Consider the following 72,089-nt stretch of genomic DNA (forward strand, 5'->3'; position numbering starts at 1 on the left):
TGGCTAGACTTATTCCTTTGATGTCAGCAATGGTCCACCCCAAAGCGGTTTTATGTTCTCTAAGAACTCTCAACAGCTTTTTTTCTTCCCCACAACTCAGATTTGCAGCAATTATGACAAGTAATGTCTTGTTCTCTCCTAAGTATGCATATGTTAGGTGTTCTGGCAATTGCTTCAATTCCAACTTGGGTGCCTGCACAATAGAAGGAACAAGAGAGGTATTAGTAGGCTCAAGAATCTCAAAGGGAGGAGTATACTTACTTGAGTATTTTGGAGTGGCCTCAAGGTGGTGCACTGTTTCAAGGATGTCATCAGTAACTTCTTCAGGTTCTAGCTCAATGTCCTTTCTTGTAAGACTATGGGTGAGGGTGGCCTCCAATGGATCTTTCTGTGGGTCTTGCAAAACTGGCTCACTAAAACCTTGGATCATACAAGCATCAAACATTCTAAATCATCATGAGGTAACTTCATTGCATCAAATATTTTAAATTCTATTGTCTCACCATTCACCTTCATACTTATTGTACCCTTCTTCACACCTATTGTAGTATCAGCAGTTCTCATACAGGGTCTTCCTAAGATGATAGGCATGGGTGATGGCACAGGAGATTCTTCCACATCTAGCACAATGAAGTCAGTAGGTAAAATGAATGTACCTACCTTTACCAACACATCCTCAAGTATACCTCTTGGTCTTTTGATGTTTCTGTCTGCCAATTGCAAGGTAACAGAGGTTGGTTGAAGCTCTCCCAAACCTAGCCTTTCATATACCATGTAAGGCAGCAAATTGACCCCTGCTCCCTGATCTAGCAATGCATGCTCAAAAAGGTGGTCTCCTATCCTACAAGGAATGGTAAAACTATCCAGATCTGTTAGCTTGGGTGGTAATTTTCTCAACAAAACTGCACTTACCTTTTTTGTTAGGGCCACAGTCTCATGCTCCTGAAATCTCCTTTTGTTAGTGCAACAATCCATTAAAAATTTGGCATAAGAAGGAATCTGTTTAATTGCATCTAACAAGGGAATATTGATTTCTACTTTCCTCAAAGTCTCAAAGATATCCATGAATTGCTTTTCTTTCTTTGGTTTGACTAACCTTTGAGGAAAGGGGGGTGCATTTACCTTCTCCATTTTGTTTACCTTAGAGGTTGATGGTTCATCTAGAGTTGCTTGAGATGGCTTTTCAGTTCCAATGACTTTGCCATTCCTGAGAACTGTGACTGCTTTGAGTTGTTGGTGACTCCTTGGGTTAGGTATTGTTTGGGCTGGAAATTCTCCCTGGTTCCTCTCACTCAGCTCCTTTGCCATCTACCCCATTTGTATTTCCAGTCTTTGAATGGCTTGATCAGTCTTTGTATTGAACTGTTTTTGATCAGCCGTGAATTGCTGTTGTGAGGTCACCAGGTTGTGTATCATATTCTCCAGTTGGTTCAACTTTGACTCTTGAGTTGGTTGGCTTCCTTGTTGGGGCCCCTTCTGCTGTCCTTGATTGTTACTCCAAGAGAAATTAGGATGGTTGCGCCATCCTGGATTATAAGTGTTGGAGTACGGATTGTTCTTGTGGGGGTAATTGTTTTGTCCCACATAATTCACTTCCTCTTGCTCTATAAATGGAGATAAAGGACACGTCTCAGTGGTGTGATCTAAATGGGAACAAATAGCACATACCTGGATTGGTGTGTCCTGTTGCAGAGGTGAGATTTTCTGAGTAGTCATGGCCTTGACAATCATGTCCAACTTCTTTTCCACAGCAGCCATCTGATTGGGCGATCCCCCATTGAAATTTACTTCGTACATGCCCTTGCACTTGACTCCTCACCTTCCTCTAAAGCAGAATTGCTGAGAATGCTCACTTAATGTTTCAAACAGCTCCATTGCTTCCTCACTACTCTTCTCCATAAGTGCTTCTCCACAAGCTGAATCAACCATCCCTTTGTTAGTATCATCTAAACCTTCATAGAAAATTTGTACCTGGTCATCTTGAGAGATGTTTTGATGTGGGCACTTTAGAAGCAATGAATTGAAGTGATCCCATGCCTCAAAGAATAGCTTTGTTGGAACATTTGAAGTTTCCTTTTAAGTTGTCTTGTCTTTTGAGCTGGGAAAAACTTCTTCAGAAACTTGTGGCTAATTCTTCCTAAGTATGGATACAATCTGTAGGCGAAGAATTATACCACAATTTAGCATTATCTTTCAAAGAGAAAGGAAAGAGAACTAACCTGAGTCTCTCTGGAGTTAGGCCTTGGACATGCTGCAGCTTGCATAAATCAAAGAATTCTTTAAGATGCAAGTTGGGATCCTCAGTAGCTGTGCCCCTGAAGTGAGTCAATGCATTGTGGAATTGAGAAGAAATATAATAACTGCCTTCCACCTCGGGTTGATATGCTATGCATAAGGGTTGATGGAGGTTTGCTGGAACAAATGCCTGCTTCATCGGTCTCCGCACCGGTGGTGGATTTACCTCTAGTGGTCTTGGTCCAATTGGATTCTCTTGCAAATATTTTATCTCAATTTCTTCTTCTTCTTCTTTGTCTCTAGGTCATTGTCGAATTGTTCGCTCAATTTCAAGATCGAGTGGAATAATGGTTGAGTCTTGAGATCGACGATCTTGCATCAATTGAATTGCAGCTTCAGTCAAAACAGCTTCAGTGCTGTTGGTCCGGATACTCCCTGGAACTGCGCTTGATCGCAGGTTTGTGTGCTCGATCGCAATGTGCTCAATTGCACGCGGCTAACGTTTGATCGCAATCACAGAATGCTAGTCCGCAACCTGAAATAGAAAACAGAAAAAATTAAGAATCAACAAAAAATATTTTTGATAAAAACAAAATTGAAAATTAAAACTTAAAATAACACAACTAAAGGAAATCATTGTAAACAAAATTCACCGCAATCCTCGGCAACAGCGCCAAAAACTTGTTGTTCACAATTACCTATCTAAATTAATAGACAAATAATTGGATGTTTTAACCGCAAGTGCACGAGGTTGACATAGTAGTATAATGTGCAAATACGGGGTCATTCCCACGAGGATTGCTGAATCTTGTCTAAAATCAATTCCCAAAGTAAAATAGAACAGTAGATTGGATTTAAGTTGATAATGATAAAAAGGTAGGGCTTTGATATCTACCATTAATTATATTTAGCTAATATATCAATATGCCAATGCTTTGATCATGTTATGTCTATCTAATGTTTGTCAACCTAAGGGCATGGGTGTATACTCCTTAAGCTATAGATTTCCCAAAGTAACGAGTTAGGCATGGGTGTATACTCTAACTCTTTTCTTTCTTAAAGGATTTAGCATGGTGTATACTAAGTTGTTCTCTAGGAAAGCATATATTCTGTGAAAATTGACAAACACATGAGGCGTTGGGCATGGGTGTATACTCCCAGTTCCCCATGTTGATTAACCCAAGAACCCGGTGTGGATTACTTTTGTTACTTATGTTAAACCCAGGACTCGGTCATCCAAATTAATTTAACTAACTAGTCCATACCACATGCACATGTTGATCAGGCACACACATATGAGGAATTCATGAAACTAGGTATTAATCAAGTTAGATATCACAACAAGATCATCACAAAGGCGCCAATATTGAATATCAACTAAACATAACTAGGGCTTCAATCTAGCCCTACTAATTAAATTAGTTACACATAGAGTTGATGTTAAACATCTTCATAAAATAAAAGAAAAGAAAGGAAAAGAATAATCCCAAAACTTGAACTTGAAGAGCTCCAATTCTTCTCCTTCAAAAGTATATCTATTCTAAAGGCTTAAGGATATAGGCTTTAGAAGTCCTTGACAAACTAGTAAACCTAGTAATTTTCATAGGGTTTTAAACCTATTACAATTGGGAGTTGGAAAACACTAATATGGAAATACTAGCATTCTGGCCGCAACTTTGATGTGTCTCTTGCGCACGGGTGCGATCGATCGCAACCTGTGTGCGCTCGATCACATGTCTGAGATCGAGCCTCTTCTGAGATCACATGTCGTGGCCGCTTCATGCTTTGTCTTCTCTGGTACTACTCTCGATCGTAGGGAACCTGCAATCGATCGTAGTGTCAGGGGCTCCAACTTTTCCCATTTTCTCTCTTTGAGCCCAAATCTTCCAGTTTTACTTCATTTTCTTCCGAAAGCCTACAAAAGTATGGAAAACACAAAAAGGAATTAAAATAGCCTAATTAACTAAAACTAAAGGATTAAAACATGTAAGTTAAGGGCTAAAAATATGAATATTTTAGCACTTAACACGTTGCTGGCCTTTCATGGGCGTGAGTGCGCACGATCGCATGGCTAGTGTGCTCGAGCATACTCACGCATGCGTTCTTCCTCTCTGTGGCACAGTTGCGCTCGTGCGATGTTGTGCCTATGCTTGAGTGCAGGTGCACTCAAGCGAAGATGAGCTCGAGCACCAAACTTGTGCGCTCTATCCCTCTCCTTGGTGCCTTTCTTAGCAACCTCAAAACACTAAAATAACACAACTAACAAAAAAGATTAGATTATAATATAGCTAAAGAATTAACAAATACAAATTAAGGGGCTCAAATATGCAATGTTTGACACTCATCAAATACCCCCAAACCAACATATTGCTAGTCCCTTAGCAATACATGAAATTAGCATACAATCATGATGTTTCAATTTAATCTCACGATAAATGGTTCAATACCTCAAAATTCGTAAGAATCCCTATCAGATGAACAACCAAGGCAAGATAAGCATTTTTTTTCTTCTTTCTCTCTCTCTCTCTCTTTTTTTTTTTTTTTTTTTTTTTTTTTTTTCTTTGTGTAGGTTGTACAATGCTTAGCTTCCTTAAACTTTCTAATTAACCCTTGTAACGAGTGTTAGGCCAGTGACTCCCAAACCAGATGGCTTTAAAACACTAGATGTCGACATCCTTAATGGCTTATTAACTCAAGTCAAAAAGTCTACGAAGCCAAGCTAACCATACCATTAATCAACCTGAACTTCACACCTTATTACGCGAACACTCAATGCTTAATGACGCAAGAGGTCTGGTTACTCAATGAAAAACTCAAAATGATTCTTCTTGCATGCCAAGGTTATTCATCAATAGGTCATCCAACAAATCTCAAAATGAACATGATTAAGCTCAAATATCATACCTCACAGAATATATGCTAATGTGCTCATGATAACTCAACTCAAAATAGGCGAAGTCTCTTTTGTCCAAAAATAAGTCAAAGAACTCAGATTCCTAATGACATGATGATGAGTTCAACACTTTAAGCAAACCACAGTTACAACTCAACTCATACTTAACAACAACATAACACAATTTTTTTGTTTTTTTAGAACAAACAAGCAAATAAATTAAAACAAACAAACAAACAGTGTCTTTCCATACCCCTAAACTTGAATTATACATTGTCCTCAATGTGTAGTATAAAAATACATTACCAAAAGGAAGGAAACATCTGAGTGTGAAAAGGGTTAGGGTGTCCCCCAAACTTAAACACCAAAACACCGGTCAAAAACTTACAGCAATATTTTCTCACAGAAACAAGCATCAAAAGATTAATTGCTGTTAGAAATGCAAAATAAAATGAATAAATAAAATGAAAAAGGAAAAAGAAATCATGACTAGAGGTGTGGAAAATAAAATGGAAAATGAAACTTACAGTGTTTTCCCCGATCATTCAGATGTCCAACCAATCCCTTCCACCCTTTCTTCTTCAAAACTTCATAGCATTCTGGAAGAGTGTTTTGCCATCTCAGGTAACCAACTTGCTTGCTTACATAGATTTTCTTAGGAAGACGATTCCTAGATTTGCGCACTTGTGTGCATAAGTCCTTGAGGATTATGGCATAAGATGGCTCTTTGAGACATTTAGGAGATGAAGCTTTGGGTTCATGATCTGTCTCAAGAGGGAAAGTGATGCAGGCAGGAGCTTCAGTACTCACTTCCTTGTCACTGGACAGATTAGGATCTACTGGGGGCTCAATTTGCTCATCTTTTTCTTCATCCTCATTGTTATCAACAATTTTCTCACTCCCAAGTGTGGTGGTGGCTTGAACATGCTCATGATAAGAATTTATAGAATCATCCTCATCAATCATGTATTGTCCTTCATCCATTAGCTGACCTTGGAGCTCTTCTTCCTCATCGCTATCCTCTATGCTTGCATCGTGTGTGATGCATCTGATTATGCTATGGGTGCGGTCTTGGGACAGCGTGAAGGCAAGCTTTCTCACATCATCTACTATGCTAGCAAGACTCTGATGGATGCTCAAGTCAATTACACAACAACAGAAAAAGAGCTGCTAGCCATTGTCTGTGCCTTGGACAAATTCCGCTCATATCTTCTGGGATCCAAGGTAATCATTTACTCTTATCATTCTGCTTTACAACATTTGTTGGCCAAAAAAAAAAAATAAGCCCTAGTTGATCCGGTGGATACCTCTTCTGCAAGAGTTCGACATCGAAATACAAGACAAGAAGGGAACTGAGAATGTTGTCACCGACCACCTGTCACAGATTCTATTTGAGACACCTCAGCCTATTCTAGTTCATGATTCCTTCCCGGATGAGCAACTGTTTAAGATTACTCCAAAGGAGTTGCCTTGGTATGCTAATATTGTCAACTATTTAGCAACAAGTTGGATCCCTTCTCACTGATCTAAACAAGACAAGGACCGCTTCTTCAAGCAAGTCTGATCCTATTTTTGGAAAGATATGGAGTTATTCAAGTATTGTGCTAATTAGATAATCTGACGCTGTGTCCCTGAGAGTGAATTTCGCAATATTCTCACATTCTGCCATTCACTAGCTTGTGGAGGACACTTTAGTGCCAAGAAGACTACAACAAAGGTTCTAAAGAGTGGATTCACATGGCCTACTTTGTTCAAAGACGCCTATGAGTTTTGTCGGGCTTGTGAGAGGTGCCAACGCCTTGGAGCTATGTCTCGAAGGGACATGATGCCACTAAACCCCATCCTAATTGTTGAAATTTTTGATGTCTAGGGTATCAACTTTATGGGACCATTTCCACCATCTTCTAGGTATGAGTATATTTTGGTAGGGGTGGATTATGTCTCCAGGTGGGTAGAAGCTGTGGCCACCAAGACCAATGATCCCAAGGTTGTGGTCAAATTCATCCAAGCAAATATTTTCAGCAGATTCGGTACTCTCCGAGCCATCATCAGTGACAAACGTAAGAACTTTTGCAACCGGTTTCTCAAAACCCTGCTCCTTATGTACTCCGTCACACACAAAGTAGCCACTCCCTACCATCCTAAGACAAGTGGCCCAGTGGAAGTTTCCAACAGGGAGATCAAGCACATTATGGAGAAGACGATTAGGCCATACTGCAAGGATTGGTCCTTGCGCCTCAATGATGCATTATGGTCCTACCGCACAGCTTACATGACACCAATTGGCATGTCTCTGATGTGTGCCAAATATTGCACATTTGGACCTCTTAATTTACATTAGTTAATCATTTAGCGGTGTCGTAATCTAATGCTTTGTGTTAGTTTTATGTTTTTAGTTTTTTTAGGTTGTTGAGGGAAAATTGCGCATTTAAAGTGAAAAATACGGAGTTTCGAAAAAAGCTGGAAAAAGTGTCATGAAAGTAGGATCGAGCGCACCATTTCGCGCTCGATCCCAGATGGGTTGCGCTCGAGTGCACCCACGCCACCAGCAAGCCGCAAGCGCCCAAGTACTGCGCCACAAGAGAAGATGCTTCATGCCCGAGTACGATCGAGTGCACTGGCCATGCGCTCGAGTGCACTCGTCTGCCACATAAGCCCTAGCACCGATTTTAGGATTTTAAACCCTAGAAACCCCTATAAAAAGACGGAGAAACCTCAAGAAAATGGGGGCTGGTGACAAAGTCTAATTTTCTACAGTTTTTCTCTCTTTAATTTAGTTTTCCTTAGGTTTAGATTTATTTTTCAATAATCATGTATAGCTAAATTCTCAACTAAGGTTGAGGATAAAGCCCCACCAATTAAGAACGACAACACTTTTGTAAGTCAATATTATTCTTATTTTATGGGTTTTTAAAGTTTCAATTGTTTTGCTTTAATTCAATTATTGAAATTACTTTTGGATATCTATTGTGATTCATGGATACATGTGATGTTTTAGGAGAATTTCATGTGATTGTTTGCTTGGATCTTGATTGAAATAAAATTGGATATCTATTTGTTTTTTGTCCGAGGGATACAATTGATGATTTGGTTAAATCCGGATATCTTTTGTGATTTTGTACAATGGATGGATACATTAGATCTTTTGATTGATTTGTGAAGTATAGCAAGACATACATAGGTTTGTATTTGTGAGAACTTAAGATTTTATTGATGAACATGAATGTGTTGTTCCGACTTGGTGGGTGTGGATTTCACAACTTTAGTATTTTTATTTTGTTTAGTTTATGTTTGTTTATTTTAAAAATAAAAAATCTCTTGGAACTAGGTTAGGATTTAATTAGTTTAGATTAAAATTGTTTTCAAAAACACAATTCTCTGCAAGATCGACCTTGCACTTGCACACACTATATTGCAAACGACTTGTGCGCTCACTAGTACTTTTAAAACTCACAACGGTCTCCATACCGGTTGATTTATGGCAAAGCGTGTCACCTTAGCGTGGAACTAGAGCACAAGGCCCTGTGGGCGATCAAGCAATTCAACTTCGACATGCAAGAGGCCGGCTCCCACTAGAAACTTCAGTTGACAGAATTGGAGGAACTGTGCAATGATGCATACAACAGTGCCCGCATTTACAAGGAAAAGACAAAGACATTTCATGACTGACATATTCTGCCCTTGTCCTTGTGCCGGAAGAAAAGGTATGGCTTTTCAATTCCAAACTTCGACTTTCTCTTGGCAAGCTCTGCTCAAGATGGGATGGCCCTTTCATAGTCACATCACTGTTGTTGTGAGTTTTAATATACTCGCAAGTGCACGAGTCATTTGCAATATAGTGTGTGCAAGTGCGAGGTCGAATCCACAGGGAATTGCGTCGTGAAAATCAATTTCTATCTAAACCAATCATATTTTAACCTAGTTCCGAATTTTGTGTAACTTCGTCATGCAAAAAGATAAATTAAATAAAATTGATTAAAAACAAATGATAAAAAGCACTAAGGTTTCATAATTTACCTTATCAAATTAAAGCATACGTTCTAATATTTTTGTTCATACATCCGACAAGCAATTAATCCATTGTTTTTATAATATTAATCTATTGAAACATTCAATGAATCCATCCTAATTACAAATCACAATGAATATCCAATTGAGACCAAAACATCCAATATATATTCATTTGAATTACAAAAAACAATGGATATCCAATTTCAATCAAAAGATTCAATGTATTCGTTGGATGAAACACAACGAATATCCAACATTTAATCAAACAAATAATCACACAATCAATTAAAAGAGTTTAATCTAATAACTGAATTGCAATATATAAATGTCGGAATTGTATGAACATACATGAGAAATATAAAACTAATCAATAGTGAGGCTTCATCTTCAACCTTAGTTGAAGGTTTTAGCCTCTCATGAATACAAAAATGATCATAAAATGAATTGAATTCATAAAAACTATTAGCCTTACAAAGAGAATCGAGTTCAGAGCTCCAAAATGACAAAAACTTGAAGTTCTAGACTGAACGGCGCCCCCTTGATGCGTTTACAATAAAAAGAATGATATTTATAATGTTAATTAGAGTTTCAGCGTAGGCGATCTTCCACAAATCGGTAGATCTGTGCCTTGCAAGCTTGATTCTAGGATTACTTTTCCAGATGAGGTTGAGGTGAAGGCGTGGAAGAGATTTACAGCGGCTTTAGAGGCTTGGTGGCGCGTGGACGGCCGGAATAGAGGACATCGGACGGAGCGCTCGGAAACGTCAATGACATTTTTGGAGGCCACAAGAAAGTGACTTTGATACCATGTTAAATATATTGTTAAGTATATTGGAGAGCGGAAGAAAGAGAGAGAGAAGAGAGAGAACAGAAGGATATAATGGACTACATTAATGTATATTCTCTTCAATATTATGATATGTTTACATTCTCTATTTATAACGAGATAATAAGTAGTAGGCAAAAAACCCTAGACTAAATCCTAGAATATATAAGGAAGCATAATAAAATAGAATAATATCAAATACTCTAACAGTAAAAATATAGAGAGGGGTTAGAATATGTGAGATTTGATCTATGAGAGCTACCGAGAGTATCTAATCCAAAATGGTCCTGTGAAATTTTGTTTTATTTTTTGTTCTCTGTTTTTATAGCCCTTTACACGCTTCTGCCTCCTTTGTTTTCTTCGTCAGTCTTTTCTCTATTTTTCTTTGCTTCCCTTTTTTTAATTGTCCAAACATATGGTCTCACATCAACTCTCGAGATCATGAGGTGGTTGATGTGCGTGAAAAAAAAATTGCATTTTCTCTTCCTTCATCAGAGAATTCTTTTGGTTTTGCTTTCAAGACAGATCCATACTTCTTGAGTTCTCTCTATCTGATTAAAAAAAAAAATGGTGCTGAATGCCAGTGGCAACTAGACGCTTATAATGTTGAGTTCTTTGTTTGCTATCCTTCCTCCGGTTCTGCGACTAAGCATCCATGGTGTTCTTGACCCAGGACCATTTTGCAACAAAGAAGTTGGTCCTCTCGGAGCCAAAAGTCAAGTTCTGCTGCCCCTTCGACACCATCTTAGACGATGACTTCTCCGCCGGCGTCATCTCCTCAGCCTTTGGCTTCAAATGTCGTATTCCCCGGCAGCAAACCACTGATCCGCACCCTAAGGCTCTACCCGCTCCGATCCGCACCTCCTATCTCAGCCCTGCAGCCCATCATTCAGTCAAGCCAGATTCTCACCAGCAATTTCCAATCGTTGGGTCACTGTAGAGAATTTTTCACTTTCTTTTATGGAATATGTATGGCACACAACTAAAAAAAGAAAAAGAAAAAAAAAAAAAAATTGGTTTGTGTGGGTAGGCTTTGTTTGGTAAATCATTTTCCTTAGACTGTAAATGATGTAGATTGATGTGAAAAAAAAAAAAAAAAAAAAAAAAAGAATGTTTGGTATAAAAAAGTGAAAAAATGGTATGAAAAAGTGAAAAAAAAAAAAAAAAACTTTTGTTTTGTAGTCATTTTTATTTTATTTTAATAGTAGTAAAAAGTAAATAATGTAATATAAAAAGTGAAAAAGTTGGAATATTTTGATATTGATTTTTTTTGAAAAATTGTGATGAAGATTAACAAAGGAAAAAGAAAGGCTTTGCCAAACAAAGCGGTAATCTCTCGTGAAGATGCAAGGGAAAACGAAATTAGTGAAAGAAAAAAATATGGAGGAAATTGAAAAAAAAAAAAAAATCAAAAGAGGCTAAGTTGACCATTTGTGTTTTTTTACCCTTTATTGGCCTAATCATTATTGGTCTATTATTGGTCATTTGTTGACTTAAACCGATTTTTGACCCTTGGCCTAATATCTTCGGCATTTGTGATATTGTTTAAAACCTAAGCCATTTTTCAGCTCATAATTGGCTCTCATATCTAGCTTATAGTTGACCCATTTTTGTACGGCCTTGGTGGTATTGTTTAAAACCTAGGCCCATTTTAGCTCATAATTGGCTTTCATTTTGGCCCATAGTTGACCTTATTATTATTATTATTTATGGCGCATTTCTGGACACCGTCGAATATATTATGTGAGATTTGATATGATCAAAATATATTAGCATTGATTATAATTGATAAAATCAAATCATAATTGAATATATCTGATTTGATTTTATTAATTATACCATTTTGTATTCTCTCAACGTCCCTATAAATATGGATCATTTGTATTGTAAAATTATTAAGTGAATCAAATATAATGTAGTCTTAGGACTTTATTATGTGAATGTAGATCATAGACCGAACCACGTAAAATATCTTATGTTGTTTATTTTATTATTTCCGCATTTGATTTTGATAGCATTATGAATTTCTTCATGGATAACATAATCGAGAATAACTTATATAGTGAAATTGCACAAAAGTCACCTTTTGTGCCACCAATAAGAAGCTGACACATTAGTCAATTTCATTAGACTTATACTTAAAACAAAAACTCAACCATACTAGATTACACTTTAATAAAATAAAAAATTAATTTTTTTATTTAAAAAAAAAAAAAAAAAAAAGAATTGAAGTGGCCACCCCTCCCCCACTTTGGGTGGCCGCGCGGCCACTCCCATGGCGTGGGGTGGCTCGCCGACCAGCCACCCCAGATCCGGATTTGGGGTGGTTGGCCGCCACCCCTAGCCCATGGGGGTGGCTCATCGGCCACTCCCATGGCCTATGGGGTGGCCGGTGAGCCACCCTCAGGCCATGGGAGTGGCTGCGCGGCCACCTCCATGGTTTGGGCGTGGAGGCCACCCACCCCAGATCCAGATTTGGGGTGGCTGGCCGCCTGCGTGGCCACCCCCATGGGCTGGGGGTGGCGGCCACGTGGCCACTCCCATGGCCATGGGGTGGCAGCCGACCACCCCAAGTGGGGGAGGGGTGACTAGCCAGCCACCCCTTCAATTTTTTTTTTTTTTTTTTTTTTTTTTTTTTTTTTTATAATTTGATATAGTTAGGCTTTTTTAAAAAAAATTTAGTTCGATAAATTTAGCTTAGGTGTCATCTTCTGATTGGTTGCACAAAATGTGAGTTTTGTGCAACCTCCCTATATAAGTTATTCTCAACATAATCACCTCCTATAAAATAAAGGGGTGGTTACACCGTCATTTTTTTTTTTTTTATCAATAAAAAAGTTAGACTACAAACCTGAAAAAATAAAATGGTGCATAATATTTATTTATTTGAAAATATAAAACACTTTCTAAAAATTTACTAAATATTTTTCTTAGCTAGACCATATAGAAATTATTTTTTCCAAATGTAAACCCTACAATTTTTTTTATCAACTTTATATCCCAACAAATTTTCTTTTTCAAATCACAATTACAAAATACTCTTTAATAAGCATGCACTTAAACGTGTTTGGATATACACTTAAACCTGTTTGAATATATATATATATATATATATATATATATATATATATATTTTGACATGTCCAGACAAGAAAGAAGAGGGGGATTCGAACTAGTGATCTTCGCTTTATTAGACGTGATCCTAGTCGATTGAGCTACCTCTTGAAGACCTGTTTGAATATATTAATATGTTTGAATGTTTGAATGTTTGAAAAACATTTTGAGTATTTAAAAATGGTAGAGTTTACTTATAAAAAAAAAAAAAAATGGTAGAGTTTTATAAAAAAACTTCGAAAGTTTAAATTGTCATCTCCCAAAAAAGAAAAAATAAAAATTGGTCACATGATCACATCCCACTACCTTGGTCCGTCAAACTTCCAGGTGACATAAACATTCCCGCAGCCGAAAGCAGAAGGAGCATCAAACCTCTCTCTCTCTCTCTGAAAGTCTCCAAAAACCCTAACAAAGATGAAACCCCAAAACTCTTTCTCCTCTTAGATTTCCTCTATGGCCTTTAATCCTTCAATCATTCAATTTCTTCACGATCAAAATCCTAGCGATTGACAGGCACGCTCCCATGGAAGCGCGTCGCCCCACCCGAGCCGTCATCGATCCCAAGGTCCGCCACGTCGGCTTCTTTGCCCCCCCTGCCAATCCCCTACCGGGCCCTAATTCCACGTTGCTCTCTGGCTCTCCGGCCGGAAATTCTCTCTCTCCGGTCATGATTCCCCCTCCACGACACCCTTCCGACCGCTCGCCTGCCGTACCGGTGCCGGACACGGGTCTACGGCGCCAGGGTAGCGACCACGTGCCGGTCGGGAGCTACAACCCGTCCGAGTCGCTGCTGAGCTCTTCTCCTGCGGCTTCTTCGCCATCGGGTAGGGTTGGGCTGGCCGACGGAGAGTTCTCCGAGGAGTCCGACGGGTGGTACCGGTACCGACGGAGCGGGTCGGGAAAGTACGATCTGCCTCTTCCCGATACGACTCCGGAGAAGGCTCTGGATTATTCGGCGAAAAGTTCTGCGGCGCCGGTGTTGGAATCGAAGAAGCCTTCCCACGAGTCTGGTAATGCTTTTATAATCATTGCCGTTGAACAATGAATTGAAATTGGATATTAATGAATTTTGTTGTTGTTGTTGTGTTTGTGCGATTGGATTGGATTGGTTTAAATTTAGATTTTTGTTATTGAATATAAATGCTTTTTTCTTTAAGGGATTAGGGACCCGCAAAGTTCTTTTAGCATGTTTATGAAACTGTTGAATGCTTTTTGTTGTGAAGGATAAGTCTGACTTGTCAAGTTTTGGTTTTAACCATTGTATCAAAGCTATTGTTTTGCTGCCGGTTGAATTGGTTTGGTTTGGGATTAGGGATTGGATTGGTTTAAGAACTTATTCGTGCCCGTTGAAGTCAAAGTTTGTCAAAAGATATATTTTTAGGCATGATTTATATGCTGGTTCATTCCTGAGGCCGAGGTAGCTAAGTTGCTGCTTCCTGCTCATACATGTGTTGATTATATGGAACCTTCTGTTTTTCTTCTTTTGAACGTGTATTGGACTATTTATTCCTTTCTAAGAATTTGTAACAAAATTGCAGAAAAGAGTGGAAAAGCTGTTGTGGAAGAGCAAAATGAACTGCAGTCTAGTTCGAAGCGGCCGAAAGAAAAAACAACCAAAGCTGAAAGGCGTGCCTTGCAGGAAGCCCAAAGAGCTGCAAAAGCTGCTGCAAAAGGTTCAAGAATTGAGCTCATGTGTATTTGTTATTCCATGATTCACTATCAACAATTGATTGATTTTCTTCATAAGTTGACAGCATCCTTTCTTGATTTATTTTCTTCATAAGCGCCCCCAACACGCCCCCCCCCCCCCCCCCCCCCCCCCCCCCTTTTTTTTTTTGGAGAAAGGAGTCTGCTTCATTTGAACTTTTTACTTCATTTCCCTGTGAGAAAGCAATTTAAATAATCATGAGGCAGACTAATTGAGCATTTGTTTGTGCTTTTTACCCAAATAGGGCATAATTGTAGGAAGAGAATTGAACATTGTAGGTTTCCAACCTCTTATTAGATCTTTATATTTTGGGTATGCAGTTCCTGCTCCCTAGTATGGTTTTTAAGCTGCCTTAGTGGTGTGTTGTTTAAATTCGTAGAGAGTAAATAATTTTTTGTATATGGTTTTTAAGCTGCCTTAGTGGTGTGTTGTTTAAATTCGTAGAGAGTAAATAATTTTTTGTATATATTTTTTTATGTTTTTCTTCTTTGTTTTTTGGTTGTATTTTTGGAGCTCTTTTTTTGATATGTAATTCAAATTTGATTAAAAGTGTAAGGCGCCTCAAAGTACACATGCAATATACAACAAGAAATATCTAGTTAGAACGAGCAAAAGAAAAAGCCCAAACAATCCAACACCAACATGTTCATGATATGTTAATATGTTAGCATATTAAAATTGTTAATGATGGCTTGAAATTGTTTGCAACTTTCAATCAATTGTGAGGACGCCTCGAAAGCTTTAAGGAATTTTTCTCTGCACTTGTATCAAATTTTCATTTTCTTCCTAGTGTATAGCATGATCATATCATACACCAATTTATTGCTCTTTTCTATAAGTCGGTGTTAGCTGCATTTTATCATTAAAAATTGCTAATCTTTTTTTTTACTAGGATAGATGGTGTGCATATTTTTTTTTTTTCATAAAACATTTATTTTTTGAGATCTTGTAACAATTTAGGGAAAAGCGCTAGCCACATCTGTGCTATCACCCCAAAAGGACTTAGTTAATTTGGAGCTTCCTTAGTATTTATTATAAAGCCCACTTAGTAACTAGGCAATGTGAGATTTAGCACTCATGACTATCTTTATAACCACTCACTCTATGTGGGCTACTCCTTATCTTCCCAATATGGGACTAGAGTGTTACAAATATGTTGTTTTAATGCTCAACTCTTAATGTTTGACAAGTCTACTCTATTTAAGGAACCTTTTTTTTGAGGTAAAATTTCTTTGGGTAGGGTCTTTCTGATATTGTTTGGGACATGAGCTGTCAAACTTAGAAATTTTACCAGTATAAATTGTTTCAGTTACTGGCCACGCTTTCTATCAGGACTTATGTCATGGTATTTATAGTGGTTAGACTGATATGCCATATGTCTAGACCGGATGATTAAATACTTGGTAAAAGTTTGTAATGGGTTATAGAAATGTTACTTGACCAAATCTAGTAGGTTTTCAATGTTCATGTAAACGAATCAATGTTTAGTTTTGATTGAGTGGTTCCTCAGTAGGTAGAATGTTTCTCCTTGCATTTTAGTCAAGCTTGTCCTTGGTATTATGCAGTTTCTAAGTAGAAGGTATTATATTAGGTTGTGAGCCTGAGCAGGTTTGCATGTGGATATCAATCTTTTGGTGCATATGGATGCATGTATGCATGCACATGTATATGTGTGTACATTTGTATTATATATAAATATGTGAGTGTGTGTGATATCTACATGCTTCATGCCATTTATGTGATCAGTTATTGTGTTACTTGTTCATATGATATGTGTAGTAGAGGGTAACAAATCTGCTGCTGTATCTGGGGGAGGACCTCCAAGTAAACCTGTGAAGCAGCCTTCAATAAAGAAAGACGCTCCTCCAGTTTCATTGTCAATTGCAGCTTCTGACAAGAAAGGCAGTGATCGTCCACCCGAGAAAGAGAGGAAGAAAGATGTTCCTCCTCCACGCATGCAATTTGATGATAAGAGCCGAGTGGAGAAGGCTAAAAGGCGTTCAGTGGTCCATCAAACTGAAGCTAGAAATAGAGTTGAATTGTTTCGGCATTTGCCTCAATATGAACATGGAAGTCAGCTTCCTGATCTGGAGTCCAAATTTTTCCAACTTGATCCTGTGCATCCTGCTGTATACAAGGTACTTTCCTTTTTTTTTTTCCTATGCACTGTATACAAGGTACGTTATTTAGGAACTTAGTTATGCTCTGTTAGTAGTTTGAGGTTTTTTCTTAGGCTTCAAGCCTCTGAATAGTAAATTGAAACCTGAACATTCAACTTCCATTTATGTAACAAACAAGCTTTGTTGCCCAGGCAAGTTATGATCTGTTAGTAGTTTGAGATTTTTTCTTCAGGCTTCAAGAGCCTTTGAATAGTAAATTGAAACTTGAACTTTCATCTTCCGTTTATGTAACAAATAACAAGCTTTGTTGCCCAGACAGACATGGGAAGAGACAGAACATGACATGGACCGAGACATGGCAAATTAAGGAACTAGATGTGGAGATGACATTGATACAGTAAATGTTCACATTCATGCGGACACATGCATGTGCATGTGCCTGCACCCTTTATATGATGGCTCAAATATTTTGTGATTGCAGTTATATTCAATGTTTAAATATGTTAACAAAGTAGTTTCTTACAGACTTTTCTGCCCAAGTGTCAGTAAAGTGTCTCTTGTTGTAACCTTAAAAGTACAATAAAATCTGGAATGTGTTAGAGACATCTCTAAGAAATGCTGGAGAAGTGTCAATGTTTAAACCTGTCCTGCTGTCCAACACAATCATGGCTTCTTTCTGTTACAGTGTGCAACTTGTGAAAGAGGATGTTTTGTCTTTTTTTTTTTTTCATTGGCTTTTCTGTGTTGGCAGACCATCATCTATACGTACAACGGACCCCCGTTTCAGTTTAACTAAACCTGTATTGTGTAACTTTTGTTTTCAAATAACCATTGTTACGCACATCAATATTCTTTCAGCAACATGACTTCATTTGTTTCTCTGTTACATGGACTGGACAGTAATGTTTTATTTTCCTTTGGTTACATTTCTTAATTGTTGAAAGTTTTGGTTAGAGTGCGCAGCAAATAAATGGATGAGTATGTAGCTATTATTCTAAAATAAGTATTAACTTTTCTGAGGACCTGTTTGGATGTATTTTTCTGAGTATTTTGATTTATTAAATAAACATTTAAGAAGTTTAATTGAAATCATTTGTTTACATGAACATTGATTTATTGATTTATTTTCTGAGTATTTTGATTTATTGAATAATCATGTAAGATTAAAGAAAAAAAAAATGGTATAATATGTTCCATTATCTTTCCTTTGGTTAAAAATAAAATGTTATTTCACCAGATTAATTGTTACTCTGTCAATTATCAATTTAAACAATCATTATTCCATGTTGTCTTTTGGTTAACCAAACAGTATCTGGAGGAAAAAAAACATATTTAATCTAATTTTTATATTTAATTACTCTGAAAGATCTAAGCTAAACAGGTCCTTAATTTCATACCAGTTTGTCTATTGAAACAAAATATAGTTTATTATCTGCTTGGGATGGATCTTTGTCAGGTTGGATTACAGTATTTAGCTGGAGATATAACTGGGGGTAATGCTCGTTGTATTGCGATGCTTCGAGCTTTCAAGGAAGCCATAGAAGACTATTCCACGCCACCAGAAAAAAATCTTGCGAGAGATTTGACTGCAAAAATCAGTAGTTATGTGTCGTTCTTTACTGAATGCAGACCACTTTCTATCAGCATGGGGAATGCAATTAGGTTTGTAAAGAGCCGTATAGCAAATTTGCCACTAAATCTTTCTGAATCAGAAGCAAAAGCTGCAGTTTGTTCAGATATTGAGCGTTTCATAAATGAGAAGATAATACTTGCGGACAATGTCATAGTTAGACATGCAGTTACAAAGATTAGAGATGGAGATGTTCTTCTCACTTATGGATCATCATGTGTTGTTGAGATGTTTCTGTTATATGCCCATGAGATGGGGAAACAGTTCCGTGTTGTGGTAGTAGACTCACGTCCGAAGCTTGAGGGCCAAGCATTACTTCGTAGGCTAGTGGCAAATGGCCTGAGTTGTACATACAGTCATATAAATGCCATTTCTTATATTATGCATGAGGTTACACGAGTTTTTCTGGGGGCTGCCTCTGTATTGTCTAATGGGACTGTATATTCAAGGGTTGGGACTGCATCTGTTGCAATGGTTGCTCATGCTTTCCGTGTTCCAGTTATAATCTGCTGTGAAGCCTATAAGTTTCATGAAAGGGTACAGCTTGATTCTATCTGCTCTAACGAACTAGGTATGACATCCTTTGTGAGCTGATGTTGATTTTGCTTTTCTCCTTTGACTGCTCCCGTTTTCCCCCCCTCTTTTCAGTGAAATGAACCCTGAGCATCACCAAACTGTATGCAGGTGATCCAGATGCTATTGCAAAAGTTCCTGGAAGAATGGATGTGAATTATCTAAATAATTGGTCCAATAAAGAAAATCTGCAGCTTCTGAATTTAATGTATGCTTTATCACTTAAAAAAAAAAAAAAAAAAGGAAGTTCTAAATTTTGTTCTCAACTGTTCAAATTACACTCATCTTTACTTTGGATAAGGAAATTTACACTTGGTATCACCCTGTAACAGGTATGATGCTACTCCTTCAGATTATATCTCCATGATTATCACAGATTATGGCATGGTAAGTCATTTTTTAACACTGATCTTTAAACTATAGTCTCTCATTTATTTATAAGAATGCCAAGGATAGGATTATATGTTTTATTTTCTCTGGAAGCGTGAGATTGTTTTCTATTTTTTAGTATTAATCATTCTCTTCTTGTTCTTATTGTAGATCCCAACCACTAGTGTGCCTGTCATTGTGCGTGAGTATTCAAGAGAACACTTGTTCATATAGAAGAGAATGCAGGCGCGGCATTGTTGGATGAATAAAGGTCTTCAGTTTTTGTAGTTGTCATTAGAAATGAAACTTGAAAATTTTTCAACACCTAGGAATATCTCTTATTATTCTTTACTTGTTAAGTGATAATGTTGTGTCTTACCAATCTTGATGGTATTTGAATTTTATTTGGTAAAACATGACGCAGTGAAGAGTGCACAATTTTGCCTCTCCTGAAAGTGTAATCTAAATATTTTTACTTGTATATGGGGTTGCCTATTGGTTTGCAAGTTTTCCACATGGATGCTAATCAATTGCTAGTAAATGTTTCTTCAAATATTAATACTTATTGATTCATTTGCCAAATATTTCTCCTGGCTTGCTTTTCATGAACCTCTCTGAAAATGCCTTCCAGGCTTTGAATGGATTGTTGTACTTTTACTTGAAGTGACACTCAGTTGATATTAGTCAGATGTATCTGTTTAGCAAGTCTCTTTTCAGTGTATATCCTCTGTTGTGTTGAATGTTTGGTCTGTTTCAGTCTTTCAGAGGTCAAAACCCTCCGGTGTATAGAGCTTTTTTGCATTTTTACTACAATCAATGGTGTTAAAGGAATTCAGATCTGAACTGGAGAGGAGCGGGTTCTTTATATGTGAGGGGCATTTTTGTCAAAAAAAAAAAGAAGAAAGTAAAATAACAAGAATGCCTTTCAACTAAAAAGAATCGGTTGATCTCCGGTTCATTTAGGATCCTGTTCCGGTAGATATAAAGACTGGTCAAAGTTTATAAATTGGGTTTAGTACACCTGCATTTTTTAGCGAGGGTACTATATGGAGCAGAGAACTTTCAGAAAGAAACTACTTGGAAGGTCCATCCCCTCTCTTTAGAGAGCTCTTCCCCCCCCCCCCCCCCCCCCCCCCCTGCGGCCTCCGGGGAAGAGGGTAGGGACAGGAAGGTGTCCCTATCTCTTCTCCAGCTTTCTATTAATTTTTTTTTTTTTTTTTTTTTTTTATTTTTATCCTTTATTTTGTTTTTCCTCCTTTTTGAAAGCCAAATCCATTGCTCCACTTAGAGGTGGCAAAACGGGTAATCGGGTAGACCCGATTAGGACCCGCTAAGACCTGCAACCCGATTATCTAAGACATGAACACGACCCGTTTAGCTAATCTGGTTAACAGGTTTGACACGATTATGATACGAAAAATATCCGGGTAACCCGACACGACCCGTTTAACATAACCGGGGTAAGATTGGGTAGATTCGACCTGACCCGACCCATACAAAGAAACACCAAAAAAAAAAAAAAAAAAAAAAAAAATTCCTGTCCTTTTACTTCCCACTTTTTTCCTCAGCAACCAAACAGAAGCTACTCACTCGAAGCCTGTTAAAAAAGGGAAAGTCCAGATTCAATAAAAGCATTTTTTCACAAACAACCAAGGACGCCTTAATTATATTAGGGTTTATGCTCTAAAAGTTAATTTCTGTTGCATGACCTTTTTAGTTTATTAAATAGAGTTATTTATTTATTGAATTATTTCGAGAACATTGGGCATATTACTATTTAAAAATAAAATCATTTAAACCAAATATTTTACATTCTCTTGAAAAAATACCCATCTACACACCACCCGAGCCACTGCCCCCACCTTCTCTGCCTAATGCCAATGCCAATGCCAAACGTTCCTCCGCCGAACGCAACCTCTATTCCCCAACTTCCACTTCCACAGAATCAAAGAATAACCCCTCGGAATTATGGTCAAACTTTATAAATTAGCCTTCTTGTTCCTCTACTGGCATTGAGCCAGAACCAACGGTAATCCCTACCAATGCCACCAAAATTTTATTCTCAGTGCTGCTTTTCTTGGTTATGGCGGTTAGGGCACTAGATTAAATGAATTAAACAATATTCCTATAGTGAAATATCCATATTTCATTATGACTTTTCTCTATGGTTTTGATCTGTACAAAAAAAATGATTAGAAGGAGTGACATTTCGAGATCTTGAAATACTGAGGTATCGAGATTTGAGATACTGAGATCTTTATACGAGTTCTCATTCATGCTACAATAGCTTAGCACACCTATACCTAGGGGCAGAATCAGTAGGGGTCGAGAAGGGGCACTTGCCCCATCTCGACCGCCCAAATTTTTTCTTAGCCTTAGTAAATTTGCTTTGGTTGTTGTAATACCCCGATAAAAACGATTGTTTTTATTAAAAGATTTTCTACAAAGAACGGTTAAAGGATTTATGAAAAACCCAGTTTTATAACAACGAACCTAAGCCCATACTTATAGCCCAGAAAGCTCCTAAAACGTTTGAAGCATAAACCCAAGATTAACCTTTTCTGTTCGAACGTATACTAAGGTTGACGAACGTACGCTAGGGTTGTTGGACATACGCTCTTGTCTGTAGTAGAGGACGTTCATGGGGTGACCACCGAACGTACACCTGCAAGAGTACACGGACATACGCTAGGGACCACACGGACGTACGCTACTTTTGGAATACCCCCCTTGGATAATACCTGGACATATGCTACAGCCTTTGGACCGCTGTGTAAACAATACCGAATGTACGCCCCAATAGTACTGGATGTATGCTACTTTCCAAAGGAGTTGGTGGCACCCTCAGCTTTTCTGGCCTATAAATACCACCCCCTCACCACCCTTTGAAGCTAACTTGTTCTTTGAGGCCTGGGATCACTTCAATTCCTTGCTTCTAAAGTGCCCACATCACAACATCCCTCAAGATGAGCAGGTACAAATTTTCTAGGAAGGATTAGATGATACTAACAAAGGGATGGTTGCTTCAGCTTGTAGAGGAACGCTTATGGAGAAGAGTAGTGAGGAAGCAATGGAGCTTTTTGAGACATTAAGTGAGGATTCCCAACAATTTTACTCAAGAGGAAGGAGAGGAGTCAAAAGCAAGGGCATGTATGAAGTAAACCTCAGTGGGGGATGACCCAATCAAATGGTTGCTGTAGAAAAGAAGTTGGACATGATCGTCAAGGCCATGACTACTCAGAAAATATCACCTTTGCAACAGGACACACCAATCCAGGTATGTGCTATTTGTTCTCATCTAGATCACACTACTAAGACGTGTCCCTTATCTTCAATTGCAGAGTAAGAAGAGGTGAATTATGTGGGACAAAACAATTACCCCCATAAGAGCAATCCATACTCCAATACTTACAATCCAGGATGGCGCAACCATCCAAATTTCTCTTGGAGTAACAATCAAGGACAGCAGAAAGGGCCTCACTCAACAAGCAAGCCAACCAACTCAAGAGTCAAAGATGAACCAACTGGAGAGTATGATACACAACCTGGTGACTTCACAACAGCAATTCACGGCTGATCAAAAACAATTCAATACAAAGACTAATCAAGCCATTCAAATACTAGAAGTGCAAATTGGCCAGATAGCAAAGGAGCTGAGTGAGAGGAAGCATGGAGAATTTTCAACTCAAACTATACCTAACCTAGGGAGTCACCAACAGCTGAAAGCAGCCACAGTCCTCAGAGGTCCTGTTCCTACACCATCAAGAGCACTTGAGCCAAATTTTGAAGAGCTCAAGTGCAGCTCTTCACACTAGAAGACATTCCAGTCACAAGTAGAAGTGTTTGAGCAATCCAGGAGCTCAAACGCATCTACTCAAAACAAGTGGTACTGAGGCCATTGAAGGCAGTATAAGTTTTTCTTCTCTTGTTTTCCATCATATCAACTTCTTTACTTTACATATGTCTCAATTATCCTTGGTGTTTTGTTTTCATTATTGACCTTTATTTTATTTTTCTTTTGTTTTGTTTAAAAAAAAAAAAAATTGTTACTATGATCGATCGCAATAAGTATGCGATCGAGCACAGTAACCGAATGTTGGCTCTACACATTCTGTCAGTGCGATCGAACGCACCTTAGGTGCGATCGAGAGCACATCTCCCACACACGCACACCCCTGGCCGAATGCGATCGAGCGCACCAAGTGTGCGATCGAGCGCACTTGGATAGAACAGCATGTGACCTATTTTAGGTCAGTTTCCCCCTAATTCCACTCACAATCTCCCGGCGCCGTACAAGTCCCCAAATCACCCAACTCCGGCCACCTCCTCTACTAACACACCTACACCATTTTTCCACCACTCTAACCACCTCCACACCACCGCACCATCACTGCACGACCCCATTCTACCCCACGACCATCACCCTCATCACATATCACGCATTCCGTCCCATCAACACCCCATCTCCAAACACTCCCCCAACCTCCAATTTTTCTTTTTCTTTTTGCAATTATGGGTGTTCATCCACCCACACTGCCTCTGTGTTGGGCGTTTCTTTTCTTGGCAAGGGGTTTTAGGCATCTTTTGCTGTATTTTGTTACTGTGGTCATCAGAAGTGCACACCAACTGTTCGACAAAAGTCCCAAATCATGCTTAAAATGCCTAGAACCCGTGCTTCATCCTCCCGGGGGTCCGAGGCCGAAGCTATTTCCCCCCCACCCACTTTTGAAGAGCGGGAGCTACTGTCTGAGACTACCTTCGCCATTCACGAAGACTTTCAAAACTATGAGGTGACTCAATGGGTGGTCGCCGAGTTTAAGCGAAGAGGACTCAAGAAGCTATTCAAACCGGTCACCTCCACCGCCTACCTGAACTTGGTCATTGAATTCTATGCCAAACTTTCCCATGACTGCAACAATTCCTCCCCCCTCTTGTGCGGACATGTAAAAAAAAAAAAACAGTCAGAAATTAATTCTCTTATATTTTTTAATGTTGAAATGGGTTGCAGTGTTATAAAGGAGAAGTAAAGTACTGGTGTTTGTTTTGTAAAAATTAATTTTATTGAATGTTATTTGGTATCGATCATATTGTACAATATTTAGGCAAATGAGTTTTAATGTTCTCTAGAGCCGAAACCCTAGAGGAGAAGTAAACCAATTTCCAAGCCTGTGTGGTCTTTGGAGGAATTCTTTTAGGTATGGCAGATGATCTAACGAAGATGTGGGGGAATTTTTCCCTCTCTGATGAGGAAGGGGAGGAGTTGGAGATTAAGAGTATCTCCTTGGTAGATTCGGTGAAAAGAGGCCAATCTTGCTTGGTGGGAAAATTGGTGTCGGATAGGATGGTGAGCAAGGAGATCATCCGATCGAAATTGATCAGAGGATGGCGGCCAACTGGATCACTATCTTTCAAAGTCCTAGGGGACAATCTATTTCTGCTTGATTTTGAGCACTCCTGGGATAAATCACATGTGTTGGAAGGGCGTCCATGGGTCTTCGAAGGGAGTCTTTTTGCTGTGGAGGATTTTGATGGGGTGACGCCGCAGGCAGAGATTGAGTTCGAGAAAGTTTCTTTCTGGGTTCGAATGCTTAACATGCCTCTGGCATGCATGTGCAAGGACGTCGGTTTTCAGATTGGTGCTTCCTTGGGCAGTGTAGAAGAGGTGGATACAGATGAAGAAGGGATTGGGTGGGGGGAATATCTTCGGGTTAGAATTAAACTAGACTTAAAGAGGCCTCTACTCCGTGGAAAAACGCTCAAGGTTGAGGGGCGAGTTGTCAAGGTGGTCTTTCAGTATGAAAAACTGCCAAGATATTGTTTCCATTGCGGATGCATCAGTCACGGGAGGGCAGTCTGTCAAAGCCCAAAGAGAGCTCTGATGAGGGGGGAGAAACCTCGATTTGGTCCCTGGTTGAGGGCTGAGTCTCCAACGAGGAGGCGTGAGAGAGAGTGGCACTGGCGTGGTGGCTCGGGGGAGCATGGTGGGGAGCGGTTCTCCATGACAGGGGGTAGTTACTTTCAGCATACTGCAGGAAATAAGTGGAGGAAATAGGGAAGTACCAGCTGGGGTGTCTCCGGCACCAGGGAGGCTTCCGGCGAGGGTGGGCAGTCCAATGCAGATGAGAACCGTTGGGAAAATTCCTTTCCAGTTCCAGACGCACGAGACGTTACAGATGACGGGATATTGGGCGAGAATGGTGGAATGGGAGGAGAATTTGGTGGTGTGGATCACAGCTGCAATATTCAATCGGGCGTTAATGAGATGGCAACGGCAAAGGAAAGAAGTGAAGAGGGGGATTCTGTCTTTAAAAGCGCAGCTGAAAGCGTTTTTCCTGAAGCAATTAATGGGGAAAACCAAAAAGAAATAGACGGTGGCATGCAAGAGAAGGGGAGTGGTGGCCTACGTGGAACATGGGGAATGCAAGTGGTGGTGGTGATGGGCCTACGTGTAAGGAGTCCAATGCTTTACCCTTTGGAAGCCCACCAAAACTAAATTCTATGCACACAACTAACGTGGAAGCTCATTCGGTACTCACATGGAAGAGGAAAGCAAGAGCAGGTCCACCCATTAGCAATGCTGTTCTAGTTCCACTGGACACACGTAAACGACGAAATAAATGGGAACAGGAAGGGGAGTACTGTGGGGATAAAAGAGGGCGAAGGAATGGGAAAAAAATGGAGGAGCAGACTCGGCTAGATGATAAGGCGACGGGTTCGGGAGTGGCGGGTGCTGGTTTCCAGCCCCGCCGACCGCAATGAAAGCCTTAAGTGGGAACTGTCGGGGGCTTGGGAACCCCCGCACAGTTCGGGAACTTTGCCGGCTGTGCAAAGTAAAGAGACCCAATTTAGTTTTTCTTATGGAAACAAAATTAGGACAAAAGAAGATGGATAAAGTCAGAAGTAAGACGGGCTATAGAAATTGTTTTGTTGTGGACTGCGTGGGACGGAGCGGGGGCCTCGCTTTGCTATGGGGGGATGAATTGAACCTTGAGATACAGAACTACAGTCGAAGACATATAAACGCCATTGTGAATCCAGTACGAGGAAGGGAGAGTTGGAAAATGACAAGTTTTTATGGAAACCCCGAACCACATAAGCGACACGAGGCGTGGGCTCTCTTGCGACATATTGCTAGAATTGACCCCAAGCCTTGGGTTTGTTTCGGCGATTTCAATGAAGTAACGGTTAGAGAAGAAAAATAGGGTGGAGTGGAGAGGGCTGTAGGTCAAATGGATGCATTTAGGAGTACACTGTCTTACTGTGAACTATCTGATCTGGGATGCAGAGGAGCGAGGTACACGTGGAATAATGGGCAAGAAGGGGCCTACTTCATTCAAGCTAGGCTGGACAGAATAGTTGCAAATGCAGATTGGTGTGCCATACACCCAGTGGTGTCCGTCGTGACTGCAGCTGTTATCAATTCAGATCATTTGCCACTTCTCCTTAAAATAGGAGGGGTTGATCGAAGGTATGGAGGGCCTAAGAAATTTAGGTACAAAGCTCAATGGGCAAAGGAGAAAGGTGCTAAGGAGGTTGTGCGGAAAATATGGGTGAGAAAATTTCACCCAACTGATAGGTGGCAAGACATGAGAGGAAAGCTTGATGGGTGCTCAAGGGGCCTTTACAAATGGAGAAAAAAGGAGGTAGCTGCTGCCGAAAATATTCTGCAGCAAAAAAATCAAGAATTGGAAGCTCTACAGTGTGATATGGCAAGCTCGGACAGGGAGTATATCAGGGGGGGCTGCAAAGAGAGCTGCAGGAACTCTTGGAAAAGGAAGAAATAAAATGGAAACAAAAATCTAAGGTGGCATGGCTCAAAGAGGGGGACAAAAATACAAAATATTTCCACGCTTGTGCAACCCAAAGAAAACATATTAATGCAATTTCGAGCATTATTGACGAGCAGGGGCGCTGTTGGGAATCTAAGGAGGAGGTGGAGCAGGTGTTTGTCAAGTATTATCAGTCATTATTCACGTCTGAATTCCTTACAGATTCAGACACTTGTTTGACTGAACTGGAATGTTGTGTGACTCATGAGATGAATGAGGCATTGATGAAGGAATTTTCCAGAGAAGAGGTTGTGCTAGCGTTGAAACAAATGTCACCCCATAAGGCACCCGGACCGGACGGTTTTACTACGGGCTTCTATCTAGACAACTGGGAGGTGGTGGGCGAGGAGGTATGCCAATCTGTTCTTGCAATTTTGAACTCTGGAATTGTAGATAAGGAACTTAATTTTACTTACATAGCACTTATTCCTAAGACGACTAACCCCACTAGGTGACGGAGTATCGGCCAATAAGTCTGTGTAATGTTTTTTACAAGATTATTTCCAAAGTTATTGCCAATAGAATTAAGGTGGTTTTGCCAAGTCTGATTTCTATGAATCAGAATGCTTTTGTGCCGGGGAGGTTGATTACGGATAACATCTTAGCTGCGTATGAGACGCTGCACTCAATGCACACGCGCATGTGGGGTAAGGAGGGGTATATGGCCATTAAATTGGACATGAGCAAGGCGTATGACCGGGTAGAATGGAATTTTTTGGAGGCTATTATGCGAAGGATGGGTTTTATGGAGAGATGGGTAAATCTTATCATGGCTTGTGTGCGTTCGGACAATTATTCCATTTTGGTGAATGGGGTCCCTGTGGGTCATATTTTTCCTTCTCGGGGAATACGACAAGGTGACCCTATATCCCCGTATCTGTTCTTACTTTGTGCGGAGGCCTTAAGCTCTCTCCTTACAAAGGCGGGGAAAACAGGATACATTGAAGGCGTCCCCACCTCTCGGAAAGGCCCTAGAATTAACCATCTATTTTTTGCGGATGACTCTCTTTTGTTTTGCAGAGCGGATTTGAGGCATTGGCATCGAATTACGGAGATTCTTTGTATTTATGAAGGGGCTTCCGGTCAACGACTAAATAGAGAGAAAACTGCTCTCTTCTTTAGTAGGAACACTGAGCCCCGAATGAAGCAAAAAATTTTGGAGGTGGCTGGTATCCCTGAGTCACAGAGGTTTGACACGTATTTGGGACTTCTCGCTCTTGTTGGGAGGGCTAAAGTGGCTGAATTCCAAGGAATTAAGGCACGGGTGTGGAAAAGGTTGCAAGATTGGAAGCTGAATTTTTTATCTCAAGCAGGCAAAGAGATTTTGATCAAGGCGGTGGTTCAAGCTATCCCAACCTATAGCATGAGCGTCTTTCTATTACCAAAGACATTGAGTTATGACATTAACTCAATGATGCAAAATTTTTGGTGGGGCCATCGGTCCAATGACAACCGTATTCATTGGATGAGTTGGGAGAAATTGGGAGTGGCAAAATCGTAGGGTGGTATGGGCTTCCGCGACTTATGTGTCTTCAATCAAGCTTTATTGGCCAAACAATGCTGGCGTCTTTGGACCTCTCCGGACAGCCTAACAGCAAAAATCTTCCAAGCCAAATACTATCCAAATTGTTCAATTTTGGAGGCACAATTGGGGACAAAACCTTCTTTTGCATGGCAGAGTATCCAAGGAGCTTGCAAGGTTGTCAATGATGGGTTGATTTGGCGAATTGGGTCCGGGTCCAAGGTCAGAATTTGGGGTGATAAATGGCTAAATAACCCATCCACTTATATGGTTCAATCTCCTCCAAGGATACTTAATGGTGCAGCAAAGGTGGAGGAGTTAATTAACCCAGATCGAAAGGGGTGGAACCTAACACTCATTGAGACAATTTTCAACGAAGAGGATTGGGCAGCCATTAATTCCATACCAATCAGTTTCACAAACCAACCGGACAAGTTGGTTTGGAGAGGAACTAAGAATGGAGTGTTCACGGTAAAAAGCGCGTATCATATGATGAAGGAACAAGAAAATGGGAACCAACCAGAAAGTTCTATCCGAAGGGGGCATACTGCCTTGTGGAAAGGAATCTGGGACATGCACTCTCCGAATGGTGTGAAAAATTTTATGTGGAGAGCTTGTAAGAACCTATTACCGACAAAGGACAATCTAATGAGGAAAAAGGTGGTTGAGGAACCTTTGTGTCCCATTTGCAATTTGGAGATTGAGTCTACGTTCCACGTTCTTTGGGATTGCCCTGCTGCTCGGGATGTGTGGGGGGGAAGCCGACTTTTTTTCCAAAAATGCTCCTTTCCCGGCCCAGATTTTTTCCAGGTGGCAGAAGCTGTTCTAGAACTCGGGGGTGAAAAGCTGTTTCGACTGTTCTCAGAAATCACACGAAGGATCTGGTTGAGAAGAAATGGCTGGATTTTTGATAAAACTTTCTCTCATCCAAATCAGATTACTCAAGACGCGGAACTGGCAGTGCAGGATTATGAAAAAGCAATGGAAACCGATGACCCAGCAAACAGGGATAGGCCGGAGCACCATTCCAGATGGGTTAAACCTGTTGGTGGATGGGTTAAAGTGAATGTTGATGCAACACTAGACAAGAAAGGCGGCAAAATGGGTTTTGGGCTAATCATGTGTGATCATGAAGGTCAAGTAATAGTGGCCAAGAGTATTATGAGGGTGGGAACCAGCAGCTGCAGAGGTATTGGTTGTCTACTTTGGTGTCATTTCTGGCCAGGAACAAAGAGTGCAACAACTGATTGTGGAAGGGGATGCTAAGCAAATAACAGATGCCATTCACGATGGGGGCCAAAATCATAGCCTTTTAAGCCATTTGATTGATGATGTTAGACTTGGTCTTAATGCAATCCCTAAGTGGAAAGTAGAGCATGTGAATCGTGAGGCGAATAAGGTGGCTCATAGATTAGCAAAATTGGCTCTTACACAAGCCAATGATATTGTATGGTTGGAAGAGGGTCCCCCTTGTATTCGAGACATTGTATTGACAAAGCAATTGCCTGGTCAATGATCCATTTATAATATAGACACATACAATTTTTTCAACAAAAAAAAAAAAAGATCATATTGTACAATATTAAACCTGATAATGTTGGGATCATATATATTATATATTATTTATATCAATAATATAAATGACCTGATATATATATATATATATATATATATATATATATATATATATATATATCGACGTGTCAAAACAGCACGTCAATAGTTACTGATGTGTCAAATCATTTGACACGTCAGTAAATATAAGATTAATTAGTTATTTATTTTAAAATGTTGTAAAATTAAATTGGATTCAAATTTACTGACGTGTGTTTTTCAACACGTCAGTAAATGTTGACGTGCCACTTTTGGCACGTCAAAAAAAAATTTGTTGACGTGCCACTTTTGACACGTCAGCATTTACTGACGTGGCAAAAAATTCCTACTGTTTGCCACGTCAAAAAATGGCCTTTTTTTTGTAGTGTTATGAAAATTTTCCAAGTGTTTGTCTTGGTTACCAATTTCAATTGTTTCCATTTACTTAATTCAATTAGAGTAAGTCTTTTAATTATTTCCTTGGGTGTTATAACAGTTATGGAGCATCTCATTGCTATTGTATAAAAGTAGATTTCTTTGCCATGTAGAAATCTTAGGACAAATTGCCGTGACTCAATTGGTGGAGATGAAGAAGGAGATGGGAGATGTTGAGAAGAATGTGGAGCAGATAAACTCCCATGTGTAGATTGTCCTTCATTGTGTGCTGCCTGAGAAAGACAAATAAATTGTCTTGATGTTCTTCTTGTTGTTGTTGCTTTCTTTTTCCTTTTTTTTTTTTTTTCTCTTCTGGGGGGGGGGGGGGGGGTGGGGGTTATATTGGTTAAAACACTATCTCTTGTTTATTGTTTTTGCTACATTTTTTTATGATGTTACCTTTGATACATTTGATATCTTGACACTATTTGGATATTTTTGTGGATGTATTGTTCCCTTTGTCATTTGGTGACAAAAAGGGGGAGGGTTTTGGGGGATTTTTTTTTTTTTTTTTTTTTTTTTGTTTGTTTTTGTTTTTCTAGACTTAATATTAGAATGACTTTTCATGTTTGGTGTATCTATCATGAATGGTTTTTTAATGTTATGTTACATTATTCATTTTGGTATACCTATTATGGATAATGGGATGGATATGCTGCCTATCATTTGTTTGTTGTATTGAAATTTGTTCTGAATTTTAAGTTCTTAAACTATTTCAATACTTGTTTATATCCTCATGCATGTAATGGGTTTGTTAAGTGTTTTGAGAATTTTCTTCAAGATTGTGTTTGACCTATTTGTGGTTCGGTAGATTAGTGCAAGTCTTGGAGGATTTTTGTAATTCATATGTGTCTATAAATGTTTTGTCACCGAATGGCTAAAGGGGGAATTTGTTTGGTTTTTAGTAGGCTCATTTGGTGTCCAAACCATGTTTTTATATTTATTGGGACATCAGTAGTTGCTATATTTAGGTATGTGTTAAAGAAGATGAAGACTCTAAGAAAAAAAGTACTGCAACTGATGTCTACACGGGATAGACATGAGAGTACATGTTCTTTGCCGTGTTTCTTGATGTAGGACATGCCTCTGTTATTGAAGCTGATGTCCGAACATGAATATTGATGTCCAGGCATGCTAGAGATCCGAGAGCTCATGTTCCAACTTATCTTCGGACATGGCTAGGTCAAAGAGGCATCATTGAAGCTGATGTTCAGACATGGAGGTCACATGTGCAGATATGAAGGATGTCCGGGAGCGTATATTCCCACTCATGTTGGCAAATGTTCGGACATGAAGGCATGATCCGGCATAAAACCCTAATCATGTCTGTACATGCTCTTTACATGTCCGGATGCCGTGATGTAGAATTGAATTTGCAGTTTATTTTAAAGGTTGTTTTGCTCAATACTTGGTTGTTGTCTTGCACAATTTTTGAGGAGCTTCATAGGAGTCCAGAGAGCCATTTGGTACCAAGCATAGCTATTGGTGTACTCGTACACAATGTGCTTGGGGTGTGCCAAGAGGTTGTTCGCTTGAAGTGAAGACTCTTGGAATATTGATCAAACCACGGTGCTGCTACATCAACTGCTCATCAACGAAAGGCTACTAGCGGTTTGATAAGGGAATCAATCAGAAGAAAATAAGCTAGTGAGAAACTGGAGCCTACTAAGGAAGCAGGGTAGTGAAGAGCTCATTTGCGCATAAGAGTCTAGAACTACAAAGGGCTGTAAGTATCTTGTCTATTTAGTATTCTTCTATTAAAATTTTCTGGGTTTGGCTGTCCCAAAAAGGTGTTACTTTTGAGTGTCAAAAGGTTTCCTATTCTCCAACAAAAATTGTTGTTGACGTGTATCAAAGTTTGAATTTTTGTTGGTGGTTTGATTATTGTTATCATTGCAGTTGTTTTTAATTTTTAAATTATTATATTCCTGCATTGTTATTGATTGAACCTTGAGTTTGGAGGTCTAAACTTGCTTTTCATCCTTCATACAGCCGCCGTGAACAAATATTTGTCCTCCATTTTTTTCTATGCAAACATATATTGTTTACTATTATTTTCTTCGTCTTTTTGTAGAAGTCACTCTTGTACAACTCTTATATCCCTCCAAAAATGAGGTAGCTTTTAAAATTACTATTTAATCAAAAATCAATAATAATAATCAATCACAAACACAATAGTAATTTTAAGAGCTACATAATTTTTGAAGGGACACAAGAATGACTTCTTACATTACTCCATAAAATCACTATGTTTGATAACAAAGAGGGTAAAAGAAAACAACCACAAGATTTGCTAAGTTGCTTCACAGCATTACTCGTATTTTCAATTAATCAGATACACTTACTCCTGCGTTTCCCTCTTGGTTAGCGTTCTTCCGTTCAACTGTACATCAATACATCGTGTTCTACATACAACAAAAGTGAAAATGTGTATTGCACACCCATTCCCCTCATCTGAGTTGGAAGGTAAATTACAAGTAGCCATCTCAGGATATGACTAAAAGCTCTGTGCCGTCTCTCCTTTCTTATTTTTCTCATTTTTTTGGTCAAGAGGTCCTCTCTTTGTTTATGGAAATGTACAGACAATATCCATAAGACAGTACCAAGCAATGCTGTCTCTGTTATCATTTTTGTTTCTTGTCAGAACCAGCATTACTATTATCTGCTGCTGCAGCAGCTGCCAATTCCATCAATCTCTCATAGTCTATCTCAGTAGACTTGAACTTTAACTTGATTCCTCCATGGGTCCATGATCTGATACAAAGGAGCGCCTGAGCAGTATCATGTGGCATACAAATTCGTTGCTTATCTATCTCATCACCTTTGCTGCAGAACAACTCTTCAGGTGCTACAGAAGTTGCCTGCACAGTCAAGAAATCTCGAGCCATCAGAGAAAGCCGTGGGTAGCGCGTGCTATTGACCTTCCACCACTCCAGGACATCTGTTGGTATTGGAGCTGGTTGCTCTGACAGATACTGTGTGAGTTCATCAGTGGCAGTACTCATGCTCACCCTTCGTTTCTTCCGAGCAATTTCTTCTGCAAAAGAGACACTCCCTCCATCTTCAATCTCTGGAGCACTGTATCCACTAGTCATGGATGCAAAGTGGCTGGCAGAATAATTTCTCATGAAATGGGTTCTTGCTTCCTCAAGATAATTTCCTGAGCTGAGACTCTCAGGAATTAGCTCTCCCTTGATTCGAGGATCAAGAATTGCTGTCATATATGTAAATATATTGCAAACTTGGTTATTGTAGTTTCTGGCCTTTATGGCCATGTCTTCGGCAGCATTCTTTAGCCAGTCTGGGCTGTGACGGGATTCTCTGCAGACAGCAATTGTTTCAGAGATGTGATCCATGAAGAATAGAACCAGCCCAATTGTGGGCACCTTGTTTGTGCATATGTTGGTTGTGGTTTTGTAGAAGGGTTCTAAATATTGATGCACGATATTGACTGCATTCTTCTCTGCGGAGCTCAGCATCCTATTACTGCCAAGAGTCTCCTCATACTTCCTGATAACAGCATCCATAGACTTACTGGCCTGTGTCATGTAAAATCCTAGTACATCAATAGGCACTTTATTAATGCATACGTGGCACACGCACATACAGACACCAAAACACGAACACAGGGAGGCTATATTAGGCAATTATTCTACCTTTATCAATAGCAACTATTCCAGGAAAATTAAAACATCTAATGCTATCTTTTTTTTTCGACAATCATTGGCAGATATGGATGCGTATCTTGATGGTGAATAATCAGGCAATTGTTTTACCCAATTAAAATTGGGAGGATCAAACAAATAAATTAGTAAACAGAGAGAAAAATTTCACCCTTGGCATGCATCCCCATATTTCAAAACCAATGTGTTATTTGCAGAGTTCCTTTATCCACTGAAGTTCAACACAGTCGTTAAAAGTAGTTTATATTGTAGCTACTGGCTGTTTTCTCCAAATGGAACCACTGCATTCTTATTGAACTCACCAAATTTAACTTTTCTCTAAAAATTTGAAAAAACTCACAAAAAAATCCATTTAACAAACTCTCTACTCGATGTTAAATTTAACTCTTGTTAGTAATGCTCTCTAAATGTAAAGAGTCCAAAAGTGAAAGTTATTTATTTTTTTAATGCTCTTTCTCTTTTATACTTCTTCTTTCCTCTCAATTAAAATATATTTTTCATGCAGACTCCAAAAGTTGGTTTCATCAATAAAATAGAATATTTAGTTAAAGTAAATAAATATTTAGAGAGTTTGATAGTTAGCGGCTTTGAAAAGTGGCTAACTAAATTAATTAAAGTGGATTTTTAAAGTTAAATTTTGAGAAATTTTAAAGAGCTCTTTTATTTATTTATTTATTTATTTTTATGACAGAGAACCTCAACAAGGCACTTCGGACCCACCTTTGCAAAGTAAGCCTTGGACCCATACACTGCACCCTCGGAAGTTTTTCTACAGAAATTAGAGTAAATCGCTGGCTTTTACACCAAGGGGTGTCGCCTCAAAGGAAAGTTTGCACCTAGCAAATCTCGAACTTGGGATTTATGGAGTGATACTCCCTAAGACCACAAGTCTCAACCATTAGGCCAATCCCTTGGGTTTAAAGAGCTCATTGTGAATGTTCATCATCCTGATGTTAAACTTTTGGCCATAGATGCCAAGTTCTACTCACAAAGTTCCATTTCTTAACTACACCCAGTCCTTAATTACTGTACTTCTAAACTTCCTCAATTTCGACTAAATACTGCAGGCAAAGTCCCATTCCTTATCAAAGCATTCTTCTAAAATTTTGATAATTTCTTCACTTTTTTCTCTAAGGGGGGAAAAACAAATATTTGAAGTACCAGCATCAAGCAATTATAGGTTTTGGCTTGCTGGTTTTACAATCTTGGTTATTGAAATCATAAGTGGTTTTGTTTTCTTACTTTTAATTGTAATCTATCAAAATAATGTTTGAAGATGGAAAAGAATCTAACTCGAAGGTAAATATTTCAGGTAAAAGGATATAATTTTCATGTGTATTATACACAGCTATTTGGCCAAAAGTTTAAATAAATAGCCTTTTCATTAGTGCATTTCTCATATCTTAAACCAGGAGGGTTTCAATGACAAAAGCAAGTACCTTGCGCACAATATCTAGCATCTGGTAATTGCCACTCCACCTTGCTGAAGCATCCAGTGGAAACTTCCAACTACCTTCTTGATATGCTGTAGCTAACTGAATAAAATCATCCGATATCTCTGAGGATGCATTTAATTCTAGTACAAACTCCCGGATCTTAGAGATTACTGGTTTTGTGGTTCTCAATCCGTCATCTATGATCAAGTTCAAAGTACGAGCAGCACAAGGGATGTAACAAAAAGGCCCTCCTTTCTGACCATCCAAGCCCTCTTTCAATGAATGGCAGGCATGGATGGCAGTTTGACTGTTATCATGAGTGCAGGAGAGGACTCTATTTTCTATATTGTACATCTTAAGAACCTTCACCAGGGAGTGATATATCTCGGTATCCCCACAAGGGTGAGGAATGTGACAGATATCAAGAAGAACCTTTTGGAAGGACCAGTTCTCATCAATCCATTGGCATGCCACACTCATATAATAAATTTGTTCATAGGAAGTCCAGAAGTCTAGTGTAATGGATACCTTTGAAGAAACCTGTTCCAAAGATGCTCTTACATCTTCCTGCATGCTTCTGAAAACTTCCCGAAATACTGCTTTATACTTCTCACCTGGCCAGAGTTGTATTGATGGGTTCAGAAACTTATAGGAGTTTGCCAACCACTTTTCTTCCAATGTCGAAGGAGGCAGAGAAGCTACAATGAGCCACTTAATGAGCAACCAATTTAGATGATCATAATCCACCTGGGGAGGTTTCCCTTGAGGTTGAGATTTCCTGATTACAGTGATGGGCTGTGGTGCTGAATTGCTGACAACATCCCCTGACTTATCGTATCCTGGATGCCGATTACTCAGGTGCCTTCCCAAATTGCCTTCACGAATAAAAATGCATGATCATCACTAATAGGCTCAAGCCCAGAGACAGATCTAGGAAAGATACACTGGATTGCTACGAGGGAGGCCGGGGCGGGGGATAGGGGAAAGCGGGGGGAATAGGCCATTCCACACATTAAATGTTTCCCTATAAGCTTGTGACATGTTCATTGGCTTAAAACGTGAATATAAAATAAAAAGCAAGATGCAAATCTAGTTATCAAATGCCCATTTGTGCTGCAATACTCATCACATGTTGAGATTGAGTGCAACAACACAACAACAATATCCAAGAAATGAGGTACAGAAAAAATTATTACCAGTGGCAGTCGCAATAGAATAACTCTGTCCACAAAATTTGCACCTCCGACTTTTCCCATCAGGAGCTGTTTCAAAAAACTTGAGATAAACTGATGTCATTGTCTTCTTTCTCGGTTTCGCTGAAGTAATAGCATTTGCCTTTTCTGAAGAACCCAATCCAATATCTATTTGATCAATGCTTGGAATGATTGCAATATCCATCATAGATTTGGGTTCCATATCTAAACCAAGAAGCAACAAACAGAAAAAATCATAGATTCATTGGTTATTCATTATTGAAAGCTCACCATCAGAAAGCCATCAGGAGAGTTACTGGTAGACATCAGGAGAGTTATTTGCAGTCAATGATCTTTTTTTTATTTTTTTTTTATTCTCCTAACAGCATGTCGGGAGATCTAAAGACCAATAAAAGAAACATCCAATTTAAACAAATTGACTCATATGCATGTTAAGATGTTCAAAAACTTAATAATAACCGTAGATCTAGAATAAGTCCCTGAGAGCTAGATTTCAGCGCACAGAAACTGGTATAGTCCATCAATTCTTGGCAAGCTTTCTCATTTCCCATCAAGAATGTGATACACTTTAACTACTGAACAAGTCTGGTAATTATATACTTTCCCTTGTGAAAGACACCAACCTAATCCGACTGTTACGTTCAGTTTGTGCTTTGGTATTTTATCATTAATTCTCATGTTCTCATTGTTTTCTCAGCACAACTTCCTCTACGCAGGTGGTCTGTTGAATTGGATCAATATACTCCCTTCTATTTAAAAACAAAAAAAGGATTCCTACCTCCATCTACTCTAATCCCCATAAATCAACCCCAAATACTTGCATTAACACAGGTTGATTAGAAATTTCTACTATCCCAATAGGAAGAACATCCTTCAGAACACTTCAACATATTTCCTACTGCAAAATTTATACTGTAGAAATCTGTTTTTTTTCTTCTTCTTTTTGTAAATTAGTTTTTATATATAATATATTCATGTACTCAAGTTTAACAGCAGAAAATATAAATGGAACACTTCAGATTTTGTGAAACTGCTTATTAGTAGCCATTACCAAATAAAAGAAATATATGAACCTTGGTTTTGAATAAAAATTCCTAAGCAACAGCCAAACATTATCATATATCCAGGCATAATTCAGGCATAATAATTGATCCAGAATAATTTTTTCATCCCTTGCTTTTGGTAATTAAGAATTTTTGTAGAAATAGTCAAGTAAACATCCATCATATTAGGAGGTACGAAAGTTGATCCACATCAATCTCTTCCTTGCTTTTAGTATCTTAAAATGTTTGACATGTTTTTCACTATTTTTTAATTTTGTGTAACATTTTCATACATGAAATTGACCTTCTATATAGTATGCAGCACAAATAAACAGGATGCAGGACAACATTGTTGGATTGTCAGCATCTCATTTTAATTGTAAATACACAATGGCAGTAGCCAAAACAAAGACCAATTCATCACAGTACCTTAACATATGATGCCATTTTTTCTTTCACGAATAACAAAATCGTAAGCATCATATATCAATTTCGGTACCTTTGAAAGATTTAAATGTGTTATTTGCAGTCCAGTCCATTTGGTTCCCTGCCTTCCCACTAACTGTTCCTGTCTGAAAGTCCAACATTAATAATGAGAGAACAATTAACATTTCAAAACGGAAATTGTAAATATTCCTCAAACATGAATCCATACCATGCTAGAAACTAACAAAAACATGGATACTTTTCAATTCATGAAACAATTAAACATCAATGCAAAAGGTGCGTTCCAACTAGGACGATATAATTCAATCAAAACAATTTGTTTTGAATATGCTGAAGCATTCCAACTAGGGATGATATAATTCAATCAAAATAACTTGTCTTTAATATGTTGAAGCGTTCCAACTACGGATGATATAATTCAATCAAACAATCTACACACTAAGGTCAAACACAAGGCCTCTAATCATGCAACCTACACATACATATACAGCATGTTAAAGATACAAATAACCCATTACGCGACAAACAACAGGAGGCACTCACACCAGCAAGATCATAAACCAAACATCATACTTTCACCATTTGTTAAGGAGTATAACATCTTGGGAAATTCTCAAGCGAGACTATGATACACATGTTCCTAAAAGCCTAAACCGATGGATTTAGATCCAAGTGTATTATATCAACCACTCAAGTTTGTTGTTTCGAAGTGAGATTCTCCACTATACTAGAAACTCCAACACCATTCAATTAATACTCAAAAGACAAAAGGAAACAAACAAATATTTCTCAAAAATATTTTTTGATAAGTAATAACCAATCTTTTTAAAAGTGTAAGGCGCCCCAAATCAAAACAATTTTCTCAGAAATGTTCATTCCAAAATACATATATATGCATAAAGTCCCAAATAAAAGTTCTTACAATCAAGAAACCCCATTTTGAACTCCAAATTTACATTTCATAATCTCTATTCCTAGAACAACTAAAAGCATAATTTTTTAAAAAATAAAAAATAAGTAAAAACTGGAACTGGTCAGCTAGGCAATCAGAGTAGTAGGAAGTAAGAGATGCTCAAATGAACCATGCGATCATTACTACTAGCTAAAGAAGCTTTAACATTACCAGTAACAGCTCTCTACTTTTTAGTTTCTTACCCCAAAATTCATTAGAATCCTCCTTAATTCAATTTCTCAGTGCTAAGAAACACAACCTGAAATTCAAACAAAACAACATCAACAACAACAACAAAAATGGTTAATTTCTTGGAGGAGTGGGTTAGCCAGGTACTGTGGATGACTCACCATGGAGCACTGAATTGAGGTCTGTGCACGGCTTCTCTGGTTGGAGGCCAAGCATCACGAAGAGCGCTCAGAAAAAAGAGCGAGGAAAATGGAGGGAGATCGAAGGTGGAAAGCAAGGATCGGCGGGGCTAGATCTGAGCCGGATGGATCTGAGCCGAGAGAGAAAGAGAGAGAAATTAAAGGAAGAGAGATAAAGCAAACAGATCAGCTTTGACTGCGCAGAGCCTCTCAGCCGCGACGCCTACTCGTACAGACACACACACAGAGATCAACTCGAGCACGCTCGGCCCAATGCTCTAGCTTTACGCCACCGTTTCGGTGGGTTTTATTTACGTTTTGAGAGAGAAATGTGAAGGTGGCTCGGCTGGTGGGTTTGTGAATGAGACTCAGGTGCGAGTCTGGAGACGACACCGAGCCAGCTTTGTGTTTCAAGTTTTGTGGTGTGTTTTTGCGAAGCCCCAGGCCCAGCTAGTTTTGGTTTCGGCTCTAAACCCGTCAGCCTCGCTCCATGTTGTAACCCATTTTCAAATAAAACGTTCAAATTGGAGGTTTATCGTAGGGGAAAAACTTCACAAAATATCATGAATTTTTACTTGTTTTAAAATTACTCTATCGAAGTTTAAAAATTTTTAATTTACGGTATTGAAATTTTTAATTTTTTGCAATGTCCCTTATCCATTAAGATTTTCCCTTAAATATTGTAAGAATTTCTAAAATACCCCTCTTTTATAAATATTAATTCCTAATAATAATAATAATGATGTCAGGATTTTTTTTAAAAAAAATATTGTATCCCTCTTAATTACTTTGATCAAAAAAATGTTGGATACTATAATTTTACCCAATAAATACTTTGTTGAGGATAAGGTTGAGGTGTTATTCTTCAGTACAGTCAGAACACAAATGTTTATTTGTATTGTGTCGAATGTTCGTGGCTAGGATTACAAGTGAACGTTTGTCTATACTTTGTTGAACGTTCGGGCCTAGGGTTCCATCCGAACGTTTGTTTGTCTAACCTCAAACATTTTGCTGAGACAATGAGTTAACATTCTTTCCTTTAAAACAAACCCTAACAAACCTAGTAGTCCAACCAAAGCTCACTTATTCCTAATTAATATTTCAAGGTATTACAATGATTACTTAAGTATATGTCTTAAATTTCTTGCTAAATGTATCATTTTTCCCAAACTGACACGATTATTGTGTTATTTGGTCTTAATTTGTCCAAAAACTTCATGTTTAAAACTTAATGTTTTCTACATAATTTGTCATAATTGCTTGCATGTCGTAATTTGTCCAAAACTTCATGTTTAAAACCTTATTGATGTTCAGTCAACAACTCCCGCAATGTTTTCTGCAAACTATTAACTATTCTGATTCATTACTTACAAAAATTGGATTCACTACATGAGTTGGTAATTACTTACTAAGTTGTAGACTTATATGATTTTCCACATGTAAAACATTATTGTTTTACAAATTAGCATGTGATAGTTCCAAGAGTAAAGACTAGATGCATTCACAAAATTTTAAGTTGCAATGTAGAACCTTGTGGAGACAATTTTATGTATATTCTTCTACTTGTTGCATTTAGGAAATAGTATACTTTTTTGAGGCTATTGTATTCATAGAGGCTCTGGTGTGTACTAGTGTTGTAAGAGGATGAGAGAAAAAAAAAAAAAAAAAAAAAAAGAAAAAAAAAAGGTAAATGTGATTGATCTTTCATCAATATTACATTTGTACTGAATAATTCTAATATTATGGTAGTAAATGTAGCGTCTCAGATTAATTACCATTTAATTAATTTGGGGGTGTTATACAATTGATTCTGTAGTTGACAGAAGGAGCACACCCTTGAGTAAGCTCAAAAAATACAAAAGACCTTTCTAGCACTTTTGTCATTATAAAACATAGGTTATCCAAAAAAACACTTGGTATATGCAAAAATCACATCACGCGACTGCTTCCAAAATAATAGTAAGTTCATGGATATGACTAGAATACATACATTTACATGCAGTCATATAGTTTTTCTATTTTCAATGCATGCAATCAATGCTCCCCCAACATGCCTAGAAATTTACGGTTTGATAAATCGCTAGCAATCTAGCAATCTAGCAATGTTATTGTTGTTGGGTGACCTAAAGTACTCTTCAAAAAAAAAAAAAAAAAAAAATGAAACCACCACTTTAACTAACTTTTGTAGACTCTTTATGGTGATGCTTTCTCCAATCCTCGTGTATTCATCTATAAAATTTGTTGTAACACTATATGCAACCATCCAAAGTGTTACAGTCATCTTATGAAGGGAAGATAAACTGAGCCTTCTAAAACCATCTCTTTTTTGGACAAAATGAGGTTCATGAGCTTCTACCATAGATTGAATGTAGAGAAAAAGAAAATGACTCATCCAAAATCTCCTTCAAAAATATTTGTGAGGATATGTTGGCGTTCAACTAAATAGCTGTGATCGTGTAATGTTGAATAGAATAACAATGTGATGTTGATCCTCTCTCGCTATCCAATCCTTCTTCCATTGCAAGTTTTGTAATTATCTCCAACTCTTCATAAGCATTTTTACGAAAAAGAGAGCGAGCCATAAAGAGATAACAAAGAATTGAATGAAAATTGGAGAGGAAATGATCTTATTTATACTAATGAAAGCATATGACTGTTGAAAAATGACCATTTGTAAATATGACCATTGGAATAAATAGTAAATTAATAACGAATAAAGAATAAAGAATAATATTTAAATGGAATTGAGAAAGATTTAGAGAATTGAATATGGAATGCTTTTGAAAAATAGGTATCTAAAATAAACAAAATTTCTAATCAAGTTTTAGCTAAAAAATAGCTAGTTCAGTGTGAATTCTCCTAGAGAACTAATTGTGATCTAATTGCTTCTTGCTATTAAAATAGCAAGAGAAGATTGTGCTAATTCATCCCTCTCTTTTGGTAGTTTAGCTTTTCTATTTATAATTGTGTACATAGTGTAGTTTAGTAATGAAATATACATCATATATGCAAAGCAATTACAGATAAGAAAACTTCTGGCTGGCATACAGGTATCCTCTGGTTGGCACATCTTGAAATTGATTTGGCTTGTGTGAATGCTTCACTAGCCCCCCTCAATTTGAATAGTGAAGATGCAACACTGAGATTGTTCCATAAGAAGCAAAATCTTGGAGAAGGCAAATGCATTGTGAGGATATCTGCTAGTTAATCTTTGCTGGACAGGAATCAAACATGTAGAGTTGTTTTAGCAATGCGATTGTGAATGAAATGATAGTCAATTTATATGTGCTTCGTGTGAGCGTGATACACTGGATTAGAGGACAAATAGGTTGCTCCATTGTTATCACACTAAAGAGTAGAGGCTGAATGTAGAAACACCCCGAGGTCTTGAAGAAGGTATTGAATCCACATTAATTTAGCAGTGGCGTTTGCCATGGCTTTGTAATCTGATTCAGTACTTGATCTTGAAACCGTGGGTTGTTTTTCGGAGCTTCAACAGATCAAGGTTTTGCCAAGGAAGATGTTGTAACCTAAAGTGGATTTGTGGTCATCCAGGCAGCCAGCCCAATTGGTGTCAGAAAAGGCAGTTCGGTGCATAGATTGGCTTTTGTAGATTGACAATCCATGAGTGATCATATATTTTAAGTACCAAAGCATTCATTTTACTGCAAACCAATGATCTTCACGGGGGTCATGCATGAACTGGGCCACTATTTTTACTGCAAAAGCAATGTCGGGACATGTGAGAGATATATATTGAGGTGCCCCAGCGGTGCTTTAGTACAACATTTTGTTAGTAATTGAAGGTCCCGTGAATTTGTTAAGAATGGCTAAGGAAGACATTGGTGATTTCACAGACATGGTAAGAGTCATATTGGTGCGGCTTAAGATGTCCAAGATGTATTGTTGTTGCGAGAGAAGTAGGCATTCAGCGATTTGACTGAGTTCAACATCTAGAAAGAAATGCAAGTGGCCTAAATCTTTGATGGGGAAATCTCTAGATATCGTTGCAATGAGTTAGGTTAACACGTCATTGCTGGAACTTGTGAGGATAATGTCATTGATGTAATCTAGTGCAAATATTCAGACACCTTTAGCTTGATACATGAATAAGGAACTAGTGGAGTTAGACCCATAAAAGCTTAGTTCAAATAGCCGTGTGCTCAACCAAGAGAACCAAGTTCTTGGTGCCTGTTTAAGACCGTAAATGTCATTTTTAACCTGCAAACCACATAAGGATGTTAAGGATGAGAGAAGCCAAGTGGTTGGGACATGTACATTGTTTCAGATAAATTGCCATGAAGGAAATCATTACTTACATCAGATTGCCGAAAAGGCTAGTCAAAGGATACTGCTAGAGAGAGCACAATTCTAATGGTGACTGGTTTAACCACAAGGTTGAATGTCTCTTCAAAATCAATTACAGGCTATTGGTGGAATCCCTTGGTGACAAGGTGAGCCTTATACCGTTCCACGCTGCCATTAGCTTTCCTTTTAATCTTGAAAATCTATTTGGAGCCAACAACATTAATGGAGGATTGATATGGAACCAAGGTCCATGTCTATTATACCCCGAAAAAAAAAAACACATTTTTTAAAAGATAATGATTTACTAAATGGTTAATGTTTTCATAAAACAAGGTTTTATAAACCAAAAGACCTAAACTGTTCACAAGTAGCCCAACTCCTAGATCCTTTTAGAAGCAAAACCCAAAAACCACCCTTACTAGCCGAACGTATGCTAAGGGACCACCCGAGCATATGCTCTTAACCTGAGTGTGAGTGTATGCTACGGGGACCACCACGAGCGCTCATTGACCAGTCTTCGAGCCATTAGGCAATATCCCAAACGTACACCTGAACCCTTTTATCCATTGTATAATAATACCCGAACGCTCGCCCAATAGCACCCAAGCGCTCGTTGACAATTTGAAAAGCAATTTTAACCCATTCTCCACCTTTTTAGACCAAAACACACCCCAAGCCCTTATATAATCCATACCCTTCGACTTCAGCCTCTCCTTACACCAAGAAAAACCCTGACCCTAGTTCAAGAACTGATTTGGAGAGAGAGAAAGGAGATCTTGGAGCCTTGTCATCTTCTAAGGTAACTTCTTGTCCAAATAGTTAGCAACTGAGGTATACTTCTCATTTTGTGTCCATAGAAGTTTTAAAGATGCTTTAGTAAGTTCTTGCGCCTATTTTCTTACGAAGACCAAAAACGTTTTAAAGAGCTTTAAACCGCCTTTTATTGCTTGGGTTTGCATGATAGCATGATGTGTTACTTTGCATGTGTTTACTAGGAGCCTAGAATGCGTTATACCGCACCTTAGAAGCATAAGACCCCGTTTGGAGCTTCTGGCCGAGAGTTCAACTCCTTGGCCGAATGTACGCCCATGGGGTTGAGCGTTCGCCTGGAGAGCAGGACGTACGCCCAGTAACCGAAATAGTTGAGTTTAGGGTTTTGACAACCCCTTTCGCTTGTCAGAAACTTATTGTCTCACTCGGAGAGTTCTCTAATGCTGCTTATAACGATGTGTCATATTTTGTTATAGCAAGGATTTGTGATGTCGGAGGACTCAGGCGAGTGTACGAGGTAAGTAAACACTTATGACTGCTTTCCTTAAAAACGTGCGATATATCAGCTAACTGAGCACGCGTATGATATGAGTATGCCTATATTTTACACAACTTGGTAACTGATTTAATTATTGGTTGATAAGATACATTGTATGACATGGTACATTGGTATGTGCAGTATAATGACCATGGGCTTACTATATAGGCTTGATTCTATGGTCAACCTGTGTATGGATGTGATGTATAGGCCTTGGATCCAATGGTTATTTCGTGACAGGTGCAGCCTTCATGGGCGGGTCACTACAGGACGTACATCATTAGTAGTTTGGGCCACCCGAGGTTGGACTCAGTCGGGCTACTAGTGTTATGGACGATTGCGTACAATGGTCAAGGCACTGGCATTGTATTATAAGTCACTCAGAACAGTGCCAACCTTGCTGAGAAGGGATAATATCTCGGGTAGACTATATATGATAGTATGACATATAAAGCATTAGTTTTCTGCATTGAAATACTTAGGCGATTGCCATTGGAAGTACACCATCTTTTGTCAACAAAATAATACTTTTACGGTGTATTAACAAAGACAACACATCTTGCAAATTTTTACCAAATTGCACGTTTAATTCTATAAACTAGCTCATGTCGTACCCATTGTAAGGTTTACTTTCTAAATCTTTACACTTACGCAATTATTGCATCTTGTAGGATACCCATCCTTAGAAATAGGCGAGTGACAAGGTTGCCACTACGGATCTATGTAAGACCAGAAATGTTCATGTTTTCAGGTTTGATTAGATTGTTATTAGTTGCTCTGTGTCTAAGTATTGAGGATTATACTTGTTCCCTTGGTGAATATTGATAAGTGCTAAAATATATGTATTTTAGCCCTTTAACTTATATTTGTTAATTCCTTAGTTTTGTTTGTTTGTGCTATTTTTTTTTTCTTTTATGTGTTTTTATGTTTTTGTAGGCTTTTGGAAGAAAATTAAGCACTTCTAGAAAGTTCGAGCATTAAAGAGCAAATTTGGGAAATGCTAGAGGTTTTGATAGTGCGATCAATTGTAGGGGACCTGCACTCGAGCACACTACCAAAGAGGTCCAGATCAGCGAGCAAGGCATGCGTTCGTGCGCACAAGAGGAGACTCGATCACAGACGTGCGATCGACCGCACACGGATTGTGATCGAGCACACCCATGTGCTAGTGAAAAGACAGCTGCGGCCAGAATTCCCTTTCCTTCCATATTAGGATTTTTCCAAGTCCCACTTGTAATAGAACTAAACCCTACGAATTTTCTAGGTTTACTAAGGGCTCTAGGATTTCTCTAGGACTATAAATAGACCTCTAGGCCTCACAATTCAACACACAACTTCGGAGAGAGGAGAATTTGGAGGCTACTTCATGGAGATGTTTTCGGTTCTCTCTTTCCCTTTTCTTTTAGCTTTATTTTAATTATGTGTAACTAATTACTTTAGTAGGGCTAGATTGAAGCCCTAATTATGTTTATTTAATATTTCAATATTGGTGCCTTTGTGATAATCATATTGTGATGCTTAACTTGATTAATTCATGTTTTATCGAATTCCTCATATGAATGTGTTTGGCCAACATATGCATGTGATATGGATTAGTTATTTAAGTCATTTTGGATGATCGTGTCTTGGGCTTAATAGAGTGACAACAGAATCTCCTCACAGGTTCTTAGGTTAATCAACATGGAAAACCGGAAGTATACACCCATACCCTAGGCCTCATGTGTTTGTCAATTTCCATAGATTTATGCTTTCTTAAAGAACAACTTAGTATACACCCATGCTAAATCATTTAAGAAAGAAAAGAATTGGAGTAAACACTCATGCCTAATTCATTGCTTAGGGAGATCAATAGCTTAAGGAGTATAAACCAATACCCTTAGGTTGGCAAACTTTAAGTATTCATAATATGATTGAAACATTGACATATTGTTATATTATTGGGCATGATTAGTGGTGGATATCAAAGCCCTACATTCTCATTTATCTTTATTCGTTTTTCATAGTATCAATTTCATGACAAAGTTGATATTTTAACAAATTGTAAGCAAAATCAAATCTCAGACGTCTCAGATTTATTTCACCTTCTTGTGCTTCAACTCTGACGTTGCTTCGATGGGCGATTTCCCATTTAGCTACTAGTTAGTTAAACTAGGGTAATTGCCAGTAACCCTACCAGGCTGGTCAAGGCCGGATTAAGGGGTGTTACAATGTCCCATTATGAAGAAATGCATTGAATTCCTTGGACATGGCCTTTCTTCAAACTTCATTCTTAATAGTAAAGATAAAGGATGTAGGTTCTTTTTATGTGCTTGAGCGTTGTAACACGCCCAAAACTGGCTTTGACCAGTTTGGTAGGGTTATTGACAATTCCTCTAGTTCAGTTAACTGGTAACTAACTGAAGAGATCAACCATCAAGCATACTCATAGTAAATGTAATGGAATGTGAAAATAACAGATCTGAGATATCTAAAAGTCATAAGGTATGCATGTATTATCATTAATCATACACTAAAAACTCGTGGTGTCCATAACGAGTCTTGAAGGTTATTTTAGGAATATCCTTTTCCTTCACCCTGACTTGGTGATAGCCCGATCGTGCTCTCCTTGCAGCTGATCCAATAGATTGTCGATCATTGGCAGATGATACATACTGAATTGTGTTGTGCCAAATACCACCTAAATTAATAGATAATATTTAGTACGTTTTAACTCACAAGTACACAAGATCAAAAAATAGCATAGTGCAGCAAGTACGAGATCGTTCCCACGAGGATTGTAATTTTATTTAGAATTAATTAAAAATATCAACTTGTCACTGAATTGATATTGTGAAAAAAGAAATAAAAAGATAATAAAGATAAATGAAAAGGTAAAGGTAGGGATTTGATATCCACCACTGATCATACTTAGATAATATAACAATATGCCAATGCTTTGATCATGTTATATCTATCTAATGTTTGTCAACCTAAGGGCATGGGTATATACTCCTTAAGCTATAGATTTTCCTAAGCAACGAGTTAGGCATAGGTATATACTCTAACTCTTTTCTTCCCTAAAGGATTTAGTATGATATATACTAAGTTGTTCTCTAGAAAAGCATATATTTTGTGAAAATCGACAAACACATGAGGCCTAGGGCATGGGTATATACTCTCGGTTCCCCATGTTGATTAACCCAAGAACCCGGTGTGGATTACTTTTGTTACTTATGTTAAACCCAGGACTCGGTCGTCCAAATTGATTTAACTAACTTGTCCATAGCACATGCATATAATGGCCAGTCACATACATATGAGGAATTCATAAAAACAGGAATTAATTAAGTTAAATATCACAACATGATCATCACAAAGGCGCCAATATTGAAATATTAAATAAGCATAATTAGGGCTTCAATCTAGCCCTCCTTACGAGTTAGTAACACATAATTAAAATAAAACTAAAAAGAAAAGGTAAAGAAAGAACCGAAAATCGCTCATAGAAGTAGCCTCCAATTCTTCTCCCCAAAGTTGTCTCCTTGAAATTGTATATTGAATTGTGAGGCTTAGAGGTCTATTTATAGGGCTTAGGAGAGTCCTACAAGCGTTAGTAATCCTAGGAATTTCGGAGATTTAAGTCCAAGTCCAATTAGGATAAAGAAAACCTAAGTCCAAATCGGAATAGGATTCGCCCAGAATTGCGGTCTTAACTTGCGGCGTGATTTTGGCATTGCGGTGCTCCGAATTAGGAAAATACTATTTCACAATGATTTGTATAATTTTGAGTTAGCTTTCCAATGCCGCTTGAATCATCTCAATAAAATATCTAAGCTAAAAGTTATGATCAAAATACTGAGAGGTATGAAGAATCCAATTTTGAATCCAATCCGATTTTGACTCCAATTTGAGAAATTCCGATTTAATCATTTCCTTTAATTGATTAAACTTAACCATGATTGGCTAAGCTTAACCATATCTTCTAGGTCTTCCCAATTTGTCCAATTTTCGCTTTCTTTTCTTCCAAAAACCTATAAAAAAAAATACAAAAAATGAAGTGAAATAGCATGAATTAACTAAAACTAAAGGATTAAAACATGTAAGTTAAGGGCTTAAAATATGAATATTTTAACACTTAACAAATTGTAACCTTATTCATCCCACGGGAGCCGATGCACATCCTTATCGACCCGTCCTTCTTCTTCACAAACAACATTGTCGCTCCCCATGGCGATGAGCTAGGGCGAATAAACTCCTTGTCCAGCAACTTCTATAGTTGTTCCTTAGGCTCCTTTAGCTTTGTTGGTACCATCAAATATAGTGCCTTCGAAATAGGATTGATACCCGGTACACATTCAATTTCGAATTCGACTTCCTTCTAAGGTGGCATTCTAGCGTAGTCTGTTGAAAAGACATTTGGAAAGTCCCGCACCATAAGGATACCTTGCAAGTTCTTTTCTCCCCCTTCATACGTGTAACGAAAAGTGCCAAGGATGCTTCTACCCAAAATAAGTTTCCTGGCCTGGATAGCCAAAATGGTGGGAGGTAAGGATCAAACTTGCGAATTGATAAACGTAACTCCTCCTTCTCCCTATGGTTTAAGCATAACTTGCTTACGAGCGCAATCGATGACCGCAATATGTTTAGCCAGATAATCGATCCCAAGAATAATGTCCTAACTATTCATAGGAAGAACAACTAAGTTTGCGGGAAAAACCCTTCCATAGATGTCCATAAGCCAAGACAATCTTACAAACATGATAAATACAAAAGAATAAATATCCCTCGAATCAAATAAAACAGATGCTTCAAACCCAAGTATAGGAATGGTACCTGTCACCACTTCTGATCTCCCTTCAGCTTCTCCAAGAATAAGCGAATAGACTCGTCCAGGCGTTAAGAGCCTCTGTGTGTTTCCTAGTTGAGGGACCCCCTTCCCCGTGCAATCCTAACTAAAATGACTAAACTGGCTGCATTGGTAACACATCCCAGCACCCATTCTATAAAGTCCATAGTGCACCGTATTGCACTTTCGGCACAACTCCGCCATTTGACCCTTCTGGTGCTGTTGAGCTTGAGTCTGGTCGGCAATTGGGGCACGCCCTTGTGGTCGTTAGGGTGGATATGTAATGACACGTGAAAATCAATTAACTGGTAATTAACTCCATGGTTTGCGTCCTAGCCTTTTCCTTCACGGAACAAGACCTAGGGATCGTAAACTCTCTTAAACGAGAGAATACTATAGAAGACTTTCAATTACAGGAGTAAGAAAGCAATAACTAAATATCTTAATCATAACAACCAGAGTAACGGTAAAACATCATATCATAAATAGATTCTCACAATATACTGGTCAAAGACATATAATCAAAATAGGTTACAAACCATGATAATTGTTTGAACATAAGATAACAAAGTCAACGCCTAAGTTTAAGTAGTGCTAGCATGATAACAATCTCCATTGATGTGTGCCAAATATTGCACATTTGGACTCCTTAATTTACATTTGTAAATCCTTTGGCTGTGTTATAATCTGATGTTTTGTGTTAGTTCTTTGTTTTTAGTATTTTATAGGGTACTAAGGGAAAACTACACCTTTAAAGGAAAAAATGCAACTTATTCCATTAATTCTAGGGCTTAAGACACTTCAGAGGGCATTGACAGCAAATTTGGATCGAACAATGATTTGCACCCGATGAGTCCCACTAAAAAGGCCATATCTAGAGTTGTAAAGCTCGGATTAAAGCGATCTTAGTGTCATTGAAAAGCTAGCTCAAAGATCTACAAAGTCATGTTTCATAAGAGTTGGCTAATTTTGAAGGTACTGCGCTCGAGCGCACACCTAGAGTCCGATCAAGAGCACTCGGCCAACCTGGTAGCATTGAAACCCTAAAATTAGCTTATAAATATCATTCTTTTCTGTTGTAAATGTACGGAGACGCGCTAGGGGTGCCGTACTTTGTCAATTGTCAACTTTTCTGGGTTTTTGGAGTTTTGAACTCCAATTCTTTTGTATGTTTGTCAATTTCAATGAAGTATTTAAGTTTCTTTATGATTTATTTTGTCATGAGAGGCTAAATCTTCAACTAAGGTTGAAGATGAAGCCTCACCATCGATTGTTTTGCATATTTTTATGGTTTGTTCGTACAATTTCGTCGTTTAATGTAATGTATGTTCGTTTCAATTCAATTGAGTGACAAAATTGTGATTGATTGTTGTTTATAAATCGTGAAAACGCTGGATATTCATTGTGTTTTATCCAACGAATACATCAAATGATTTGATTGAGACTTATATCCATTGTGATTCGTATATCAAGCAGATACAGTGGATGGTATGATCTCAATTGGATATTCGTTGTGATTTGTAATAAAGATGGATTCATTGAATGATTTAATAGGATTTTATAAAAACAATAGAACATGCATTGGGTCTAATCGCTTGTCGGATATGTATGAACTAAGCATGAGAATGTGTGCTTTCATTTGGTAAGGTGAATTCTGAAACCTTAGTCGTTTATCATTTGATTATTGTCATTTTGTTTATTTCTTTATTTAAAAATCTCAAATTTCATAACTAGGTTAAAATATGATTTGTTTAGATAAGAATTAGTTTTCACAACACAATTCCCTGTGGATCGACCTCGCACTTGCACACGCAGTACTGCACACGACTCGTGTGCTTGCGAGTAATTATAATTTGCACATCACGTTTTTGGCGCCGTTGCCAAGGACTTGTTTGTTTGTGAAAATTGATTTTTGTTTGAATTAATTTTGTTTTCTACTAATTTAGGTAGATTTTTGCTTTCTTTTCTTTTTGCAATTTTATTTTATTTTATTTTTGTTTTTGTCTCTATTATTTTATCTAACCATAAAAAAAAAATAAAAAAAAAAAGAGCTTTTTTTTTTTTTTTTTTTTTTTGTGTGTGTGTTTTCTTGTTTCTGTTTTAGTCTTTGTCGGAGGAGCCCAATCCTTACCAATACATTCGATCACACCTCACCTTCGATCGAGCGCACTCGAGCACACAGGCAACAAAGCATCTGCACCTGCGCTCGACCCACTTGGCGCCTACGCTCAAGTGCACTACTCAATTACACTCGATCGTACTCCATTGACGATCAAGCGCACTAGTAGCGGACATCGCACACCTACGCTCGAGCGCACCTCTACAGACTGCACCAAAATGGGCCAGCACCTAAAATTTTGCCAAACTTAAGTTTGGTCCATTTTGTGAGTTTTGTGAGTTTTTGTTTTTATTTTTTCGTATTTTTGTTTATTTTCTTGTTCCAAAAAAGAAAAAAAAAATTGGTTACTGTTTTATGTGGGGCATGCTAAATAGTGAGGGTGAAGCATGAATTTTCCGTTTGGTAATTTTTATGCTTCTCATAGTTGTAGGATGCCAAATCCTACCAACTACCTTCAGAATTTTCATCCACATGGACCATATTCATACTACTCCAACTCTTACCATAGTTTAGGTAATTGTCCATCCTGGGGACAATTTTTCAATTTTTCACATGAGCAGATGAACACCAACTTCTCTAGTCCGGGGTCTGAATCAAATTTCAATTTCTACACCCCAAACTAGAGCAACCATTCTAATTTCTCGTGGCGAGCTCATGCTACTGGAAATTATGCTCCCCAATCCTATAAACTGCACCATCCTAAATATCCCCAATTCAATAACCATTATTGCATGCCTTCACCTTGCAATTACCCTCCTCAAGAATCATTAGTGCAACATTTTTCGACTGCTCATGTCGATGACTTAGAGGAGAAAGTGAACCAACTCATGGCAGCTAGGCGTGCCCATACCCAGCCTCCTCACACTCACGTACCTCATAAGTCATATTCATATTGTTATCATCCTTCTCACTAGATAGATGATTGCCCATTCATTAACCATTACATGATTGATGAGCATAATGCTAGCAACTCTTCACATGAGCATGTTCAAACCATCATCATACTTGGGAGTGAGGAAGTTGTCAAGGAGATGGTTAATGAGCTGATAAGTGCCAAATATTGCATATTTGGACCCCTTTATTTACATTAGTTAATCCTTTAGCTGTGTCGTTATTTAATATTTTGTGTTTTTAGTGTTTTGTAGGTCATTGAAGAAAAACTGCAGCTTTAAAGGGAAAAATGCGAAGTTTGAAAGAAAGCATACTTTGAGAAGACCTAGATGATGTGGTTAAGTCTAAGCAAATCCAAGAAAAGGTTAAATCAGATTAAAGTTCAGATTGGATGAGATTTCGGATCGGATTCAAATTCAGATTCTGCATACGTCTTAGTATTTTGACCATAACTCTCCGTTCAAATATCGGATTGAAGTGATTAAAACGGCATTGGAAAGCTAGCTCAAAATACTACAATTTGTTGTGAAATAGGATTTTCGTAATTCGTACAGTTACTATGTCAAAATCACCCCGCAATTAAAGGACACAAATCTGGACGAATCCTATTCCGATTTCAGACTTCTATTTTGACTGGGAGACAGACCTCCAAATTATCTAATTTTACTTGGGCTTCTAGGACTTCCCTAAGCTTATAAATAGACTTCTTTGCATTCAAGAAAATATACACAATCCCAGAGAGCAAAATTCTTTTGTTTAGTTTTTCTTTAGGTTTAGGTTTAGGTTTAGATTTTATTTTTATGTAAGTTTTTATTATTCTGATTTTATTGGGTTTTATATTTCAATTGTTTTACTTCTAATCAATTGTATGGAGTGATTCTTGGATATCTCTTGTGATTCAAGGATACATTTGATGATTTGAGATAATTTCATATGATTGATTGCTTGGCTTTTAACTCATAAAAATTGGATATCCCTTGTGATTTGTTCTACGGATACATCTGGTGTTTCAATTTAATTTGGATTCCTTTTGTGATTTGGTCAATGAATGGATACATGGGATGGTTTTGATTAATTCTTTGAAGTATAGTAAAACATATCTATGATTTAATTTGTGAGAACTTCGGATTCATATTGATGAACATAAAGTATGTTGTTATGATTTGGTGAGTGTGAATTCCCAAACCTTAGTACCTTTATCCTTAGATTTACTTATTTTATTTAGTTTATGTTTATCCTTTAATTTTCAAAACTCAAAAATCAAAACCCTTTTGGAACTAGAATAGGATTTAATTAATTTAGATTTAAAATTGCTTTCAAAAATACAATTCTCTATGGGATCGACCTCGCACTTGCAATCCATTAAACTACAATCGATTCGTGCACTTGCGAGTTAAATAAATTTGCACAACATGAGCCAAGTGTTAAGTGCCAAAATATTCATATTTTAGCCGTTAAACTTATATGTGTTAATTCCTTTAGTATGTTAATTTGTGTTATTTTAGTTCCTTTATGTGTTTTCCATGCCTTTGTAGGCTTTTGGAAGAAAATGAAGTAAATCTGGAAGATTTGGGCTTAAAGAGAGAAATTGGGAAAAGTGGAGCTCTTGATAGTGCGATCCATCACAGGTTCCCTCCGATCAAGTGCACTACCAGAGAAGACAAAGCATGAAGCGGCCATGTGCGATCGAGCGCACACGGGTTGCGATCGATCACCTCCCGTGCGCAGGTGACACATCAAGAGCGCGGCCAGACTGCTAGTATTTCCATATTAGGGTTTTCCAACTCCTACTTGTAATAGGAATAAAACCCTACAAATTTCCTAGGTTTACTAGTGTAACAAGGACTTCTAGAGCCAATAAATAGACCTCTTAGCCTCTAGGAATAAGTGTGAAGAAAAGAGGCACAAGCTCTAGAAAGAAACTGAAGGCTAGATCAAAAGGAGTTTGGGTTTTCTTCTCTTCCACCTTTTATTTTTATTATGTAGTTTATATTTTATTTAGGGCTAGATTGAAGCCCTAGTCATGTCTTTTTAAGATTGCAATATTGGCGTCTTTGCTACAATTATATTTTGGTATATTTAACTTGGTTAATACCTGTTATCTTGTATTCCTCATATGTGTTTGTCTGGCCAACATATGCATATGGTGTGGACTAGTTAGTTAAATCAATTTGGATGACCGAGTCCTGCGTTTAATAAGAGTAACAAAAGATATCCACACCGGATTCTTAGGTTAATCAACATGGGGAACCGAGAGTAGACACCCATGCCCTAGGCCTCATGTGTTTGCCGATTTCCACAGATTTATGCTTTCTTAAAGAACAATTTAGTAGACACCCATGCTAAATCTTTTAAGAAAGAAAAGAATTAAAGTAAACACTTATGCCTAATTCGTTGCTTAGGGAAATCAATAACTTAAGGAGTAAACACCCATGCCCTTAGGTTGGAAAACATTAGATATACCGATATAATTGGCGCATTGGCATATTGTTATCTTAATTAGTCTGATTAGTGTGGATATCAAAACCCTAATCCTTTTTAGTTTTAGTTATTCTTTTATTTTATTTCTTTATATTAAATTCAATCGTGACAATTGAATTTTATATGTTTAATTAAATAGGAATTTACTTCTAAGCATAATTTACCAATTCTCGTGGGAATGATCTCGTATTTGCCTGCTATACTATCATTTGATCTTGTACACTTGCGAGTAAAACGTACCAAGTATTTACCTATTAATTTAAATGGGTATTTGGCACAACACCAAGTCAAGAGGATCATTTGGAAGCATGCCTTGCTCAATTTGGAGATGATTTAGATTTGGATAAGTTACTTGAGCAAGCAGATGCAATATTGGACCCTACTCCTGAGGTGCAAATTGAGAATGGGAAAACCACTAAGATATCAATCCATATACCATCTTCATTTGCAGCGAAGCCTCTCACTGTTGATAACCTTGAGGAGGAAGAAGAGGAGCAAATTGATCCCCCAAATCTGTCCAATGATAAGGAAGTGAGTACTGAAGCTCACTCCTTCATCACAATCCCTCTTGAGACACAACATGAACCACAAGCTTCAATTCTTCAATGTCTCAAAGAGCCATCTCAGGCTAAACTTCTCAAGGATCTATGCACACAAGATCACAAATCTAAGAACCATGTTCCTAAGAAGATCCATCGAAGCAACCACGTAGGCTACCTAAGGTGGCGAACCATCCTTCTAGAGGGATATCAAATTCTAAAAAAGAAAGGGTGGAAGGGATTGGTCGGACACCCAAATGATCGGGGAAAGTGCGGTATTTTTTCTTTTTTATTTCCCGCACTTCATTTTTTAGTACTTTTCTTTTTCTTTTGTCATTTTATTTCTTGTCATTTGTTTTTTTCTTTTTCTTTTTTTAACAGCCATTAATCTGATGATGCTTTTTCTATGAGAAGATTTGCTGTTAGTTTTTTTCTTGTCAGGTGTCGTGGTGTTCAAGTTTGGGGGACGCCCTAGCCTTTGCACACTTCAATTTCTTCATCCCACGGTATTGTATCTCTTGCCACATTGGGGACAATGTGTCATTTAAGTTTGGGGGTGTGTTAAGTGCCAAAAATATTCATATTTTAGCCCTTAAGTGGTATATGTTAATCCTTTAGTTTTGGTTAAATTACGCTGTTTTAGTTCTTTTATGCATTTCCCATGCTTTTGTAGGCTTTTGGAAGAAAAAGAAGTAAATCTGAAAGATTTGGCCTCAAAGAGAGAAATTGAGGAAAAGTTGGAGCCTCTAGCAGTGCGATCGAGCGCAGGGAACGTGCGTTCGAGCGCACTACCAGAGAAGACGAGCAGCGATGCAGCATCTGCGACCCAGCATTGCACAACATAGGAGCGATCGCAATCCTGCGATCGAGCGAACACGGGTTGCGATCGAGCGCACCCGTGCACTGGTGACACATCAGCTCCGGCCAGACTCCCTTTCCTTCCATATTAGGGTTTTCCAACTCCCACTTGTAATAGGACTAAAACCCTACAAATTTTCTAGGTTTACTAGTGTAACAAGGACTTCTAAAGCCCTATAAATAGACCTCTAAACCCTGAGACTAAGGGAGGCTTGAATAAAGACAACTTTCGGGAGAGGAATTGGAGGCTACTTTTAGGAGCGGTTTTCGGTTCTTTCTTTACCTTTTCTTTTTTGTTTTATTTTAATTATGTATAACTAACTCTTAAGGAGGGCTAGATTGAAGCCCTAATTATGTTTATTTAATATTTCAATATTGGCGCCTTTGTGATAATCATATTGTGTTGCTTAACTTGATTAATTCCTATTTTCTTGAATTCCTCATATGTATGTGATTGGCCATTGTATGCATGTGGTCTGAATTAGTTAATTAAATCAATTTGGATGATTGAGTCCTTGGTTTAATAAGAGTAACAAAAGAAATTCACACCGGATTCTTGGGTTAATCAACGTGAAAAATTGGGAGTATACACCCATGCCCTAGGTTCCGTGTGTTTGTCGATTTCCATAAATTTATGCTTTCTTAAAGAACAACTTAGTATACACCCATGCTAAATCTTTCGAGAAAGAAAAGAGTTAGAGTATACACCCATGCCTAACTCGTTGCTTAGGGAAATCAATAGCTTAAGGAGTATACACCCATGCCCTTAGGTTGACAAACATTAGGTATTCATAATATGATTGGATCATTAGCATATTGTTATATTATTTGAGCATAATTAGTCGTGGATATCAAGCCCTACCTTTATTTTATCTTTATATCTTTTTATTTTTTTTCATAATATCAATCTAGTGACAACATGATATTTTAATTAATTCTAAATAAAATCGACAATCCTCGTGGGATCGATCTCGTACTTGCTGTACTATAATATCGTTTGATCTTGTGCACTTGCAAGTAAAACGTACTAAATATTATCTATTAATTTATGTAGTATTTGGCACAACAGGGTATGGAAAAACACTTTGTCTTTTTGTTTGTTTGTTTGTTTGTTTGTTTTTATCTGTTTGGTTTTGTTAAAAAAAAAAAAAAAATGTGCTATGTTGTTGATTGAGCATGGGTTACACACCTTAACTGTTGTTTGCATGTCATTGGTTTGTTTAACACTTTGGACACAACATGTCATTAGAAATCTGAGCCTTTTGATTCATTTGTTGGATTAGATAGACTTCACATGTTTGACCTAATCACAAGCACATTAGCATAGAGTTTGTAAGGAATGAGATTTAAATTGATTATGGTGTATCTTAAGATTTGTAGGATGAAGTGTTGATGAAATCTTGGCTTGAAAATAGATCTTAAAAAATAAAAAAATAAAAAAAAAGTAATAATAAAAATCAGTTTGAGCTTCTCATTGAGTAACCAGACCTCATGCCTTACTAAGCAGTAAGTGTTCACGTAAAAAGATGAGAAATCCAACTTGTTTATTTGTATGGCTAGTTTGGCTTTGTAGCCTTGTTGACTTGAGTAATTAAGCCCTTAGGGATGTTTCTACATCTAGTGCCCTAAAACCATCTGGGTTGGGAGTCATTGGTCCAACACTCGTTACATAGGTCAATTAGAAAGCTTAAGGAAGCCGAGCATTGCACAACCTATACACACACACAAAAAAAAAAAAAAATGCATGTCTTGATTTAAGCCTTGGTTGTTTTCATCTGAATGAATTCCTATGACTTTTGAGGTAAACCCAACTTTGAGAAAAATTGACGCCTCATGATTGTATGTTAGTCTCACATTGCACTTATTGCAACATGTGTTGTCTCAAATTTCCATTTATGAGTGAGTTGATTTTTGATGTCCTGATGGTGTGATTGTGGTGTTCATTTTGTTAAACATGCTCATGATGTATGAACCATATGTTTGTGTGGAAGTTCATGTTTGTCAATAACATAGTGCTCAAAATGTCCGTTGGTATCATTGCTGTTAAACCCTCACAAGACTTCACTCATCCACTAGGGAAGCCTAGGGGTTTAAAAGGCTTGTTGCATATGCAAAATGCAATCGTTTCTACCACGACAGAGGATTTATGTTTCTTGCTTTCATTTTGTTTTTTGTTTTGTTTGTTAAGGGACTGGCAAAATGTAAGTTTCGGAGATTTGATGTGTGCCAAATATTGCACATTTGGACCCCTTAATTTACATTTGTAAATCCTTTGGCTGTGTTATAATCTGATGTTTTGTGTTAGTTCTTTGTTTTTAGTATTTTATAGGGTGCTAAGGGAAAACTGTGCCTTTAAAGGAAAAAATGCAACTCATTCTATTAATTCTAGGGCTTAAAACACTTCAGGGACCATTGGCAGCAAATTTGGATTGAGCAATGCACCCGAGGAGTCCCACTAAAAAGGCCATATCTAGAGTTGTATAGCACAGATTGAAGCGATCTTAGTGTCATTGAAAAGCTAACTCAAAGATCTACAAAGTCATGTTTCATAAGAGTTGGCTAAGTCCGAAGGTAGTGCGCTCGAGCGCACATGATCGAGATCACTCGGCCGACCTAGCAGTGTTGAAACCCTAAAATTAGCTTATAAATATCATTCTTTTCTATTGTAAATGTACGGAGACACGCCAGGGGCGCCGTACTTTGTCAATTTTCAAATTTTTTGGGTTTTAGAAGCTTTGAACTCCAATTCTTTTGTAAGTTAGTCAATTTCAATGAAGTATTTCAGTTTCTTTATGCTTTATTTTGTCATGAGAGGCTAAATCTTCACCTAAGGTTGAAGATGAAGCCTCACCATTGATTTGTTTGCATATTTTTATGGTTTGTTCATACAATTCCGTCGTTTAATGTAATGTATGTTTGTTTCAATTCAATTGTGTGACAAAATTGTGATTGATTATCGTTTATAAATCGTGAAAACATTGGATATTCATTGTGTTTCATCCAACAGATACATCGAATGATTTGATTGAGACTTATATCCATTGTGATTCGTATATCAAACGGATACAGTGGATGATTTGATCTCAATTTGATATTCATTGTGATTTGTAATAGAGATGGATTCATTGAATGATTCAATAGGATTTTATAAAAACAATAGAATATGCATTGGGTCTAATCGCTTGTCGGATATGTATGAACTAAACATGAGAATGTGTGCTTTGATTTGGTGAGGTGAATTCTGAAACCTTTCTCGTTTATCATTTTATTATTGTCATTTTGTTTAATTTATGTTTGTTTATTTCTTTATTCAAAAATCCCAAAATTCGGAACTAGGTTAAATAGAATTAGTTTAGATAAGAATTAGTTTTCACGACACAATTCCCTATGGATCGACCTCGCACTTGTACACGCTGTACTGCACACGACTCGTGCGCTTGCGAGTAATTATAATTTGTACATCAAGTATAGGGATGGTACCTGTCACCACTTCTGATCCCCCTTCATCTTCTCCAAGAATAAGCGAATAGACTCGTGCTGGCGCTAAGCACCTTTGTGTGTTTCCTAGTTAAGGGACCACCTTCCCCGTGGAATCCTAATTGAAATGACTGAACTGGCTGCACCGGTAGCACGTCCCAGCACCCATCCTATAAAGTCCATAGTGAACTCTATTGCACTTTCGGCATAACTCCGCCTTTTGACCCTTCTGGTGTTGTTGAGGTTTAGTCTGATGGGAATTGGGGCACACCCTTGTGGTCATTGAGGTGGATATGTAATGTCATGTGGAAATCAATTAACTAGTAATTGACTCCATGGTTCGCCTCCCAACCTTTTACTTCACGGAACATGACCTAGGGATCATAACCTCTCTTAAACGAGAGAATACTGCAAAAGACTCTAAATTACAAGAGTAAGAAAGCAATAACAAAATATCATAATCATAACAACTAGGGTAACGGTAAAACATCATAACATAAATAGATTCTCACAATATACTGGTCAAAGACCCATCAGCAAAATATGTTACAAACCATGATAATTGTTTGAACATAAGATAACAAAATCAACGCCTAAGTTTAAGTAGTGATAGCATGATAACAATCTCTATCATCTCCGCCTGTGTGGTTCCTCCATCATCCCACATGGACTTAAGCATTACCGGGTCCATGTCCTAAAAAATGACATAAATCAAGCCCCTGGCCACCACCAGCTCGCTACTCTTAGGCATCCTCCTCTATACTAGCTAAACTGCGCAATTATACATAATGGAGAGGGAAAAATAAAGAGGGTAAGTCCAAAGACTTAGTGAGTAAAAATGCACATAGTACTTATGCTATTTCGTGATGAACTCTGTTTGGTAAAATATGCAACATTTTAAGTATGACAGTTATCCATGGACGCAATATAGTTATATAATCATGTAAATCACTGATAGTTCAATTGTATTATCTACCTGAGATATTACCCATTCTCAGCAGGGTTGGCGTTGTCCCGAGGGACAGGTAATACAATGCCGGTGCCGCGACTATTGTACCCTACCGTCCATAACACTAGCAACTTGACCGAGTCCGACCTCGGGTGGCCCGTGTTACTATTGATGTACGTCTTGTAGTGACCCGCACGTTAGGGCTCCACCAGTCACGAATTAACCATTAGATCCAAGGCTCATATTGTTGGGATTATGCCCATAATCCCATTCAATTTTTAATCCATGAAGACATTCCATGTTTAGAAATGAATACATTGTTTATTCATTATATCATCCTTGAGTTATGACATATATTATCTTTTACATGAGTATTACATAAATTGTTCATCTTATATATAAAATGGTCCTAGAATAACAATGAATATGGATAAGGGTGTGAGTAATGTTGTTATCACACTAGGTTTTAGTCCACAAATCCTTGTATCCTTAAAGGTTTAAAGTTCGTAGTCAGTAAATGGAACTGGGCATTCCATTTTGATAAGATTGTTACACATCGAATCTTAATGATCTACCTTGATCAAGCGAAGCGGTGACTTTGGGATTGATGTGTAGTGTACTGAGTTCCTAAAGCACTGAACGAACCAAGGAGTTGTCTTTTCAAGAAAAATATTGTACACTGAGAAAAGGCAACAAACTCCTTAAAAGACTTATTTGGACTTTGGTTCTAAATTCTTAGAAGTTCGTGGACCCAAATATGAAAATGTTGATTACTTAGATATATCGTAGAGTGAGACCTATCATCAGTCAATAGAACTCACTGCGTTGGGTAATCACATTTGAACATTGTGGGAACACAGATTTCAAGAAGAAATCCAAATCTTTTGTCAGGTAGACAAAGAGATAAGAAATTTCCCCTTGAGATAGATTTTGTGGATATTGTTCTCAAGTCTCTAGCCAAAGCATTTTGGTTGGTATACCGAAATATATATGTGATTTATCGCATTATGAGAATATCATAGAATCAGTGACTTAAGAAAAATAGGTAGAGAATTAAGTGGCAGTATCCTTAGCCTTGATTTTGCTGTGGAAGATTTCATGGAGGAACTACAAGTTATTATCAAGTTAAAGGACTTAAATGTCTTTTAGCAAAAATATTTATTGGAGTACAGTCACAATTATTTAGTGGAATTAATTGTAATTAAAATATTATCGTATAACAAATGTCGGGAGACATGATTACAGAAATATTTAAGCCAATAATTATTTTTTTCCTTTAGTTCCCTCACCAATCTAATGTATATGTTAAACCATATAATAGGCTCTCTTATTTATATATGGCTAAGTGTTTTATTTAATTAAAACATGGGATAAAGAAATTATTTAAAGTTGGGCTTGGGATAAAAACCATGGACTTTAAATAAAGCATGAAGGCATAAGGCTAGAAATAAATTTCTGGGCCTAGGGATAACGACTGCAAAGAAAGGGGCTAAGGATTTAAGCCCTAGGCCCATGCTCCAGGGCAAGAGGACGCACGGCCTAGGGAGATATTCTTTCTAGGCCGTACGGCCACATAAGGTGGAGGCTAGGGTTTGCACTAGCTAGCCACCCTAGTGTCCAAGTTCCGACTTGGACTCTATTGTGCATCCTATCCCACATTGCTTAGAGTTGAAAATTATCTCCCCAATTGTGCTTATAAATAGAGAGGAGCCTAGGGCTCTCAAAATATTCAAAATATTCTTGATCATAGTTTTCAGAAATTCTCTGAAAACTATATTAGTTTTTTGTGTTAACTCATGAAGAACAAAATTTTAAGTTTTGAGGAGCCAAGCATGAGCCCACACTCTGTTGGTTATAATCAGTCATTGGTGAGAAGATCTAGAAGCTATGATCTTTCATGTTCTTGAAGAACAAAAGAAAAGTTCTTTTGTCAAAAGCCATAGAATTGGCCATTGATCTCCTATGTAAGTGATTCTTGTTCTTGCAATTGTTAAATAGCCATTCGTTCTTTGTATGTTCTTTATAAAGAATTCTTGGGCATGGGAATACAATTCATTTCTGCTGCGCAAATACTTGATTTGCATACATGTTCCCAAAACATATATCACATCCACACATACATTTGACCATAGAGTTAACATGTATACTAAACTGGTTGTAAGCCTACAAAAAGGTTGCTAACACTTCCTAACCCAAAAAAAATATCTTCATACATAAAGAAATATGTTCAACATGAATGAAATGCTAACCCAAGCTTAAACCAAGATTAAAGACAACAACCTAACTGGAAGCTTAAACCAACAGCTAAGCTATCTAGGAAAAGTGATATAACAACTACGTAAGGAACAAACTAAGCTTAGAAGGTTACCTTCTTGAAGCAAGGCCTCCAAGGAACTCTTCTCCTCCTTCAAGAATTCTCTCAACTCACAAAAACACTCAAGCAGCAGTTCTAGAGGGCAACAAGGGTGAAAATAAAGCTTAGGGGTCTAGTGGGGAGGGATATTTATAGGTAGAAAAAGCTGTGAGCTCTGCAAGAGCAGTTCTAAAAGGAAACGAATGTTTGGTACTATAGTGCCGAACGTTCGGTACTACAATGCCAAACGTTCGCGTACTATTTACCTAGCAGTTTTTAGGGCTGCAATCATATACTCGGGCAATATCCACTGGTCAACAAAAAGTCAACAAACGTTCGACCGGTCCCCACATGAACATTCGTGTACTGTTTGCAAGCGAATGTTTGCATGGACCCCCACACAAGCGTTCGGCCAGAAGGTCCAAAATTCCCAAAGTGACCCTTCTGCTATCCTTAGTGACCCAAAAGTCCAATTAGCCCTCTAACTAAGCTATCTTAGTCTTAGCTAAGTATTTGGGTCACTACAGGATAACTTTCGACAGCCATTCTCTTAATTGGCATAACTCCTCCAGATGATGAACCAAGTCCATGGGTTCTCTACTGGTTTACAAACTCCACAACATTTTTCTTCAAACTCTCCTCATAGATTGAAGCACGATCCAGCAATTGGGAAATGTTGTAGATTTCAAAGCATGTCATTGTAGTCCAGATACGTGTGTTCAAACCCCTCTCAAACTTCTTCATCTTCTTCTCCTCATCCGGAATGAGATACATGGCCTACCTTGATAACTAAATAAACCTTGTGGCATATTCAATAACTGACATCCTACCCTAGATCAGATCCATAAATTCCCTCACCTTCGCGTCTTGCACCATTCTAGAAAAGAAGTGCCGATTCAACTCGTCCTTGAAGATAGTCCAAGTGATGGCTTGCTCCGATCCTAGCGCCATAATGAATAGCACCTTCTTAGCTTGCCACCAGCACTTGGCCTCCCTAGATAACTTAAAAGCAGTGTACGCCAACTTCTTCTCTTCAGTACATTCGATAGTACTCAACAACTCTTCTATATCATTTAGCCAATTCTCCGCACTGATATGATTGCCAGTTCCATCAAATTTGCCAAAGCTATGATTACAGAAATTCTTCAGGGAGCAGCCGCCTTCCACTACTGGCTGCCTCACCTCTCGATTACAAGCTAAGGCCGAGTTCAACTAGGCGAACGCATCCATCACTAGAGTCGTTCCTGGGTTTGCTGCCTTGTTGATTAGAATATCCACAAGGTAAGGATGGATGTTCTCCTTGACATTTCCTAATTCAAGAGCATTAGGTCCAGTGGCTGGATTCCTTAAAGTCATTCTCTGCAACAGGCAACAGAGTTAGAACAGACACGATCAGAATCAAGCGACCAAACCAAAAGACTTGACGCTAACAGCTGACTTGCCTATCTTCTGATATGATCATTCTCTAGGCTATCTCTCCTACATCTTGTAGTCTTTAGAGCAAAAGGCTTTGATACCATCTGTAACGCCCCATGGAAATCAGTTAATTGGTAATTAACTCCATGGTTCGCCTCCCAACCTTATTCCTCTAAGAACAAGACTCAAGGATCTCATTCTCTTCGAAGAGAGACTGCAACGGAAGACTTTTGACTAAGAGATAGAGATAGCAATATTTAAATCCACAATCATAATAATAAGCAAAATAAACTCAAAGCATTATAGTATAACTGGATCTCCAAATGTATCGGTTAGAGACTGGTCACCAGAATAATAATACAGATTACTAGTGATTGTTAGGAAATAATATCAATGCCTAGGCTTAACCAAAGATAACATAAATAAAATCTTGATCAATTCCTGACAGGTAGTTCCTCCACCATCCCACATGGATTTGAGCCACACTCGGTCCAGATCCTAAAAAATGACATGAATCAAGTCATTTGCCACGACTAATTGGCTCCTCGAATCCATCCTCTACTAAACTAGCTATGACAAGACATATTTTCATAATGGAGGGAAAAAGAATACAAGGGTAAGTCCAATGACTTAGTGAGTAAAAATGCACACAATGTACATGTCATTTGAATGATGAACTCAGTTGTTGATAAATCTATGACATGATAGTTATTCATGGATACAATATAAATATAATATATGCTGTAACTATGAGAATCAAGTGATAGTTCAAACTGTATGGTCTACCCGAAATAATTCTCCTTTTCAACAAGGTTGGTGCTGTCTCGAGGGACCAGTAATACAATGCCAGTGTCCCGGCAACTTTATACTACCATTCAAAACACTAGCAGCCTAACTGAGTTTGACCTTGGGTGGCTTACGCTACTAATGATGTACGTCTTGTAGTGACCCACCAATCAAACATGTTTGCCCTAGTCATAAAGCAACTATTGGATCCAACACCCATATAACACCAACATTTTTGACCATAAAGTTAACTTGTAGAGTAAGCCCAAGGTGTTTTCCTGCACGTACTGGTGTACCATGTCATACGATGCACTTAGTCTTATCCATATCTTACATGCATGCTATTACAAATCTCACCATGTTCAATATCTTGTTTAAGCAACACATTTTTTCACAAAATAAAGTTCATATTATAATAAAATGTGTTTCATGAGAGTTGTAAAGATGCATGCTGGTACATAAAATAATCGTGCAATGCAGAAAAATAACAGCAAGTATTCATGTGAGTTTGCACCCACCTAGGTCGTACTGTTCCTCCAAATATTCTTCTAGTGGTTCAACACTCTCCAAATCTATGAAAAGGCCTAGCATTAGTTCTACATCCGAGCTACAATGAACCCTAGGCCTAAAAGTTCAAAAACAAAGGTTCTGTCTGGCCAGCAAATGTTTTGTCACATTGGACGAATGTTTGGGCTCGAGGCCGAACTAGGGGTTTACAAACGAGGCGGTTATAACCGCCCTGCAACCTCTAACTGCTTATAACCGCTAGCCCCATAACCATGTAACCACTTTGGTTGATGGTTATAAAAAATTGCTAACCGCCTAGGGTGGGGCAGTTAGCGGTTTTAGGAGTAGGAAAAAGCAGTTAACAATCGCTAACTGTTTACCCTTATATATAATAATGTAAATATATATTATGTATTTTATATTAAAAATATAACATTAAAATGACACCATTTTGGCGTCGTTTTAAATACGAGTTAGGGATAGGTTTCATCACATTCATTATTTTTTGGAACACTTTTGTTAGGTTTAGTTTGACCTTATTTAATGATCAAAATATTTGGTTGTAAATTCCCATTCTTCCCCAAGTGTAGGGGTGTAGATTGGATGTTTGTAAGAGTTCTTTGACTTCCCCGTTGGATGGGGCCTCAGAATGGGCATGTGACGGGACTGAAGGAAAGCTCTCTATTTTCCCGCCAGGAACCACGTCAGGACAGGACATGTAATAGGAAATTTCTGTTTCCTCATCAAAAGGTACGTTAGGACGCAACAAGTAATGGGAAGTTACTGTTTCCTCATCAGATGGTGCGTTAGGACGACCATGTAACAGGAGGTTACTGTTTCCTCGTCATGAACCTTGTCAAGACAGGACATGTAATGAGACCAATGTCGGACTGCCTGTTTTCTCGTTAGATGGAGCGTCATGACGAGTATTTAGATCTACTTTTTACTCTTTGTGTCTTAATGAGGATTAGCTCCCGTTATGACGAGGATGGCTCAAAATATCAGATTTTGGCCTTCCCCATCCTATAGGAAGATAATCCCCGTTAAGACAAAAATAAGTAAAATTCCAGATCTATAAATATCTGTCTTATTTTCAAAACTCTTTGAACCTCTCCATTTCCATTTATGCTCTTCTAAGTTTGGAGGTTCCTGGTGAATAAAGAGTTGCTACTATCACTCATGGAAGTGGTACCCTTCACCGTTGTTTGTACCAAGTAAGGCTGCCTAAAAGGTTTTGTGCCTTCTCACTTACTTGGGGTTTTTGTGCAAATCTCAAACCATGCCATACACATCACTCAACCGCAAAGGAAGTCTACCAAAGGGTCGGTGAGGAGATGCACTCCGTGAAGATGGTCAGGATGGAGACAAGCTGGGAAGCTTGTTGTTCTTAATAAGTCTAGAGGTCCTCCAAGGAGTGAGTATCATCTAGTCTATAACTCTGAATCTTCATATAGTGATTTCCTGGGCTTGGCTGTCCTGGAGTGGTTTTCCCCTTTGATTAGCTCAAAGAGTTTTCCATTTCATCAACAAATCTTGTGCTATGGTTATGTGAATGCTAAAGAACATATTATCAGCGAGTGAATCGGGACGAATGAGGAATAAATGAAAATAAACGAAGGCCAGCAGAAAATAAAGCTAGACCCATGTCGAAAAAGGACTTACTGGCCAACAATGGATTTTTGGGTAGAGTCTCACCGCTGAAAGAAAGATGAGTCGCACCTCGCAAAGAGAAGTTGCATCTCGAAGAAAAGCAACACATTCAAACACATAATTTGAAATTTAAAAATCCTTAGTCATCTATTAAAACAATTACACTTGCATCACCTTATATAACCAATTTATTGAATAATAAAAACATTACACAAAAAGGACTCTACTACCTAGGAACAAAAAATGAATACAACATATAGAGATTGAAACAGAAATAGGATAAGTAACAAAACACGGTTACACCAGAAAATAAAATGACACAACATTACTAAAGGATAGAGGCTTCTTTAACGCAATGAATTCCCTAAGGAATGCTGGCGTTTGGGAGCCTCTCATCGACACATGTTGATAAGCTTGAGAATAAAAAAATGGTTAATTGGTGATGTAGCTAGACTCAGCATCAGTGGGGCTTCAACTTCAAGTACAGTTCGGTTGCCACTTAAACATTAAATCGTAGTTTTGAGTCCCAAAATTGTATGCGTAAATCCCATCCTCATGAACCCTCCAGCGGCACACTGAATTAGGATGGGGGCAAAACTTTTTTAGAAAACCATTTCCTATGGGCTTAAAAATTGTGGATAAATGCTGACGTAACATTTGTTGGGCATTTTAAAAGAATACAGGCAAGCGCACTGAACCAATATCAATAGAATGGAAAACAAACATACATACAGGTAAAATAATATAAGATTCCTGAACTTAAGCTCTTCCATGGTGTAAAAGAAACATAATACATCCTTGGTGCGAATTTAATCCCATTCCTTTTCAGAGATTCATGAGATGATTAAACCTTGTATTGACCTCTTGCGCCCCACCTATAAATTTGTTCACACTTAACAAATTAACCATGTATCAACGGAGGCCTGCTAACCACTCATTTTCTAGTAGTAGGAGAGTATTAACCAAGACCTCGCATGACAAATTTTTGATCCAATAGATACCATACCCATGTAACCAAACATAGTAGAAGGACTTTTAAGTTTCAAATTTGTATGTGGCAAAGGCTGCTTCCTAGTGGGACGTTTTCCATGTACAAGAAATGATGAGCAAGTAAAATGACCAATTAATTTTAGTGTAAAATACAAAATCGGTCATTATGCCTTTCGTGTGTATCAAATTAGTCCTTTAATTTTCAAAAGTGATAAATTACTCATTGTACATTCTAATATTATAAAATCAATCTTTCCATCGATTTTTCCATGAGTACAAAATTGAGACAAACATGTTTCTACTTTTATTTTCCTTCTCATAGTAATATGTATACACATTCACCTGGCGATTGAAGTACTAGGGGTAGTGTAAAACTAATGACCTCTGCTTCATGAGGTGTGGCCCTAACCGATTGAAGTAAGTGCTATGCAAGAGAAATGACCAATTAATTTTAACCTGGGGAGTTAGTGTCACAAGTATAATTTCTTGTAGAGTATAGGACAACAGTTTGAAGTTTCACATGCACAATAACCCCTTCGAAACTACCTGAGGGCTATGTGTGAGATGGGATGACGATCGCGATCAGTCGAGGTGAGACCTTGGACTGGAGTCAGTTCGGTAATGATAGGGTGGAATTCCTTATTCGCCTTATTTATTGGAGAATTCATTCATTTATTTTAAGAAAGAAAGAAAGGCAATTTGAGACGAAGATGTAAAGAGATAGAATAAATCACTTACCAGAGAATTCATGATTTAAAAGAACATATTATCAGCGAGTGAATCGGGACGAATGAGGAATAAATGAAAATAAACGAAGGCCAGCAGAAAATAAAGCTAGACCCATGTTGAAAAGGGACTCACTGGCCAACAATGGACTTTTGGGTAGAGTCTCACCGCTGAAAGAAAGATGAGTCGCACCTCGCAAAGAGAAGTTGCATCTCGAAGAAAAGCAACACATTCAAACACATAATTTGAAATTTAAAAATCCTTAGTCATCTATTAAAACAATTACACTTGCATCACCTTATATAACCAATTTATTGAATAATAAAAACATAACACAAAAAGGACTCTACTACCTAGGAACAAAAAATGAATACAACATATAGAGATTGAAACAGAAATAGGATAAGTAACAAAACACGGTTACACTAGAAAATAAAATGACATAACATTACTAAAGGCTGGAGGCTTCTTTAACGCAATGAATTCCCTAAGGAATGTTGACGTTTGGGAGCTTCTCATCGACACATGTTGATAAGCTTGAGAATAAAAAAAATGGTTAATTGGTGATGTAGCTTGACTCAGCATCAGTGGGGCTTCAACTTCAAGTACGGTTCGGTTGCCACTTAAACATTAAATCGTAGTTTTGAGTCCCAAAATTGTATGCGTAAATCCCATCCTCGTGAACCCTCCAGCGGCACTCTGAATTAGGATGGGGGCAATACTTTTTTAGAAAACCATTATCGTACTTGAAGATAGTGAAGGTCTGATGTCCACCCTCCCACGTCAAGTTGCAGAAGTAGAGAGTGGTGCGAAAAAAGTTTCCTGTAAAAACCCAAGAGAACTCAGAATGGGCAGGGATCAAGTGGAGGCCAAGATCGTTGTCTCTGGACTGACAACGGGCTCCTAGAAGTGCTCTTTGGAACTGGTTTTCAATGTGAATCTGGTAAGCGTTGCAAATTAGCGGTTGGCTCATGCAACAAAGAGCCAAGACAATAAAAAAGACTACTGCTCCGAAATTACTCATTTTCTCTACGATTTCCAATGCCTTTGATTTCCTTCTACTTCTTGTCCCTTTAAATAGGATTAGGATCCCCTACAATTTATTTCAAATTACGGAATTTTAGGAGCTTATTCGCTGTTTTGGAAACAGGTTTTATTTATTATTATTATTTCTTCTTCCAAAACAGCAAAACTTGTTTCTACCATGTAACCGTGCGTTTGGCAAATAGTTTTTAAAACAAAACGCTAACAATGGAAATATGGAAACAACTCTAAGTTGTCTTCGAAAACAGGTTTTTCTTTTCAGAAAAATAGCGCTCGAAACACGCGCGGAACCTATTTCTAACTTAAGTGCACTGTGCCGCACAGTACCTATGATCTGTTGTTCTCATTCTAACATAGCCATTTTCCTCAACCTTCATCATCCTACTTAGCGTGCTCGCAATCACTCCGAGCTTGTAAGCTCAAACCAAAATCACTCACCCAAGTGCATCGCAATGCCATTACACTCCCTCTATTTGTCTTCATCTATCCTATGAAGTCGATAATTTTCATATGATTCATCGAGTTCTTTCTTTTATTGTGCTAAAATATTAGTACAAAGTTTACAAATATCATTTAGTTCAAGTTAGAAATATTGACAGATGCAAAAGATCCACCTAAACGAATTTGCTATTCGAAAAACTCTTTGCCCCTAATTTACTATGCTTTAAATAATCGAAATCAATGTTCTGGAAGTAAATGTTTTGTCTTTTAAACATTGGTGGTCTTATATAACGTAAAAAGGCTCCCTCAACTACCAAACGTTTTTTTTTTTTTTAAAAAAAAAAAAAAAGTGTTCTAAAATCGTACATCAAACTACCAAAGTGCGCTGAAAGGGAACTTTTTTATTATATTTCGATAAT

General features: G+C 38.0%; 2 protein-coding genes across 4 annotated transcripts; one reads left to right on the top strand and one right to left on the bottom strand.

The window, feature by feature from the left end:
• The first annotated feature begins 13,372 nt into the window (after positions 1 to 13,372).
• Positions 13,373 to 20,063, top strand: LOC132184296 (NagB/RpiA/CoA transferase-like superfamily protein). Of its 2 annotated transcripts, none has more exons than XM_059597874.2 (7): positions 13,373 to 14,089; positions 14,618 to 14,752; positions 16,567 to 16,925; positions 18,364 to 19,108; positions 19,222 to 19,318; positions 19,443 to 19,497; positions 19,651 to 20,063. In XM_059597874.2, the coding sequence occupies exons 1-7, from the start codon at positions 13,603 to 13,605 to the stop codon at positions 19,711 to 19,713; spliced, it is 1,941 nt and encodes a 646-aa protein (XP_059453857.2). In that variant the 5' UTR covers positions 13,373 to 13,602; the 3' UTR covers positions 19,714 to 20,063. The 2 variants fall into 2 exon arrangements, with proteins under 2 accessions (XP_059453857.2, XP_059453858.2); XM_059597875.2 differs by having other exon boundaries at positions 16,570 to 16,925.
• A 13,031-nt stretch (positions 20,064 to 33,094) lies between these two features.
• LOC132184995 (BED zinc finger and hAT dimerization domain-containing protein) lies at positions 33,095 to 40,284 on the bottom strand. Of its 2 annotated transcripts, XM_059598802.2 has the most exons (6): positions 39,984 to 40,284; positions 39,837 to 39,892; positions 38,734 to 38,806; positions 37,174 to 37,395; positions 35,981 to 36,852; positions 33,095 to 34,397 (listed from the first exon to the last, which is right to left on the bottom strand). In XM_059598802.2, exons 2-6 carry the CDS (start codon positions 39,846 to 39,848, stop codon positions 33,483 to 33,485), a joined length of 2,094 nt encoding a protein of 697 aa, XP_059454785.2. In that variant the 5' UTR covers positions 39,849 to 39,892; positions 39,984 to 40,284; the 3' UTR covers positions 33,095 to 33,482. The 2 variants fall into 2 exon arrangements, with proteins under 2 accessions (XP_059454785.2, XP_059454786.2); XM_059598803.2 differs by lacking the exon at positions 39,984 to 40,284 and having other exon boundaries at positions 38,734 to 38,802; positions 39,837 to 39,877.
• Positions 40,285 to 72,089: the final 31,805 nt, after the last annotated feature.

Source organism: Corylus avellana, chromosome 7 (genome assembly GCF_965113065.1).
Source record: "Corylus avellana chromosome 7, dhCorAvel1.hap1.2, whole genome shotgun sequence".
NCBI classification, from domain to species: Eukaryota; Viridiplantae; Streptophyta; class Magnoliopsida; order Fagales; family Betulaceae; genus Corylus; species Corylus avellana.

Excerpts from the sequence above, each read along its gene's own strand:
- LOC132184995 (XM_059598802.2), bottom strand. Across the intron at positions 36,853-37,173 it reads TTCTATTGCGACTGCCACTG|GCAATTTGGGAAGGCACCTG; the intron begins GTAATAATTTTT and ends TTATTCGTGAAG. Across the intron at positions 34,398-35,980 it reads TGCTAGATATTGTGCGCAAG|GCCAGTAAGTCTATGGATGC; the intron begins GTACTTGCTTTT and ends TACATGACACAG.
- LOC132184296 (XM_059597874.2), top strand. The coding sequence starts at position 13,603 with ATGGAAGCGCGTCGCCCCACCCGAGCCGTCATCGATCCCAAGGTCCGC. Across the intron at positions 16,926-18,363 it reads TGCATCCTGCTGTATACAAG|GTTGGATTACAGTATTTAGC; the intron begins GTACTTTCCTTT and ends GATCTTTGTCAG. Across the intron at positions 19,319-19,442 it reads CTGCAGCTTCTGAATTTAAT|GTATGATGCTACTCCTTCAG; the intron begins GTATGCTTTATC and ends ACCCTGTAACAG.